Genomic DNA, 64,405 nt, shown 5'->3' on the forward strand with positions numbered 1-64,405 from the left:
CTTGCCAGCATCCAGGAAGGGCTCTCACTCAGGTGAGCTCTATTGAGCCCCAGCCACGGCCTCCTCCCATGGACCTCCTCCACCATCAGCAGACTCCTGTGCTCTGGGCAGCCTCTGGAGCAGACACCTGTGAGTAGGGCACATGCACAGAGGGAGCTGAAAGCACAGCTAGCCCCAGGGTTAAGGAAGAAAAGCTGAAATCTCTCCTCACAGCTGCACAAACAATGCTTTTATACCCAAAACCGGTTTGTAACCCTAGCCCCTGAAGAGCATCTGAATGGAAAAGCAGGGCCCCACCCACCCACTACGTCACAGCAGGTGTAACTTTCGCAGCTGTAGACCTTGTGGGCTTGTACATGAGGGGATGGGGCCAGGCCGGAGTCTGAGCTACCCCCACAGCACCACAGTGGATCCAGCTCCATGATGAATGCAATCCTGGCCCCTGATTTCAGTGGGTCTATGCTGGTGACCTGGTGAAAACAGCATCTGAGAGACCTGAGGGCCATGTGCCGGGGTACCCATGGTTAAGGTGGGGCCAGGAGCAGTGCTGACCAGGGTCACATGAGAGGTCGCACAAGGCATGAAATGTGAAACACAGAACACTCCCCGAGGTGAACATCCCCAGAGGAGCAATACTCAGTGGCTTCTCTCCCAGTGCGTGTGCTCCAATCCTACCTGCCTCCACCATAGATCAGAAACACAGTGAAGAAACAGATCTGGGGGCTCTATTCCACCAACCAGAGAGCAGACTCCACCCCTGACAGGGCAGTGACAACCAGAGAGCAATGGGAAACTCCCCTCAATATCCAGGGCAGGCTCGGGTCAAAATAACAGCAATCACACCCCCTATCAAGGGGAAAAGGACACAAGCTTGTGGACCAACCTCACACTCCAGGGGACAGACACCAGAAGGAAAAACTAGGAATCTGCAGCTTGAATAACACAGAACACAAACATAGAAAATTGCACAAAATGATTATACAAAGAAATACGCTGTAGAGGAAAGAACAAGATAAAAGCCTGCAGGAACCAATATATGAAGAGGCGATATTAGTCAGTATAATCATTAACTTTCCCCTTCAATTCAGTTTAGTCGCTCTGCTGTTGCTGCTGCTAAGTCGCTTCAGTCGTGTCCGACTCTGTTCAACCCCATAGACGGTAGCCAACCAGGCTCCCCCGTCTCTGTTCAGTCATGTCCAACTCTTTGTGACCCCGTGGACTGCAGTACGCCAGGCTTCCCTGTCCATCACCAACTCCCGGACCTTGCTCAAACTCATGTTCATTGAGTCGGTGATGCCATCCTACCATCTCATCCTCTGTCGTCCCCTTCTCCTCCTGCCTTCAGTCTCTCCCAGCATTAGGGATTTTTCCAATGTGTCACTTCTTTGCATCAGGTGGCCAAAGTATTGGAGCTTCAGCTTCAGCATCAGTCCTTCCAATGAATATTTAGGACTGATGTCCTTTTGCATTGACTGGTTGGATCTCCTTGCAGTCCAAGGGACTCTTGAGAGTCTTCTCCAACCACACAATTTACAAGCATCAATTCTTTGGTGCTCAGCTTTCTTTATGGTTTAACTCTTACATCCATACATGACTACTGAAAAATACGTACCTTAAATATATGGACCTTTGTCAGTAATGTCTATGCTTTTTAATACACTGTCTAGGTTTGTCAGAGTTTTTCTTCCAAGGAGTTAGCATCTTTTCATTTTATGACTGCAGTCACCACTTGCAGTGATTCTGGAGCCCAGGAAAAGGAACTCTCTCACTGATTCCATTGTTTTGCCATCTATTTGCCATGAAAAGATGGGATCAGAGGCCACAATCTTACTTTTTTGAATGGTGAGTTTTAAGCCAGCTTTTTCAGAGGCCAGGATCTTACTTTTTTGAATGGTGAGTTTTAAGCCAGGTTTTTCACTCTCATCTTTCACCTTCATTAACAGGCTCTTTAGTTCCTCTTCACTTTCTGCCATAATGGCGGTGTCATCTACATATCTAAGCTTATTGATATTTCTCTTGGCAATCTTGATTCCAGCTTGTGCTGGCAACAAACATTTTTTTTTTTTTTTGGCAACAAACATTTTGACAAACAGTAGGTGCCTAATGTTTCTTTAATCCACTTCTTCCCACCTCTGTTCTTATTTGAGCATATTCTATTGGATATTTGAATGTAAAAATCATAAATGATATTGACATACAACGAATCAGAAAGTGAGGACATATAGGATAAAGGCAGGGGAAGCTGATAACAAACAAGATAACCTTAATAATGCAGCAGTACTTAAGACATGGGACTTTGAAAATATGGTGAGAACCTAGGGAAGTCCACCAATGCTGTGTGGAGTCCTAACTGCAAGGAAATCTAAAAGAGAGTTGAAATATATATACATATGACTGATTCTCTTTGATGTACAGCAGGACAACATTGTAAAACACTTATATTCCAGTAAGAACTTTTAAAAAAGATGTCTTCATATAATCTAAAAATCTTAAGAGTCAGAAACAACAATTAAAAATATGGTGGAGAATCTTCTAGGATCTCATTAGAATTTATTTAAAAACTCTTTGAGTTAACTGAATATATTAAAGTATTTTAGCATTGAAGAATTAGGGCAAATGCACTTAAGATATTTAACATGAGTTCATATAAAGAAAAGTGAAACTTGAAAGTAACCCTGAGGTTTGGATTCTCCCATTTTAGGGAAAAGAAAGTGAAAGTGTTAGTCCCTCAGTCACATCCAACTGTTTGTGACCTCATGGACTGCAGACTTCCAGGCTCCTCTCTCCATGGAATTTTCCAAGGAAGAATATTGGAGTGGGTTGCCATTCCCTTCTCCAGGGGATCTTCCCAGTGCAGGGATTAAGGCCAGTTCTCCTGCAATGCAGGCAGATTCTTTATCTCTGAGCCACCAGGGAAGCCCATTTTAGGGAGGTTTTGCTTTATACAGCAAATAAGTGACTTGTGTCTACAATTTGTCAAGTCATATCTGTAGCTTCCAGTGTTTTAGGAATTATAGATCAGAAAAACAAAAATCTGTCCCCAGTACTCCTAGACTCTTCGCAGTTTGTCTATAACCACACACTTCTGTCTAGAGGTAGAAACAAACTTTAAAAGGAGCATCATATTTACTCAGAAATGTGCACAGTTTTATTAGGGCCCTCAAGAAATGAAACAGCAACCAATTCATGCAAGTTGTCATAATCCAAGAAGGGCATTTTAGTTCTCACTGTGAAAGAGAAAGGTGATCAACACAGAAAAATTCATGACGGTTTAACAGACAGAATGGGGCAGGTGACAGCTGTCTATGTCAGCAACAGAAATAAATCCAGACTTCTCCAAAATGATTTCCAATGAAGGAGATCTTCCCAAACCACATTGCAAAGAATGACTTCCTCACTGACACTTGGACCTCTCACCGGCTCCATCCATTCACACATATCTGGGTATACGGCCACTGTCTTCATTCTCCTTATATTCCTGGGCTCCTTCATTTGCTCCAGAAAAGTGACAAGGTCCAGCTTAGAAACCACAAGACCTGTTCATCAGAGAAAGGAATATATGTTTTGCTAGAGATTCTTTACTTTCCAATCTAGTATGTATCTAGGTAATGAGAGAATGTATTGTAGAATGTTAAGACAGTCTAGAAAGTGATTTTCTCAAATACTTTATTGAAAGCACCTATACAACGGTAGGGAGAAGAAAATGGCAACACAATCCAGTATTCTTGCCAGGAGATTCCCATGGACAGAGGAGCCAGGTAGGCTAAAGTCCATGGGGTCATGGAGAGTTGGACACGATGAGCAACTTCACTTTCACTTTTCATGCACTGGAGAAGGAAATGGCAACCCACTCCAGTGTTCTTGCCTGGAGAATCCCAGGGATGGGGGAGCCTGGTGGGCTGCTATCTGTGGGGTCGCACAAAGTCAGTCACAACTGAAGTGACTTAGCAGCAGTAGCATCATACAACACTACATAAAAGTCAAATTCTGAAATTCTGGTAATGTGCTACAAGGCAAATGTAAGTAGTGGAAATTTGATTTGAAGAGGAAGGTAGCATCATTTTATACCACAGAATGTACAGAATTAGCACTAACTTAGAGGAAGCAGGCAGATTCCATCAAGAATGAAATAAATTAGAATCATAATAAATCATCATGAAGTCTGGCATGCTGTAGTCCATGAGGTCCCAAAGAGTTGGACACGACTGAGCGACGGAACTGAACTGACTGGTAGGTATAATTGACTCTCTTTGCAGTACAGTAGTACAAAATTGTAAAACAGCTATATTCCAATTAGAACTTTTTAAACTGATTTCTTTATATAATCTAGAAATTGTTATTACTTGAATCAACTATTAATAATATGGTGGGAAATGTGTAAGCATTTATGCCAGTTTATTTTAAAATTCTATGAGATAATTGAATATATTAAATATTTTGCATTTTAGAATTGGGGCAAATACATTTAAAATATTTAATATGAGATCATATAAGGAAAAGAGAAACTTTGAAGTCAGCGAGAGATGTGCATTCTTTCATTTTGGGGAGGTTTTGCTTTCTGTGGTGAAAAAAGTATTTGAGTTTGAAATTTATTTAGAAGGTCCTATCTCTAGCTCCCACTGGATAAGTTATAAATCAGAAAACAAAAACCTGTCCCCAGGATTCCTAGACATTTAGCAGTTTGTCTACCACTTCACTCACACATTTTTGCCTAGAGGTACAAAGAAACTTTAAAAGGACTGTCATACAGTTACTCAAAATGGGCACAGTTTTCCTAGGACCCCCAGGAAATGGAAGAGCAACCAATGATGCAGTTTCTCACAAGACAAGAGGAGACTTTTAGTTCACACTGTGATGAAGGAAAGTAATCACTGGAGATGAATTTATGAATGATTTAAGAGACAGACTAGGGCAGGTGATACATTTCTATTACAGCAGTGGACACAAACCCAGATTTTCCAAAATCATTTCCACTGAAGATGATCTTCCAAAACCACCCGATGAAGGATAACTTCCTCTAGCTCCTTGGACCTCTTATCTGAGTCATCATCTCCATCCATTCATACCTACCTGGGAATATGGCTGTTGTCTCCATTCTCCTTATACTCCTGGGATCGTTCAATTGCTCCAGAAAGGTGATCAGGTCCAGCTTAGAGACCACAAGACCTGTTCATCAGAAAAAGGAATATTTGTGTTGTCAGAGGTTCATCAGTGTCCTATCCAATATGTATTCAGTTGAGATGAGAATGCAAGGAAGAATGTTAATACAACCTGGAAAATTATTTCCCCAAAGTCTTTATTCAAATCACCTATTTAACACTAACAAACACATAACATCAGATCCTGAGATACTGATCAAGTACTTCGAAGGCAAGGTAAGTGTGTAACTGTGAAATTAAGAAAAGGTGTGCCTATTTAATACTACAGAGCTTATACAATTACCACTAACCTAGAATGCAGTGATAGGTTACAGTGAAGGGTGTCAGATTCATGATCTCCAAACAAGATTTAACTTCGGGACCAGGGACCAGGCACCAGGGTTGATCGCTCAAGAGCTTTTGTGTAGCAGAGTTTTATTAAAGTGAAAAAGGGACAGAGACGCTTCTGACATAAACATGAGAAGGGGGCGGAGAGTGCCCCCCTTGCTAGTCTAAGCAAGGAAGCTATATACTTTTTAAATCAGTAATCACAATAAATCAAAAGAATGTCTCAAGGTTGTAAAAATTTTAACAGACCCACTCCGACAATTTACGTTTGAGGATAACAGGATTAGAACTTAACAATAGAAAGATCCTACCAGACCCAGACCCCTTTATTGACTATGCCAAAGCCTATGACCGTGTGGATCACAACAAACTGTGGAAAATTCTTCAGGAGATAGGAACACCAGACCACCTGACCTGCCTCCTGAGAAATCTGAATGCAGGTCAAGAAGCAAGTTAGAACTGGACATGGGGCAACACACTGGTTCCAAATTGGGAAAGGACTACTCAAGGCTGTATATTTTCACCCTGCTTATTTAACTTATATGCACAGTACATCATGAAAAATGCTGGGCTGGATGAAGCACAAGCTGAAGTCAAGATTGCCAGGAGAAATATCCATAACCTCAGATATGCAGATGACACCTCCCTTATGGCAGAAAGCGAAGAAGAACTAAAGACTCTCTTGATGAAACTGAAAGAGGAAACCACTATAATATTGTAAAGTAATTAGCCTCCAATTAAAATAAATAAATTTTTTAAAAATTACTATGCGTAAAAGAGATAGGTAACAAGGATATATTCTATAGCATAGGGAATTATACCCATTATCTTGTGATAACTTTTAATGGAGTATAATCTGTAAAAATACTGAATCAATATGGTATATACCTGAAATTAATGTAACATTGTACATCAACTATACTTCAATTAAGAAAAGAATTCAGGACAAACTAAATATAAGACATGCTGTTTTATTTCTTGGAAGAAGAGCTCAACTCAATGTAAATAAAGGTTCTTCTTTCTAGAAAAAAAAAGAAAGAAAGAAAAAAAGAAACTGAAAGATGAGAGTGAAAAAGTTGGCTTAAAATCAACATTCAGAAAACTAAGATCATGGCATCTGGTCATGTCACTTCTTGGCAAATAGATGGGGAAACTAAGCGTTGATAGACTTTATTTATTTATTTATTTATTGAGGGGGGGGCTCCAAAATCACTGCAGATGGTGACTACAGCAATGAAATTAAAAGATGCTTGCTCCTTGGAAGAAAAGTTATGACCAATCTAGACAGCATATTAAAAAGCAGAGACATTACTTTGCCAACAAAGGTCCGTCTAGTCAAATATATGGTTTTTCCAGTAGGCATGTAAGGAAGTGAGAGTTGGACCACAAGGAAAGCTGAACACAGAAGAATTGATGGTTTTGAACTGTGGTGTTGGAGAAGACTTTTGGAAGTCCCTTGGACTGTAAGGAGATCCAACCAGTCCATGCTAAAGGAAATCAGTTCTGAATATTGTTTTGAAGGATTGATGCTGAGGCTGAAACTCCAATACTTTGGCCAGCTGATGCGAAGAGGTGACTCATTTGAAAAGATCCTGATGCTGCGAAAGACTGAAGGTGGGAGGAGAAGGGGACGATAGAAGATGAGATGGTTGGATGGCATCACCGACCCAATGGACATGAGTTTGAGTAAACTCCAGGAGTTGGAGATGGATAGGCAGGTCTGGTGTGCTGCGATCCACGGGGTCACAAATAGTCAGACAGGACTGAGTGACTGAACTAAACTGAACCAGACCCACTCCCATAATATAAATTCTAAGATATAAGGATTAGTCAGAAAGTTTTAAGGAAGGAGAAAATGTCCTCAACCAGGATACATTGTTGTTATACAATCCCTGCTGCTACTGCTGCTAAGTCACTTCAGTCGTGTCCAACCCTGTGTGTCCTCATAGACGGCAGCCCACCAGGCTCTCCCGTCCCTGGGATTCTCCAGGCAAGAACACTGGAGTGGGTTGTCAGTTTCTTCTCCAATGTATGAAACAGAACAGTGAAAATGAAGTCGCTTAGTCTTATCTGACTCCTAGCGACCCCATGGACTGCAGCCTACCAAGGCTCCTCCACCCATGGGATTTTCCAGGCAAGAGTACTGGAGTGGGTTGCTATTGCCTTCTCCATACAATTCCTAGTACAGAGTTTAAATCTAGTTTTTTTTTTTGTTGTTTAATCCTTATATCTGGGCTTAAAGAAAAAGTCATGTGTCTAAGACACATAAAGACATTAAAAAGTCATTTTATGTGTCTAAGACCAAGGCATGTAGAGGGAAAAAAGGTGTTTGTCCTTTCCTCCTCCTTGAGAATTCCAGACCCCTATCTCCTCTTCAAGAGTCCCAGATCCCCCTTCTCCTCCTCGGGGATCCCAGACTTCTTATCAACCTGCCTATGAATTGATTCTCACAGAAGGAGGCAGAGTACATCAAGGAAGAAAAAGGTTGCAAGCATAATGAATTATCCTGAAGCCTTTCTTTCTAAACTCATACATACCCATTTCCCCTAGAAAGGAGAGATTTCAAACTATTGTGGGAAGCAGAAAATCTCAGAAACATTCTAGAAATGATGGAATCAAAACCCAGTGGGTAGATAAGGGATTCTGGAAGGAAGTTGTCCTCACCCAAGAAAGCCCGGTTCCCATAGTTCTCTAACAACACATCCCTGTACAATGCCCATTGAAAAATTTCTGAAAAACTCTGGATCACTGAGTTGAGTCACTGGGCTTCTCAGCTGGCTCAGTGGTAAAGAATCTGCCTGCCAATGCTGGAGATGAGGCTTCAGTTTCGGGATGGCGAGAATCCCAAAGAAGAGGAAATGGCAACCCACTGCAGAATTCTTGCCCGGAAAACCCCATGGACAGATCTCTTCTGTTGCTTCTAGATATAATGGCATTTTCAAACTCTGATTTAAATATCTAAATTGCATCCAGGTGCTAAGTCATCACTGTATTTCCCAACGTCCCTAAAATCCCAATACCAAACCACATCCCAGTGGGAGTGAGGATAGGAGTGACTCCCGATGCTGATCTCTCATAAAAGGAATATTTTCAACAGTTGAAGTCACTGATTCATGTTGAGAATTCATCATGTTCCATAGAAAGCGAGAATGCAAACAGAGAAAAGGCTCTGGGACACAAGGAAGTAGTCTAAAGGGCTGGTCTTCATTATTATAAGAAGAAAGGGGAAAAAATAAGATGACAAGAAATGCTGGAAAGAAAAATTAGGACCAGAGAGCTAAAGGCTTGCATATTCTCATTTGGGCATTTCAGGAGGAAAAGCAGACACAGCCCGAGACCCAGGATAGGATATTTACCTGAGAAGCTGCCATTTCCTCCTCTTCTTCCTCCTGCTCTGTCTTCTCTGGGGATGTTATGCTGCAAATGCACTTCTGAGTTTTGAGAAAATACCTTGGAAGGCATCAACACAGCTCTTTAATCTGCAACCACTGCTCCTACAGAGAGAAAGACCTTGAAAAGCTGAGAAGACTGATATCTCCTGTCCTATCTCAGGAGAGACTCAGGAACAATCAATTCATACATGGAGACCAGCCTATGAACCAATTTCTTTATTGTTCTCTCTGTAGAGAGCTCCTAACACTCTGCTCACACAGACAATGTGAGCTGACTGACTTCCCTGGTCTAAATCCAGCTAGACCAACCCTGCTGCCTCTCCTCAGACTGACGCCAGGGCTCAGCTATCACAGATGGACCAGGAGCCACGTCCTTAACCCAGGCCTCTGCTTAGAATCTCCTGGAACACTTTCTACAAACCACACTGATGCTCCCCTAGGACCAACACAAAACTCTGTTTGGAGGGCATCAGTGAGGTCATTTCCTGACACTTGTCACATATCCTGATAGAAAACCGATGGAAACCACGTGGCTAAAGATTCTTTCTGAACCATTTCAAAGAATACAAATCCCTGGTGGTCAGGTCCCCACTCCAAGAACTTATGAATCTCCAGGTCTACAGTAGGGCCATGAAAGGAGTCATCAGCAAATCCTGTTTTTTTCTGATGTTTCTTCCCCCAAACTACTGTTCAGGAGTCCTGATCTCAAAGCCTCACACTGACCACACCTGTAAGACCTCTCTGTAGGGGAGGATTTAGGGCAGGAATGTCTGAGAGAGGTGACAGCTAGAATCAGGCAGAGAAAACACCAGTTCTTGTGGTCAGCCTTTAGAAGTTACCCTGGTGAAGTGCTCTGGGCTCCCTAGGCGGAGTGTGGATTGCTGAATTCAAACCAAGACAAGAATTCTGGTGAGCGCTGCGAGGGTGTTCAAAGGTTGCTGCTGAACCACGAAAGACACTGAGATTCTCGGCCTCTGGAGGAGAAGAATTCAATCTGGGGCCAGAGACAAGGCTTGATCACTCAGAGCTTTTGTGTAATAAAGTTTTATTAAAGCATAAAAGAGATAGAGAAAGCTTCTGACATAGACATCAGAAGAGGGCAGAAAGCGTGCCCCCGTTGTTAGTGTTGGAGTTATACACTTTTAATTATTACAGTGAATCAAAAGAATGTCTGGAGTTTGTAAAGACCTCACTAGACCCACTCCCATAATTTACATTTTAAGATAAGGATGAGCCAGAAGGTTTTTTTCTCCAGAGACTGTCCTCAAGCAGGATAATTTGTTATATAATCCTAAGGAATGTAGTGGGGGAAAAAAGTTTGTGCTTTCTTCTTCTTTGAGAATCAGACCACTCTCTCCTTGGGGACCCCTTATCAACCTGCCTAGAAATGGACTCTCTCAGTGTGATTGAACGGGGCCTGTGCAGTAGACCCTGGGGTTCAGCAAGACTGCTGGTCTCAAGGAACGGGGTCATCTAGTGGAGGTGCTCACAGGACTGGCTGGTGTGAGTTCAAGGACCTGCAGGCTGCCTGCTCCCAGACAGACGCTGAGGCAGCGACAGCACGGCAGTTCAGGAAAACTGTCAACAATACTCTGTATCATCTTTCTTATTAGAACCATCCCAGTGTCCAAGTAGTTACAAAATGGGAGAGAAGATACAACATAGAAATGATGGAATATATCTGAAGTTATGAGAAATTTAAAGCTAGTGAGTAAACTAATTTCCACATATGCCATCTCTATGGCATATCAAGGATATTTCTATTGAAACCTTACAACCAACTTCTGTCTTTAAATAGTTCATTGTGATCTCTCCACTACAACCTTAAATAAGGTGGATGAGGTTGATGTTGATGGTAGGTTAACATTTCATTCATTACAATCAACTGAAACACTAAAAGCCATTTGCTTTTATTAATAACCATGTATTAATTTCACACATAGTTGAAATAAAATCTTTTGCAATCCACGGTATGGTCCATGATTAAATACAGATCAAAAGTACAGAGAACTGTATTCATTTTTTGATTAATGATGTGAGATTTGTGACTTTTACAGCTTACCAAACAAAGCCTAGGAAGCAGTTAGCAAGCATGATATCCACCAATTCCATGCCTTTTCCAGGAAGGGTTTCTAATACCTTTCTAGGTTATCACTGTCTTTATTTCAACACTGTCAAGTAATAATCATGACTTGTGTTGATATTATAAAGATACATTAATATTGCAGTGAACTGTCATTGTGTTCTTCTTGCAAATCAAGGATATTTCTATTGAAACCTTACAACCAATTTCTCTCTTATTTTAATACATGGAAAGATTAAATGATCACTTACATCATGGCAAGCTCAAGATATTTCACATCAATGACAAACACTTCCACTTAGATGGTCATTGTACATTTTACACTATGGTATCCTTCATCTTCTAATGGAGAATAGATAGAAATGGTTGCAAAACATTATAAAAAGGCTAATCTTTAATAAACCATCAAAAACCAATGTTTGTAAACACACTAGAAAGAAAGCTTAGTATGGATTATTTGAGTGCTGAATTACATTCACTTCAATGAATCTCAAATCATGTCATTATTAACAAGCATACATACATTGCTAAGAATTGTAACTTTGTAACTATCAACCTTCATCTCACAATTCATGCTAATATATCCATTTTCTATGTGTTTTAACTATGGAGTACTCCCTACAGTCATTCTGCTTCAGAGAAACTTCTGAAAACAAGATTGATGAAATGTCTTCTAGTATGCAATCTCTGATATTTGTTTGGATTTAACTTTTGATTAAATACTTTTCTACATATATGTGACATCATCTCCAAAGGTTTTTGTATAAACTCTGTGTTTTCTGATGCATGTTTAGGGCAAACCTCTTCCATCACTTGTTCCATTACCAGGGTTTCTCTCCACTGTGTTATCAGATGTTTAGTGAGATAACCACTATAACTAAAGGCTTTGCCACATTCAGTACGTTTATAAGGCCTCTCTCCAGTATGCACTCACTGATGTTGAGTAAGACTAGAACCCTTAATAAAGGCCTTGCCACATTCTGTACATTTATAACATCTATCCCTGGTATGAATTCGGTGATGGTGAGTAAGGGCCAAACTCGAAATAAAGGCTTTGCCACATTCTTTACATTTGTACGGTTTCTCCCCAGTATGGACTCGCTGATATACAATTAACTTTGAACAACAAATAAAGCTTAGGCCACACTCTGTACAATGAGAAGGTCTCTGCCCAGAATGAATTCGCTGATGTTGAGTAAGAACTGAGCAAAAGCTAAAGGCTTTGTTACATTCTTTACATTTATAAGGCTTCTCTCCAGTATGAATTCACTGATGATAGGTTAGAAATGAGTAACCAATAAAGGCTTTGCCACATTCTATACATTCATAAGGTTTCTCTCCAGTATGAATTCGGTGATGTTGAGTAAGATGTGAGCGATGGTTAAATGCTTTGCTACATTCTGTACATTTGAAAGGTTTCCTTCCTGTATGAATTTTCCTATGTCTACTTAGATTGGATGACTTACTAAAGACTTTCCCACATATCTTACACTTGTTTTCTTTCTGTGAATTCTGAATAGTGTGCTGTTGAATAAGTTCTGAAAACTGACTAGAAACCTTACCATATTCACTATAAGTCCTGTCTCCAGTACATGTACTCTTATCCAGAGAAAAACCTGACATTTGATGAAAGATATTTCTACATTTATTACTTTTAGAGTCCTTGTTTGAAGATTCAGGTCCCTGGTGTTTCTTAAGGTTTGAGTCTCCTTCAACCGTATACCCAGTTTCATTGCCTGAATACCTTCTCACTCCACCATAAATACTCTTGTAATTATTGCAGCTGGAGCTCTTACTTAAGGTCTGACTCATTTTATTACACATGGAAAGTTGTTTTGTATTGAGCATATCACAATATGTTTTGAACAATGATGGTTGGATTACACCTCTTCCATTATTATCAAAAATACACATCTTGGAATGGACAGAAAATATCTGTTGGGGGAAGAATAATGATCCCCTGCTCATGGATCCCTCAAATTGATTATATTGTGAGTTTTCCCCCTCATTATTAAATTTTAGGTGTTCAGATTTGCTTGAATGTATGTTTGGTCGAAGCATACGTTCAGTATTTTCTAAATGAGTATTTACAGTAGGGACTAGATTATCTTTCAGATTTTCAATGTTTCCTTTCAGAGAACATGTATGTTTCAAAAAAAGATGGAAATCTTTTCTTAAACTCTTATACTTCTCGGCAGATGTTGAAGGCTGAAATTGGTATTTTTCCCAGTTTGACTCATGTTGCACATTTCTTTTTGCAGTAATATTAGCATTATGTGTAACTGTCTCCATTTCTTTATGCCCATATAAACATCTTCTCTGTCTTTCATATACCCCCGTATATTCCCTGTCTTTCATTAAATTTAAGTTTCTGAGGTGAAATGTTTGATATATTCCTAGGTTTGCTTTTGGGAATACATCTTCTAATGCTGGATTCTTCAGCATCAAATCTTGGGTGTCTTGTAGAGACATAGCAGAAAGATACCAAATAACAACTAACTTTCCCTGCTATTTTCAGTGAATATCTTTAAAGATTTAAAGAAGTTTGATGACCATAGCTAGTTTAAAAATAAAATAGAGACGGAAGGATCTAGATGCAGGGGATTAGGCAGATGTGGAGATACTCTCTCTCTCCACAAATGAATGAGAAATGGAACAATTCTCTCGGAGCCCAGCTGAACACTAGTAGAGGCCCTTGGAAATCTGAAAGGACAAGAAAGATTCCTGCTGAGCTAGGTAGGGCAAGAGAAAGAAAAAGGAAAAGGAAGAGCAGAGGAAGTGGGTTGGGGCCTGCAACCCTGCAGGGAGATGAAACTGAGGAGAGGTCTCCATATCTGGGGGAGCCCCTCACTAGGTGAGCTCAGTTTGGACAGAAGGAGAGCCTCATTCTCGTGGGAAGAGAAAAGCGCAACCAGCCTGTGGCAGCAGGACAGAGTGAGACCTTTACACAGGCTGCTGACAGCTGCCCTGCCCATAGAGCCTTAGAGGCACGTCCACCAATGAAACAAGGGCTGGGTGCTGAAACATGGGGTTTGGAAAGCAGACTGAGGCAGAGGACTGCAGTTGTCTATAAGGAAACATCCTGAAGGAATGGGAGTGAGGGAGGAGCTCTGCAAACGGCAATGCTTGAGGTGGAAGCCTGAACCACTATAGAGCAGAGTGCCATTGGTGAGTGATGCCCAAAGAAGAAGCCCATTTCATCTCTTGTCCCTTGTACCAGCCCCTGCTCCGCAGGGACTACGAAGAACTCCACCCATGTAGGTCTTTTGAGCCCCCAGCCATGGCCTCCCCCCATGCACCTCCTCCGCAATCAGCAGACTCCTGTGCTCTGGTGCAGCGTCAGGAGAAGACACCTGTGAGTTGATTGCATGTACAGATGGAGCTGAAAGGACGGCTGAACCCCAGGGATAAAGAAAAGCTGAAACCTCTCCTTGTAGCAACACAAGCCATGGTCTTACACCCACAACCAGCTTTGTAACCTCAGCCCCTACACAGCATCTGAATCAACAACCAGGGCTCTCCCAGTCATGGCATGTATAGCTTTAGCAGCTATAGACTCTGTGGGCTCCTATAAATGGCAATTGGGCCAGGACAGAGCATGAGCTGAATCGTAGCACCACAGTGGGTCCAGCTCCACGCTCAATGCAATCCCAGGACTTCACTTCACTGAATCTATGCTGGTGATCTTGTGAAAACAACATCTGAGAGACACCAGGGCCATATGCCATCATGCCCATGGTTAAGGTGGGGAAAAGGCTGTATATTGTCACTCTACTTATTTAACTTATATGCACAGTACATCATGAGACATAACAGGTTGGATGAAGCACAAATTGGAATCAAGATTTCAGGGAGAAGTATCCATAATCTCAGATATACAGATGACACCACCCTTATAGCAGAAAGCACACCACCCTTATAGTAGAAAGTGAAGAGAAACTGAGGAGTCTCTTGATGAAACTGAAAGAAGAGGGAGAAAAAGCTGGCTTCAAACTCAATCTTCAAAAAACGAAGATCATGGCACTGGTCAGATCATTTCATGACAAACAGTGGGAGAAACAGTGGAAACAGTGAGAGACTTTATTTTTTTGGGTCCAAAATCACTGCAGATGGTTATTACAGCCATGAAAGTAAAAGATGCTTCCTCCTTGGAAGAAAAGGTATGACCAACCTAGGCAGCACATTAAAAAGCAGAAACATTATTTGACTGATAAAGGTCCATCTAGTCAAAGCTAAGGTTTTTCCAGTAGTCATGTATGGATGTGAGAGTTGGACCATGAAGTAAGCTGAGTGGCGAAGAACTGATGCTTTTGAACTGTGGTGTTGGAGAAGACTCTTGAGAGTCCCTTGGACTGCAAGGAGATCACACCACTCCATCCTAAAGGAAATCAGTCCTGAATAGTCACTGGAAGGACTGATGCTAAAGTGGAAGCTCCGATTCTTTGTCACCTGATGTGAAGAACTGATGTAATGAGAAAGACCCTGATGCTGGGAAAGATTGAAAATGGGAGGAGAAGGGAATGACAGAGGATGAGATGGTTAGATGGCATCACTGACACGATGGACATGAGTTTGAGCAGGCTCTGGGAGTTGGTGATGGACAGGGAAGCCTGGCTTGCTGCAGACCATGGATCGCAGACTCAGAATCGACTGAGCGATGGAACCGAACTGACTGATATGTATAATTGATTCTCTTTGCTGTATAGGAGTTCAAAATTGGAAAACAGCTATATTCCAATTAGAACTTTTTAAAAAGATTTATTTATATAATCTAAAAATTGTTATAGTTTGAATCAACGATTAATAATATAGTGGAAAATGTGCTAAGACTTTATGTCAATTTATTTTAAAATTCTCTGAGGTAACAATAAAATAAAGTATTTTAGCATGTTAGAATTGGGGCAAATACACTAAAGATATTTAATATGAGATCTTATAAGGAAAAGAGAAAGCTTGAACTCAACCTGAGATGTCCATTCTTTCATTTTCACCAGGTTTTACTTTCTGTAGTGAAAAATTACTTGAATTTGAAATTTGCTTAAAAGGTCCTATGGGTTGCTCCCAGTGGATAGGAAACTATAAACCAGAGAACAAAAATCTGTCCCCAGTATTCCTAGAAGTCTGGCAGTTTGTCTACCACTCCACTCACAAATTTCTGTCTAGAGGTAGAGGGAAGCTTTAAAAGGACTGTCATACAGTTACTTAGAAATGGGCAGAGTTTTCCTAGGGCCCCCAAGAAATCCAAGAGCAATGAAAAAATGCAGCTTGTAACAAGGCAAGAGGAAACTTTTAGTTCACACTGTGATGGAGAAAATTAATCACTGGAGATAAATTCATGAATGATTTAAGAGACAGAATAGGGCAGGTGATACATTTCTATGACAGTAGCAGACACAAATCCAGGTTTTCGAAAACTATTTCCATTGAAGCAAATCTTCCAACACCATGTGACGAAGGATGAATTCCTCGCTGCTCCTTGGACCTCTCTGAATCATCATCTCCATCCATTCATACCTACCTGAGTTCAGTTCAGTTCAGTTGCTCAGTCGTGTCTGACTCTTTGCGACCCCATGAATTGCAGCACTCCAGGCCTCCCTGTCCATCACCAACTCCTGGAGTTCACTCAAACTCATGTCCATCGAGTCGGTGATGTCATCCACCCATCTCATCCTCTGTTGTCCTCTTCTCCTCCTGGCCCCAATCCCTCCCAGCATCAGGGTCTTTTCCAATGGGTCAACTTTTCACATGAGGTAGCCAAAGTACTGGAGTTTCAGCTTTAGCATCAGTCCTTCCAATGAACACCCATGGCTGATCTCCTTTAGGATGGACTGGTTGGACCTCCTTGCAGTCCGAGGGACTCTCAAGAGTCTTCTCCAACACCACAGTTCAAAAGCATCAATTCGTCAGTGCTCAGCTTTCTTCACAGTCCAACTCTAATTTGAGTTACTAATGTTGAAAATTCTGCTCGATGAATGACAATTTTGGACCACAATGAAATAGAATAGTAAGGTAAGAATTCATACTTAAGTTGGAACTTTAATTGTTTTACATATTTTAACAGGTCTAATAGGATAGTAACCTTTCATGTGGTCTGGGCTTGTGTTGGAAATGAGAGAGAAATAAAGTTTATTAGAATGGGGGATGCTGTTAGAACATCAGGCCAGCTCAATGGAGAACAGATGTTGAACAGGGGTCCTTAGTCCACTTTCTAGCCAAAGTATGAGGAGTGGGATAGGGGTCTTGCAGATTATTTGCTGAATGGATGAGGCACATATAATGGGTGGAGGAAGAGTAAGAAAGATACTTTCTCATTATGGGGTAGGAGGGGAGAGAGTTTATACTGCTCAGGAGGACCTGAAATCCATCAATAGTTACAACATGGGGGAAGGAAAGATGTTAAGAGTCTTGTTTTTCTGTTCTTGCACTCCAAGACCCTCCTTGGTTTTATCTGCTCTTTAGTCCCTGGGTCACCACATACCTCCTTCTCTTTATTTTTAGGGCCAATTCTTTGGTCCTTGTTGATACCCTGGTCATGTCTAACTACGCATTTCACTTCTCACACATTTGGTAATCCAGTTTCAAGGAAAACGGGGTGATGACCACTCTGGCTTCTTCAGGCTGAGCAGGGGCACATGGGGCTCTGGGTTCCCTTTGTCTACTCTGACAGGGAGCATTTATGGAGAGAGATGAGAGTCCATGGAATGATAAGGTGACTTGTTTCAGCATTGTCTAGGTGTTAAGTCAGGGAATATTCTTGCACGAGCACTTGGAAACTTATTGTATTTTAGAAGAAACAAACTGTACAAGAAAGTTAAAGGTACATGGCCCAAAGATTAAGAGAAGTAGAAAAGCTGCTCAGGGGCTAGCCAGGAGAACCAGGACCAGACATTGGTTTGTGACGTTAGTGTTTCTCTAGGTACGAGAAGCCTGAATTGGGGCTCATAAAATCTTTACCTGAAAACATCTCACTCTCGGAAGGCCAGTTCTGGGTTTTTCCCAGGGCACAGAGTGCCTTATTTCTGATCTCTACTCTGAACTCCTTTCGGGGGCTGTTGAAGGTCAGCAGCTTGCAGTGGTCATGATGTCATCTTTGTAGAGACAGCTGGTAGAGTCCAGTCAGCAGGGTCCCTTCAGAGCCACAAATTTGACCATGCTTTGGGGGCATTTCTTGTCCATTGTGTCCTGAGGCACTGGGAAGGCTCATTCCCAGGTCTAGGAAAGGTTCCACTGATAGGCCACTCAATGTGCTGTTTCTAGAGTGGGCCTTGTGAGTAGCAAAATCTCTGGACCATACCTGTCTTATTAGCCTCTTGGTTCAGGAAAATATTCCCTTTTCTTGCTTCTTCCTGTATCTAAAGTTACATTATTACAATCATTGATAGCATTTGGAACTGCATATCAGCATTTTACCACAGGCTCAGTCACACATTGAGTAACATAAGAAACAATCTTCTGAAAGAAGGAACATAGAAAATAATATAGCGATAGCTAGCAGTTATTAGTAAGTTATTATTAAGTTATTAGAAAGTCATAAGTAAGAATGATAAGTCAAGAACTTTCATTAGGTATAGCAGTATACCCCAGGTCATCTGACTTCATTTGTTAAAGCACTAAAGCCTGGTGTTACACTCCTGTTTGTACATCATGGACCATCTCATCTTATCTGAAGATTGCTTCCTGAGATTAGCTTTAGAAACAAACAGGGTCCTTTTTAATAACTTATTGAATGTTTTAGAAATATAACATAACAAGGAACTATCTCAGAAGTGAGTCTTGGTAAACACTAGACCTTAATTAACAAAACCAGAAACTTAGTTTAACAATGAAAAAACGTTAATATTCAATAAAACATATTTTTTTCATTATGAGGGCATTAACCCTGTAGCCAGGGAAGGTTTTAACCCATCAAATAGAAATGAAGTTTGTCAGGGAGCCGGGAAAAACCAGGCAGCCATCTTGGATTTCCCAAAGCACTGACTCTTTGATTTACAGCTATTGTTCACTCATTTTTAAATCCACAATTTAGGAGAAGGCAGTGGCACCCCACTCCAGTACTCTTGCCTGGAAAATCCCATGGATGGAGGAGCCTGGTAGGCTGCAGTCCATGGGGTCGCAAAGAGTCAGATACGACAGAGCAACTTCACTTTCACTTTTCACTTTCATGCATTGGACAAGGAAATGGCACCCACTCCAGTGTTCTTCCCTGGAGAATCCCAGGGATGGGGGAGCCTGGTGGGCTGCCATCTATGGGGTCACACAGAGTCAGACACAACTGAAGCGACTTAGCAGCAGCAGCAGCAGCAGCATGGCCATGTTTTAATGACATCAGGACAGCAAAATCTAACCGTGAGGGGTTATTTTTGTAGAAGAAGAATGAGCTTGGTCTACATGTACCATAATCTTAACTAATGCTTATTTACTTTACCAAAGTAAAAAAAAAAGATTTTAAAAATGAACATAAATTACTTAAAGGCAAAGAAATTCATAATGTCTTCTTGAAAGCTGCATTATAATAAAAATGTGTTCTATTAACATAGAGATTAGACTAAATTTCAGTCTGGTACCAGCCGACCAGATAAGAAACAGACAAAATTGTTTATCAGGAAAAAAGTAAAAAGAAAAATCTTTTCCATAAATCTTGAAATAGCAGTATTCTTGCAAAGGCATCAGAGTGAAACCATACAGTTCAGTTCAGTCCCTCAGTCGAGTCCGACTCTTTGAGACCCCATGAATCGCAGCACGCCAGGCCTCCCTGTCCATCACCATCTTCCTGAGTCCACTCAGACTCATGTCCATCGAGTCAGTGATGCCATCCAGCCATCTCATCCTCTGGCGTCCCCTTCTCTTCCTGCCCCCAATCCCTCCCAGCATCAGAGTCTTTTCCAATGAGTCAACTCTTCACATGAGGTGGCCAAAGTACTGGAGTTTCAGCTTTAGCATCATTCCTTCCAAAGAAATCCCAGGGCTCATCTCCTTCAGAATGGACTGGTTGGATCTCCTTGCAGGCCAAGGGACTCTCAAGAGTCTTCTCCAACACCACAGTTCAAAAGCATCAATTCTTCGGCGCTCAGCCTTCTTCACAGTCCAACTCTCATATCCATACATGACCACTGGAAAAACCATAGCCTTGAGTAGATGGACCTTTGTTGGCAAAGTAATGTCTCGCTTTTCAATGTGCTATCTAGGTAGGTCATAACTTTCCTTCCAAGGAGTAAGCGTCTTTTCATTTCATGGCTGCAGTCACCATCTGCAGTGATTTTGGAGCCCAGAAAAATAAAGTCTGACACTGTTTCCACTGTTTCCCCATCTATTTCCCATGAAGTGGTGGGACCGGATGCCATGATCTTCGTTTTCTGAATGTTGAGCTTTAAGCCAACTTTTTCACTCTCCACTTTCACTTTCATCGAGAGGCTTTTTAGTTCCTCTTCACTTTCTGCTATAAGGATGGTGTCATCTGCATATCTGAGGTTATTGATATTTCTCCCGGCAATCTTGATTCCAGCTTGTGTTTCTTCAAGTCCAGCGTTTCTCATGATGTACTCTGCATGTAAGTTAAATAAGCAGGGTGACAATATACAGCCTTGACATACTCCTTTTCCTATTTGGAGCCAGTCTGTTGTTCCATGTCCAGTTCTAACTGTTGCTTCTTGACCTGCAATCAAATTTCTCAAGAGGCAGATCAGGTGGTCTGGTATTCCCATCTCTTTCAGAATTTTCCACAGTTTATTGTGATGCACACAGTCAAAGGCTTTGGCATAGTCAATAAAGCAGAAATAGATGTTTTTCTGGAACTCTCTTGTTTTTCCATGTTTAATTCTGATTGCCTGCAGTTGACAATGTAGCCTGGTCATTGCTGTGACTTGTAACACTTTCACAGAATAAGTAGAATCATAGTTGACCACATTTTATTAGGGCGTATCAGATCTATATGAACTCCACATAATTTTAAGATATCTATATTAGTAACATCCACCATAAAGCACAATCTGAGAAGATGTATCACCCCTTCAACAGGACTTCCCATGTAATTTAACATGTCCAATGAACCCAGGTAGTTTAATAGCTCCCTGGGATGTCTCAGGGGCCCTCTGAAGCATTCCAAAGTTAGCTAGACGTCAAGTTATTTAGGAAGTTGTGTCAACAAAGGTCAAAAGGGATTATAACACTCAGTCAGATAAATCATATCGATCACTGGGAAACAATATATTCACTTAACCAAAGTAACAAAGAAGATTTCTTTTCTTTTCTTTTCTTTTTTAAGTTTTGAAAACTTTTATTTTATATATAAAGAGCTAGTATTATTTCCGCCTAAGGTTGATGTGCTGGATGAGCCATCTAAGGAAGTTCGGTTAGTCCAACTTAATGAAGCCGATGTCCTTCGCATACTGGCGGAAACACTGGCGGCACATATTGAGGCCATATTTCCGGATCAGACTGTGCCGGTTTGAGCAGACCCGACAAGAGCGAGAACCCTGGAGGAATTTTCTCGGATGGCTCCAGTACAGCTGCTGGTGACCCCTGTTGCTTTCTCGGCTGCAACGAGGTAAAAGGCCAACGAAGATTTCAAAGGTAAGCATAGAACAGATCACTTTAGAGGTAAAGAAACTTAAAGTTCATCATGAAAGGCAGTTCAACATATCATGAAAACTTGCATTTATGCACAAAACTCTTCCCTTGGCGTCCACTTTCCATAAAACCTTCTTATCACTTTCTGTACCCATTACTTTTTTCTCCCATCCTGAAACAGCCACCTATAAGTGAGATTTACTTCCTTTTTCCTTCATAAAGTGTAATTTCATTCCTCATACCTTCTTTACTGAAAATATACATGCTACTTTCCTTAAGCAATCAAGAACTTAAGCATTCTATAAATTGGTGAACATAAATACCAGTGATAATTTCTAAAAATAATTCTAGAGAACATCTCAGGATGTCATCAAATATTATTCATGAATAGTCCAAAATCTCTAGTTTCTCTGCAAGAGGAAGTTAGTCCTCAGTAAGGAATGTTTCAGAATCTTATTTTATTTTGAAATCATCTAGCTGTTTAATAAATTTCCATCACTTAGTTTAGCACAGCCCTAGGAATTCAGGTTACCACAATCTAGAGACTGTTTTAGACAGACATTTCTAACGTATAATTATTCTTAATAGAGTGTATCTAAAAGCTCATATCTCTTTTGCATTTTCTTTGAAGGTTTTTTTTTTTTTTCCCCACTAGACGTAATTTGCTGGTTGACACATTTGCAACAGATAAAACACTATAACAATATTTAACTTATAATAAACCTAGGCACAATGAAAATACTATTCTTAATGACTCTTAGACATATCTATATTAGATTAGCAAACAAACATTAAAACTAGATATTTAATATTGAATAATTCCCAGTTAACGTGAATCTGAAATTCATTTAGGTTAATTTCTCTTGTAGTTAGAATTGTCTGATTTGTAAGTGCTTACTTTTCATGAGGAGCTACCCCATGTCCGAGGTCAGAGGCGGTGGCCAAGAAGAACTATTACATATCCGAGGTGAGGGGCGGTGGCCTAGAGGAGCAACCCCACATCCAAGGAGTGGCGGCAAGTGGAGCTACTCCACGTTCAAGGTCAGGAGGGGCGGCGGTGAGGAGATACCCCTCGTCCAAGGTAAGGAGCAGCGGCTGCGCTCTGCTGGAGCGGCAGTGAAGAGATAGCCCATGTCCAAGGTAAGAGAAACCCAAGAAAGACGGTAGGTGTTATGAGAGGGCATCAGAGGGCAGACACACTGAAACCATAATCACAGAAAACTAGTCAATCTGATCACACGGACCACAGCCTTGTCTAACTCAATGAAACTAAGCAATGCTAGGTGGGGCCACCCAAGACAGACGGGTCATGGTGGAGAGGTCTAACAGAAAGTGGTCCACTGGAGAAGGGAATGGCAAACCACTTCAGTATTCTTGCCTTGAGAACCCCATGAACAGTATGAAAAGGCAAAATGATAGGATAATGAAAGAGGAACTCCCCAGGTCAGTAGGTGCCCATATACTACAGGAGATCATTGGAGAAATAACTCCAGAAAGAATGAAGGGATGAAGCCAAAGGAAAAACAATACCCAGTTGTGGATGTGATTGGTGATAGAAGCAAGGTCCGATGCTGTAAAAAGCAATATTGCATAGGAACCTGGAATGTCAGGTCCATGAATCAAGGCAAATTGGAAGTGGTCAAACAGGAGATGGCAAGAGTGAATGTCGACATTCTAGGAATCAGCGAATTAAAATGGACTGGAATGGGTGAATTTAACTCAGATCACCATTATATCTACTACTGCAGGCAGGAATCCTTCAGAAGAAATGGAGTAGCCATCATGGTCAACAAGAGTCCAAAATGCAGTACTTGGATGTAATCTCAAAAACGACAGAATGATCTCTGTTCGTTTCCAAGGCAAACCATTCAATATCACAGTAATCCAAGTCTATGTCCCAACCAGTAACACTGAAGAAGCTGAAGTTGAACTGTTCTATGAAGACCTACAAGACCTTTTAGAACTAACACCCAAATAAACATGTCCTTTTCATTATAGGGGACTGGAATGCAAAAGTAGGAAGTCAAGAAACACCTGGAGTAACAGGCAAATTTGGCCTTGGAATACGGAATGAAGCAGGGCAAAGGCTAATAGAGTTTTGCCAAGAGAACACACTGGTCATAGCAAACACCCTTTTCCAGCAACACAAGAGAAGACTCTACACATGGACATCACCAGATGCTCAACACCGAAATCAGATTGATTATATTTTTTACAGCCAAAGATGGAGAATGTCTAGACAGTCAGCAAAACAAGACTGGGAGATGACTGTGGCTCAGATCAAGAACTCCTTATTGCCAAATTCAGACCTAAATTGAAGAAAGCAGGGAAAACCACTAGAACATTCTGGTATGACCTAAATCAAATCCATTATGATTATACACTGGAAGTGAGAAAGATATTTAAGGGCCTAGATCTGATAGATAGAGTGCCTGATGAATTATGGATGGAGGTTCGTGACATTGTACAGAAGACAGGGATCAAGACCATCCCCATGGAAAAGAAATACAAAAAAGCAAAATGGCTGTCTGGGGAGGCCTTACAAATAGCTGTGAAAAGAAGAGAAGCGAAAAGCAAAGGAGAAAAGGAGAGATATAAGCATCTGAATGCAGAGTTCCAAAGAATAGCAAGAAGAGATAAGAAAGCCTTCTTCAGCGATCAATGCAAAGAAATAGAGGAAAACAACAGAATGGAAAAGACTAGAGATCTCTTCAAGAAAATTAGAGATACCAGGGGAACATTTCATGCAAAGATGGGCTCGATAAAGGACAGAAATGGTATGGACCTAACAGAAGCAGAAGATATTAAGAAGAGGTGGCAAGAATACACAGAAGAACTGTACAAAAAAGATCTTCACGACCCAGATAATTATGATGGTGTGATCACTGACCTAGAGCCAGACATCCTGGAATGGGAAGTCAAGTGGGCCTTAGAAAGCATCACTACGAACAAAGCTAGTGGAGGTGATGGAATTCCAGTTGAGCTATTCCAAATCCTGAAAGATGATGCTGTGAAAGTGCTGCACTCAATATGCCAGCACATTTGGAAAACTCACCAGTGGCCACAGGACAGGAAATGGTCAGTTTTCATTCCAATCCTAAAGAAAGGCAATGCCAAAGAATGCTCAAACTACCACACAGCTGCACTCATCTCACATGCTAGTCAAGTAATGCTCAAAATTCTTCAAGCCAGGCTTCAGCAATACATGAACCATGAACTTCTTGCTGTTGAAGCTGGTTTTAGAAAAGGCAGAGGAACCAGAGATCAAATTGCCAACATCCGCTGGATCATGGAAAAAGCAAGAGAGTTCTAGAAAAACATCTATTTCTGCTTTATTGACTATGCCAAAGCCTTTGACTGTGTGCATCACAATAAACTGTGGAAAATTCTGAAAGAGATGGGAATACCAGGCCACCTGACCTGCCTCTTGAGAAATCTGTATGCAGGTCAGGAAGCAGCAGTTAGAACTGGACATGGAACAACACACTGGTTCCAAATAGGAAAAGGAGTACATCAAGGCTGTATATTGTCACCCTGCTTATTTAACTTATATGCAGAATACATCATGAGAAACGCTGGACTGGAAGAAACACAAGCTGGAATCAAGATTGCCGGGAGAAATATCAATAACCTCAGATATGCAGATGACACCACCCTTATGGCAGAAAGTGAAGAGGAACTAAAAAGCCTCTTGATGAAAGTGAAAGTGGAGAGTGAAAAAGTTGGCTTAAAGCTCAACATTCAGAAAACAAAGATCATGGCATCCGGTCCCATCGCTTCATGGGAAATAGATGGGGAAACAGTGGAAACAGTGTCAGACTTTATTTTTCTGGGCTCCAAAATCACTGCAGATGGTGACTGCAGCCATGAAATGAAAAGACGCTTACTCCTTGGAAGGAAAGTTATGACCTACCTAGATAGCACATTGAAAAGCGAGACATTACTTTGCCAACAAAGGTCCGTCTACTCAAGGCTATGGTTTTTCCAGTGGTCATGTATGGATGTGAGAGTTGTACTGTGAAGAAGGCTGAGTGCTGAAGAATTGATGCTTTTGAACTGTGGTGTTGGAAAAGACTCTTGAGAGTCCCGTGGACTGCAAGGAGATCCAACCAGTCCATTCTAAAGGAGATCAGCCCTGGGATTTCTTTGGAAGGAATGATGCTAAAGCTGAAACTCCAGTACTTTGGCCACCTCATGTGAAGAGTTGACTCATTGGAAAAGACTCTGATGCTGGGAGGGATTGGGGGCAGGAGGAGAAGGGGACGCCAGAGGATGAGATGGCTGGATGGGATCACTGACTTGATGGATGTTAGTCTGAGTGGACTCTAGGAGATGGTGATGGACAGGGAGGCCTGGCGTGCTGCGATTCATGGGGTCGCAAAGAGTTGGATATGACTGAGGGACTGAACTGAACTGAAACTTTACTTCAGTTTATGTAGTTCAGATTTTAACTAATAAAACACAGACAGATTCACAGAGACAACACTACGAAAAGGTGATAGAAGCTTCTGTAACTGTAACGAATACTGAAGACAAAAGCTTTTAGTCACTGAGTCATGTCCAATTTTTGTGACCCCATGGTTCTAACTTGCCAGGTTCCTCTATCCAAGAAATTCCCAAGCAGGAATACCAGGGCAGTTAGTCATTCTCTTCCACAGAAGTTCTTCCAAAAAATGAATAAGGAAAAAAAAAAGAAGAAGAAGAAGAAGAAATTGATCAGGTCATGCTAATATTTTCACACATACAGTCCAGTTCAGTGCAGTCACTCAGTCAGGTCTGATTCTTCGTGACCCCATGGACCACAGCATGCCAGACCTCCTTGTCCATCACCAACTCCCAGAGACTATGCAAACTAATCTCCACTGAGTACAGACATACACTCAAATGGGGCTATATGCTCATTAAGAGTAAGTTTCATGTCACTAAACTCAAGAAACTTGGAATGGATTAAAAATGTATATAAAGTTTAAGGATGATATTCTTTATTTGCACTGACTGTATTTTAAATTTTAATACAATTGAGCATGGATTAGAACTAATAAGATTCTTGTAAACATTTTGGAAAATACAAAGCTGTTGTGAGACTCTGTGATGTGAGCATGGACTGTACAGGAAAAGATCAGACCTGGGCTTGGAATGAAAACCCCCACTCCCAAAACCCAGTATCTTGGCTGAACACACATGAGTGTTTATTTTACAAAGCAAAAGAAAGAAAGAAGACATGAAATCACTCCGTTAATTGTGATAGTTTAGAGACATCCCTCACTTTTTCTTTCCAAGACACTTGTTCAAGTCAAATGGAAAAAAACAAATTCATAGCATGGGAATCTCACAGAAACACTTAAACCAGTCAACATGAGTCATGGGGTAAGAAGTACATGGAAGAATGCATAATCACTGCATTTTGGCACTATTATGGAAACTATAATCTGAATCTTTCATTAAAAATGTTAGTTTGGGGACTTTGTGATGATCCAGTGACTAAGACCCTGAGCTTCCAATGCAGGGAGCTCTGGTTCTTTCCCTGATCAGCAAACTAGATCCCACATGCTGTAGCTAAGTATTTACATGTCACAGCCAAAGAACATGAAAACAACAAGGATGACTGAAGATCCTACTTGCCACAAGGAAGACCAAGTGCAGCCAAATAAATAAATAATTTTTAAAAGTGTTTTATGTGAATTTCACTTCATATATGCCTTTCCTGATCTGTGGCCTAATTTTGGAAGGACTGATGCTAAACATGAAACTCCAATACTTTGGCCACCACATGTGAAGAGCTGACTCACTGGAACAGACTCTGATGCTGGGAGGGATTGGGGGCAAGAGGAGAAGGGGACGCCAGAGGATGAGATGGCTGGATGGCATCACTGACTCGATGGACTTGAGTCTGAGTGAACTCCGGGAGTTTGTGATGGACAGGGAGGCCTGGCTTGCTGCGATTCATGGGGTCGCAAAGAGTCGGAAACGACTGAGCGACTGAACAAGATGGACCCAATTACTGGGCTAGCTGACACACATTTTGAGGGTTTTTGAAACATGGAGGGTGAAGACTAATATTTAGAAGCCCCGAGCTTCGGCCTCACACTCCGCACTCCTGAGACCTCTCTGGAGCTGAGGATTAGGGCGGGAACTTGGAGAAAGAAAGGTTGCTGGGCTGCTTGCCTTGGGGAGGGGCTCTTTCTAGGATGGGTGTGGCCCACCACCGCCTCTGCCTGTGCCCTTGGGGTAGGGGTGGTGGGGAATGAGTGCTTGGCAGAAATCACTTGGGGGCCTTGGGTTTCTGCAAAGCTTTGTTCTCAGAACTCTTCCCAAAGATGCCATGCCTTTAGCGTGAGAAGTCTGACTTTTTGCCACTCCATGAACTGTAGCCCACCTGGCTCTTTTGCCAATGGGGACGCTCCAAGGAAGAATACAGGAATGGGTTCCATGCCCTCCTCCGGGGGATCTTCATGACCCAGGAATGGAACTCACCTCTCTTGATGTATCCTGCATTGCCAAGCGGTTCTTGACCGCTAGTGCCACTTTGGAAGCCACAGGATACCCTGAGTACTTAGCGTTTTTTCACTACCCTCTGCAGCCTGAGGAAACATGTTTTCACAAAATGATTTGCACTGTGACCAGCTGTCTGCAGGCAAGGGACCTCCAACTTCAGAGACCAGGAGGCTGAAAGTGTTTCCATTGTTGTAGAAACCAAGCACTGCACTCGGAGAGTTGGAGAACTCAGGTTTATTATGCGGGCGGGCCCCAAGAACCTAACAGTCCCAGCTCTGAGCCCAAAACAAAGGGGTTACAGAGTTTTTATACTTCGACAGGCATGATTAAGAGAGTTTGCAGATTTGCAGGGGCTAGGGCAATTGCAAAGAACAGGACAAGGGCGAGTGAGATAAATTCCAGTTCCTAGTATTCTAAGTCCCCACTTTTTGAGACCTACGTGATTAAGACTTTGCGAAGAGCAAGCTGAGTTACAGAGGAAGAAGGAGCAGGAAGTTATGCAAAAATTTGACATTTCCCTCTTCATTGCCCCCTCTTGATGCTTCTATCACTCATTGTAGAAAGCATCATCTCATGTTCGATAGGATATTCAGAGCTCCAGATAAGTTAGGAGACTATATTGAGCTATTAACATTTGTAACTTTCTGGATTCAATCCGAGAGGTTATGAACTGGATAATGTCTTTGAGAACACAAGGGACAAACAAAAGCACCTCTAAGAACATGAAGAGAGGACAGGTTAAAGGGAGAAGCCACGAAGCCCAGCTTCAGATATTGTTCCAATTACTTCAGGAATTTTCTAGTTCCTCTCTGCTTTTCATGATTCATTCCCTTAGCTGTTAGGCCATGTCTCTTACTATTCCTAACTGGTTTATATAAAAGCAGCATTCTTCATTCTAGAAGAGGCAGAGGCCTGCCTTTTCAGCTCTCAATAGGTCTAGCCCTCTCCTATTCTGTAAAACCACCTCAGCCAAAGAATCTCGCTGGTCCTGTAAGGCCACTAAAGATGTGGCTACTCTCTCAATGTCGTCTCTGTGTTGTAGCCACATGTTCTGGGAAATGAACTCACTCAGAAAGACAATGTAGATAGTAGTGCAGTTTATTACACCGGAAGGCTCAAGGCAGAGTCTCCTCTTAGCCAAGCACCCCGACCAGTTTTTGTGAAAGCCTTACATACCCTACGTGTATAAGGTTCCCTGAAACTAGTCTGAACAAAGGAAAAAGAAAGATACAATCAAAGTTAACCCACAATCATATGCCTTAAGCCTAGGTAGTTAACAGTCAACAATTATCAATAGGCCTGTGGTCATACCCCAGTAAGCATAATAGAACGTATGATTCTATTCAGTTACACAGAAAATTAGGACATTCTTTTAGGCCACAGAGAGCCCTGGGCCTCTTCCTTCCAGGGGGCCTGGTTTTCTAGTGGATATTTCATTTCCATAGATACTGGGCATATAGCTCAAGGTCCACAGTCCAGCCCAAGATGGAGTCCTGCTTTCAAGATAGAGCGTGTTCTGTTTCCTCCTTCATGTGAAGTCCTTGGATAGTATATGGGAGAAGGTGAGTGATAAAGCAATCCTCCTGTTCCAATACTTATGCCAGCCAAAATTTTGGAACCAAACTAGGGGATAAACTGGATGGGTCTTTTTGACCGCACGTGTGCTGTCAGAGGTACGGTGAGAGTCTGGTTGTTAGGGCCAATATTCATCTGGGGAGTGAGGAAAGCTAAGGTGCAGATACCCATCCATTGATTGGTAGACATAAGTAAGCATCTGTCCCACAAACCAAGAAAAGGCCTTCATGGGGGCGGCACCATATTGTGTCTGTGGGAAGATGAGTGGGCCACTCACCTTTTACAGTTCGATTACTTTCGTCCCTGGCTAAATTGATTACAGCTTCAGTTCTTCATCATTTGTAAATTATCTGGAGCCTTTTGAGTTAACTCAATTGCCCTTAAGACTAGCCCTTTTAAGGGTGGATCTATAAGAGTTCCCATGGCTGTTGCAAAATTTCATGGTACTGCTGTAGCTAAATACCGTGGAGCTCCTAAGGATGAGTAAAGCCTGCAATCCCTGGCCAGCTGGGGGTTGGTGTCCTTCAGAAGGTGATGAGTTGCGTTGAGAACCTGGTACAGAAGAAGGTCTAAGGGGGAGTTAACTCTGTAACCTTGGTCATACTGCCAACAGGCAGAGGCTGATTTTTAAGGGCAAAGTTGGTCCGTGTTTCATTTGTCTGCATTATTGTCCCTGTCCAGTAGGTTTTTCCATTTATTTGTCCGACAGACAGCTGTTCTGTGTTGTAACATCTACGGGGCATTTGGGGTAGACGGAGGCCCAGGAGCATGATGGCAATGCCATGGTGTCGGGATGCCACCTGGGGTTTGGATCCTCTGGTGGGGAAAAGGTAGTGGCAGTGGCGGACATAACTGAGAAACATTTTTGGCACCAGGACCCTGGATATACATCACCTGATCAGAAAGGCAGTACGTGATCAGCCTATAGGATAGGCTATCTATACATTGTTCTAGCTGATGGTTGAATAGGCGATTTTCCAAGGGTGGACTGTAATGTTGACAGGTGCCTGATGGATAAGGAACGGCTCCATTTGTTACGCCAAGGGACAGCAAAGGGCTCCAAAGCAGCCTGCACAAAGCAGGTGACTGAGCCTAGCAAAAGGTTTTCTCCCCATCTTTGGGTTGTCAGCACTAGAGCAGCTGAGCCTATCGTGAAGGGGGGTCAGCTATACTGGGAGCAATTTAGACAGTAGGGAGAATGGATCATAAGAAGCATCTAACTAGAATGAAGCTCGCCACTACAGTGAGATAACACACAGCTAACCGCAGCTTCTGACCCAAATCCTACACTTGCGCTGTGACTGAAGCTAGTCCTGTAGTGAAAAGCACAGCAGTAATACCAATCAGGGATAGAGGCCAGGGTTGACAATAGAAATCCATTAATATCTGAATAGCCAGATCCTCAAGCTTCTGCTGAGCTTTGACCAGCGAGCTGCCGCAGTGTGGCTGGAGCAAGGCTGAGGAATCCTCAAGCATCTGCCATGCGTGGACTAGTCAGTTTCTGGAGCGACGACAGCAGGGCTCAGCCTCTTTGGTGAGTGAGGGCTCTTGTTTTTGGAACCAGACCTTGACGGGATTTCTGGGGTCCTGAACTGTTTTCCAGCTGTCCTCATCACAGGAAGTTGCTGCCTTCTTGACCCTGGTGTGCTGGATCCAAGGGATGATGCCTGTAACTTTAACAGCAGTAGGGTTGCCCGGACAACCATTTGAGGGCCTGTCCCAACTGGCTGACTTGGTCCTTTTCCCCAATACTCAACCCTTACCTCATCTCCTGGATGGTAGGCATGAACCCAATTGCCCAAAAGAATGGGTGCCCTTTCTAGGGTTTCTCAGGCGATATAGTGGAATACTTTCCCCAGGATCTGAAGGTGTTGGGACATCTCCAGGTGAGCTAGTTGCTGGGGGCTTCCCTTGAGTTTTCCTGTCACTGGGGGTTTCTCCCATATAAGATCTGAAAGGAAGAATAGCCTAAGGACTTAGGGTGCAACGGGCTTGGAGTAAAGCTTGGGGGTAACATGTGGACCCAAGATAACTGGTCTCCTGACAGACTTTAGCTAATGTAGGGCTGAGGGTACAATTCATGTTTTCAACTTTTCCTGAGCTCTGAGGCCTGTAAGACGTGTCAAGCTTCCATTTGAGTCCCAGTGTGCAGGATAAAGTTTGGATTATCTGAGACACAAAAGCTGGCCCATCGTCAGACCCTATGGAGAGAGGCAGCCATAACTCAGGATCATGTCTCTTCACAGGGCCTTGGCCAGTTCTCGTACCTGTTCAGTGCACGTGGGGTAGGCTTCAGCCCATCCCGAGTAGGTGTACACTACCTCAAGGAAATACTTACAGGCCCTAAAGGGCTTGACATCATTAAAGTCCACTTCCAGATGTTCAAAGGGCAGTGTCCCAACGGTCAGCATGACTGGGTTGGGTCTTCATCCTTGGCTGGCGTTCTGGGCACAAGTCACACAGCTAGGACTGATCTGAACACACAGGGCTGGGAGCTTAGAAACGAAATAGTAGCTGCCCAGAAAGCTTCCCAGCGCACTTTTTCCGAAACAAGTTTTCTCATGATGTTGTTTTACCAGCTAGATTTCTGTATTACTGGAGACAAAGAGTCTTTGGTCTGGGAGCTTCCAGCAGCCCTCCTTTTCTTTTATTCTTCTTTTATTTACAGCCCATTGATCTTCTTCCTTGGTATATCTCGAGGATGGAGGCAATTCTGGTTCCATAAGGACCGTAAAGCTCGACTCGGGGCCCACTGTGGGGCTCCTTTGGGTCGCCACCTCCTTCGCAGCCTGGTCAGCCACTAATCCCTTAGGTGATTGGATCAGTTCCTTGATGATGGTCTTTACTACGGATGACTGCCACTTGGAAAGACTTCCTGAGTGCTTCAAACAGCTGAAGGATTTCATTTTTGTTTTTTAATCTCCTTTCCTCCTGCTTTCAATAGTCCCTTTTCTTGATAAATGGCTCCATGTACATGTAAATAGCAAAGGCAATCCTTGCCTCGGTATAGATGTCGATTTGTTTCCCTTCGGTGTGCCTTAGTTCCTAGGAGAGTGCACAGAGTTCCGCCCGCTGTGCTGCCCACCGTTGTGGCCAGGCCTCAGCCTTCCTATCTCATCAGTTGTTCTTATGCCTGAGCCTGCTTTGTGCTGCCCGTCTTGGATGAAACTGCTTCTGTCAGTGAACAGTTCCAGTTCCGGGTTCTAGAAAGGAATGCCCATCAGGTGCAGCCCGCTCGAGTAAATCTCACCTATGAGCTCCTCACAGTTATGATAGGGGTTCCTATTCTGTAGGGAAAAAGTGGTGGGGTTCAGTGTCCTCACAGTCTCGAGTTGGACCCGTGGGTTTTTGCAAAGCAGTTCTTGATAGTGAATCATCCTGGAGTTGGCCAGCCACTTGTGTGCCCTTTTCATCAGGGCAGTAACAGCATGGGGAACCTCTGCATTTACAGTTGGTCCTAGTGTAAGCTTACCTGCTTCTCTGGCCAGAATCACAGTGGCAGCTAATGGCTGGAGGCATTTTGGCCATCCCTAGACCACTGGATACAGTGCTTTGCACAGGCATGCGACTGGGTGCTGATGTCCCAACTGTTTCTGTGAGGATCCCCAGTACAGTGTGATTTTTTTCATGTACAAAGAGGGTCAAGTCCCATGTCTCATCTGGCAGCCCTAACGATGGAACGCTCCTCAGTTCAGTTCAGTTCAGTTCAGTTGCTCAGTCGTGTCTGACTCTTTGCAACCCAATGAATTGCAGCACGCCAGGCCTCCCTGTCCATCACCAACTCCCGGAGTTCACTCAGACTCACGTCCATCGAGTCAGTGATGCCATCCAGCCATCTCATCCTCTGTCGTCCCCCTTTCCTCTTGCCCCCACTCCCTCCCAGCATCAGCGTCTTTTCCAATGAGTCAACTCTTCGCATGGCGTGCCCAAAGTACTGGAGTTTCAGCTTAAGCATCATTCCTTCCAAAGAAAACCCAGCGCTGATCTCCTTGCAGTCCAAGGGACTCTCAAGAGTCTTCTCCAACACCACAGTTCAAAAGCATCAATTCTTCGGAGCTCAGCCTTCTTCAAAGTCCAACTCTCACATTCATACATGACCACTGGAAAAACCAGAGCCTTAACTAGACGGACCTTTGTTGGCAAAGTAATGTCTCTTCTTTTGAATATGTTATCAGGTTGGTCATAATTTTCCTTCAAAGGAGTAAGCGTCTTTTAATTTCATAGCTGTAATCACCATCTGCAGTGGTTTTGGAGCCCAAAAAATAAAGTCTGACAGTTTCCACTGTTTCCTCATCTATTTCCTATGAATGGATGGGACCAGATGCCATGATCTTCATTTTCTGAATGTTGAGCTTTAAGCTAACTTTTTCACTCTCCTCTTTCACTTTCATCAAGAGGCTTTTGAGTTCCTCTTCACTTTCTGCCATAAGGATGGAGTCATCTGGATATCTCAGGTTATTGATATTTCCTGCAGTAATCTTGATTCCAGATTGTGCTTGGGTTTTTACTGAGACCAAGGCAACCCTTCCTGGGGTGGGGGTGGGGGGCGGTTCACTGACTCTCAGTGTGTTCAGTTGGGAGTCCCGGGTATGGGGACAAAGGAGGACAGGAGAGAGCTGAAGGTTTCACAGTCAAATCTATACTCTTAGGACATAAGTCCGGCTTACCTCGCAGAGAGAAAAAGGGCAACGCATATGCTACTTCTACCCATGTCCCCTGTTTTCTACAGAACTGGTCTAATTGTGAAACACTTTTATAATTCAGAGACCCTCCAACCGGTCACCGTTCGCCATCCTCCCACCGATACCGTGGACATGCAGTATCACATAGGAAGATCACGCGTGTCTTCTTTAAGCTCTGGGGATCAAATCTATCCCAGTTTTTCTGCATACAGTTCAAAGGAGTGAGGCTGCAATTGTTAGCTCCCTTCTGTAAGAGAGAAAAAACCAACAAGCGCCATCTTTCTACCGGAGGCATCCCTCCTTGCTCTAGACAGGGGTGTAGACAGACGTTACACCAAAGCTTTCCTTCCCTGGTTGGACTTAGTCTGTCCCTACCAATGCAGGAGCCGTACTTGTCCCTACCGGTTCTACCACCGAGACGGGCTGGAGGTGCACCAGGGGTAGACCTGATGGCATCTCAGACTATGTCCAGTTCCTCACCATTAAAACCTTGCTTGCCTCTGATGCCACCTGGGGTGCAATCCGAGTAACCTTCAGGAATGCCTCCCAAGCTAAGACCGCTTGGGAAACATTCGTCACCTGAGTGCGTGTGCACAACCCTGAGTATATTCCTGACCACAATAAGACCGATACAAACGTAAAGCTGAGATGTCCCTTCCAAGCATCACCACCCCAGTATAAGAGATAGCGAAAGAGCTGGGCAAGGGCTCGCCAGTGAGGAAAAACTGATTTTTGTTCTCGAGTTATTAGGGCCAGTCCTTCCAGTTCATTCTCACAGATTGCACAGAAAGAATAGAGTTGGGACAAAAGCTACTGGAAAGCCGCCTCTGGTCCACTAACAGCTAGTGTTGCCAAAGGAAGAAACCCATTGCACTTCCATTCTGAGTAACCGTTAACTTCAGATACTCATGGAGCTAGAGCTCCATCTAGCTTCCTGACTTTCCATACCTAGCGAGGCTAGGCACTTCCTGACTACCAATCCAAGCTGGAGAACTAAGTAACACTACACAGTAACGGCATAGATCACAAGCCCCTTGAAAATCTAGCATCTGGCAGATAGGATAATATTTCTAATTCCAAAGAAGTCATGAAATGGTCAGAGACTGGAAAGTTTGACCAAGAAATCAGAGTTCGATCCACACGCTTTGCCCATTTCTAGTCAGTGCCCGAAAGAGACACTGGGTGCCTCTTGGCATTGGCACGTTGGTACAGGTTTCTGCCATAAGCCATATGAGGTCACCGAGGAAATGCAGAGCAGGGCTCCTCAGTTGATTCACGCAGGGTATCTCCTTCATTCACACGAGCACACTGTAGAGTTAGTGAAGTACAGCAAAAGACATGTTCACTATTAGTACAAAGAACTACAGCTCCAAGCATCCTCACCTAGTCCTGAAGAGTCCCGGACGAGCCCCCAAGATGAAAGGCTGTTGCTGAACCACGAAATAAATCTGGATTCTTGGCCTTCTGAGACGAAGAATACTATTCGGAGCCAGACACGAGGCTTAATAGTTCAGAGCTTTTGTGGAATACTTTTATTAAAGTATAAATAAAGAGAAAGCTTTTGACATAGACATCAGAAGGTGGCAGAAAGAATGTCCCCTCTCCAGTGTCAGCAATGGAGTTATATACTTTTAATTAGTTATTACAGTGAATCAAAACAATGTCCGAAGGTTGTAAAGACCTCACTAGATCCACTCCAATAATTTACATTGTAAGACAACACGATTGGCCAGAATTTTTTTTTTTTCCTGAGACTGTCCTCAAACAGGATATATGATTGTTATATAATCCTCAGAAATGTGGGGGGGGGGGGGGGGGACCTTTTTGCTTTCTTCCTCCTTGAGAATTCCAGATCCTTCTCTCCTAGGGGACACCCAGACTTAAAAACCTGCCTAGAAATTGACTCTCGGTGGGATGGAAGGGGTCTGTGAATAGACCCTGGGGTTCAGCAACACCGCTGGTCCCAAGTAAGGTGGTCATCTCGTGCAGGTGCTCATAGGACTGCTGCTCTGAGCTCAGGGAACTGCAGGCTGCCTGCTCCCAGACAGATGCTGAGGCAGCAACAGCACGGAGCAGTTTAGGGAAACTGTCAACAATACTCTGTATCATCCTTCTTATTAGAATCTTCACAGTGTCCAAGTAGTTACAAAATGGGAGAGGAGATACAACATAGAAGTGAGGGAATATATATGAGGTTGTGAGAAGTTTAAAGCCCGTGAGTCAAGTAATTTCCACATATGACATCTCTCTGTGCTACCAAACAGTTCATTGTGGCCTCTTCACTACAGCCTTAAATAAGGTGGGAGAGGTTACTGTTGGTAGTGGGTTAACATTTCAGTCATTACAATCACCGAAACACGAAAAGCCATTCAGTTTTATTAATAATCCACAAACTGGAATCAAGATTGCCGGGAGAAATTTCAATAACCTCAGGTATGCAGATGACACCACCCTTATGGCAGAAAGTGAGAGGAACTCAAAAGCCTCTTGATGAAAGTGAAAGTGGAGAGTGAAAAAGTTGGCTTAAAGCTCAACATTCAGAAAACGAAGATCATGGCATCTGGTCCCACCACTTCTTGGGAAATGGATGGGGAAACAGTGGAAAGAGTGTCAGACTTTATTTTATGGGCTCCAAAATCACTACAGATGGTGACTGCAGCCATGAATTTAAAAGACACTTACTCCTTGGAAGGAAAGTTACGACCAACCGAGATAACATATTCAAAAGCAGAGACATTACTTTGCCAACAAAGGTCCGTCTAGTCAAGGCTATGGATTTTCCTGTGGCCGTGTATGGATGTGAAAGTTGGACTGTGAAGAAGGCTGAGCGCCAAAGAATTGATGCTTTTGAGCTGTGGTGTTGGAGAATACTCTTGAGACTCCCTTGGACTGCAAGGAGATCCAACCAGTTCATTCTGAAGATCAGCACTGGGATTTCTTTGGAAGGAATGATGCTAAAGCTGAAACTCCAGTACTTTGGCCACCTCATGTGAAGAGTTGACTCATTGGAAAAGACTCTGATGGTGGGAGGGATTGGGGGCAGGAGAAGTGACGACAGAGGATGAGATGGCTGGATGGCATCACTGACTCGATGGACGTGAGTCTCAGTGAACTCTGGGAGTTGCTGATGGACAGGGAGGACTGGCGTGCTGCGATTCATGGGGTCGCAAAGAGTCGGACACGACTGAGTGACTGATCTGATCTGATTTGATGTATTAATTGCATACATAGTTCAAATAAAACCTTTTACAATCCACGGCATGATCCATGATTAAGTACAGATCAAAAGTACAGAGAAAGATATTCATTTCTCTGTTATAATGATGTGAGACTTGTGATTTTTATGGATTACCAAACAAAGGCTAGGAAGCACTTAGCAAGCATGGTATACACTAATTTCATGCCTTTTCCAGGAAGAGTTTCTAATATATTTCGAGGTTATCACAAAAGCTGTGTTTATTTCAACAGTGTCAAGTAATAATCATGACCTGTGTTGATATTATAAAGATACATCAATATTGCAGTGAACTGTCATTGTGTTCTTCTTAAAATCAGGGATATTACTATTGAACCCTTACAACCAACTTCTGCTTACTTTACAACATGGAAAGGTTAAATGATCACTTACATCATGGCAACCTCCAGATATTTCACATCAATGAAAAACACGTCCATTTAGATGGCCATTGTCCATTTTACAGTGTGGTATCCTTCATCTTCTAATGGAGGATAGATAGAAATGGTTGCAACACAATATAAAAAGGCTAATCTTTAATAAACCATCAAAAATCTATGTCTGCAAACACACTAGAAACAAAGCATAGTATGGATGGTTTGAGTGCTTAATAACATTCACTTCAAATAATCTCAAATCACGTCAATATTAAAAAGCATATATATATTACTAAGAATTGTAACTTTCTAACCATCAACCTTCATCTCACGATTTATGCTAATATATCCACTTTCCATGTGTTTTAACTATGGAGTACTCCCTACAGTCATTCTCCTTCAGAGAAACTTCAGAAAAGAGGAATGATGAAATGCCTTCCACTATGCAATCTCTGATATTTACTTCGATTTAACTTTTGATTAAATACCTTTCTGCATATTCGTTACATCATCTCCATAGCTTTCTCGTATAAACTCTTGTGTTTTCTGATACACATTTAGGGAAAATCTCTTCCATCACTTGTGCCATTACTAGGGTTTCTGTCCAGTGTGTGTTCTCAGATGTTCCGTGAGATGATTACTCCAACTAAAGGCTTTGCCACATGCTGTACATTTATAAGGTCTCTCTCCAGTATGAATTCGCTGGTGTGTAGAAAGCGTTGAGTAGCGACCAAAGGCTTTGCCACATTCAATACATTTATAAGGTCTCTCTCCAGAGTGCACTCGCTGATGTTGAGTCAGCAATGAGCGACGATGAAAGGCTTTGTTACATTCTTTACATTTATGAGGTCTCTCTCCAGTATGAATTCGCCAGTGTTGAGTAAGTGTCGAGTTGCAAGCAAAGGCTTTGCCACATTCAACACATGAATATGGTCTCTCCCCAGTATGTATTCGCTGATGTCTAGTAAGCCAAGAACGCATAATAAAAGCCTTGCCACATTCTGTACATTGATAACGTCTATTGGCGGTATAAATTTACTGATGATGACAAAGGTCCGAACTCGTAAAAAAGGCTTTGCCACATTTTTTATATTTGTATGGTTTCTCCCTAGTATGGATTTGATGATGTACAATTAACCTTGAATGAGAAATAAAGGTTTGGCCACACTGTGTACAATAATAAGTTTTCTCTCCAGTATGAATTTGCTGATGTTGGGTAACATGTGAGCTAAGGATAAAGGTTTTCATAAGTTCTTTACATTTATAAGGCCTCTCTGCAGTATGAATTCGCTGATGATAGGTTAGATCTGAGTTTTGAATAAAGGCTTTGTTACACTCTTTACATTTATAAGGTGAGGCTCGATCCCGCCTTTGCGTATGCCCAGCCTCCTTCGGGAGCGGCAATAAGGTCTCTCTCCAGTATGAATTCGCTGATGCTTAGTAAGATGTGAGCGCTGAATAAAGGCTTTGTTACACTCTTTACATTTATAAGGTCTCTCTCCAGTATGAATTCGCTGATGTTTAGTAAGATGTGAGCGCTGAATGAAGGCTTTGTTACACTCTTTACATTTATAAGGTCTCTCTCCAGTATGAATTTGCTGATGTTTAGCAAGATATGAGCGCTGAATAAAGGCTTTGTTACACTCTTTACATTTATAAGGTCTCTCCCCAGAATGAACTCGCTGATGTTGAGTAAGAAGTGAGCGACTAAGAAAGGCTTTGTTACATTCTTTACATATATAAGGCTTCTCTCCAGTATGAGTTCCCAGATGATAGGTTAGATGTGAGGAACAGAAAAAGGCTACACTACATTCTGTACATTTATAAGGTCTCCCTCCAGTATGAATTCGCTGATGTTCAGTAAGACTTGAACTGTAAGGAAAGGCTTTGCCACATTCTGTACATTTATAAGGTTTCTCTCCAGTGTGAATTCGCTGATGTTGAGTAAGATGTGAACGACGGTTAAACGCTTTGCTACAATCTGTACATTTGAAAGATTTCCTTTCTGTATGGATTTTCCTATGTTTACTTAGATTGGATGCTTTACTAAAGACTTTCCCACATATATTACACTTGTTTTCTTTCTGTGGATTCTGAACAGTCTGCTGTTGAATAAGTTCTGAAGACTGATTAGAAACCTTACCATATTCACAAGTCCTCTCTTCACTACAAGTACTTTTATCTTGACAAAAACCTGCCATTTTATCAAAGGTATTTCTAAATGTATTACTTTTAGAATCCTTGTTTGAAGATTTAGGTTCCTGATGTTTCATAAGTTTTGAGTCTCCTTCAACCGTATACCCAGTTTCACTGCCTGAATATCTTCTCACTCCACCATAAATACTCTGGTAATTATTGGAGCTGGAGCTCTTACTTAAGGTCTGACTCATTTTATTATACATGCAAAGCTGCTGTGTAGTAACCACATCACGATATGTACTGAACAATGATGGCTGGATGGCATCTCTTTCATTATTGTCAACGTTATACACCTTGGAATGGAGAGAAAATATCTCTTGTGGGAAAAAAAATGACTCCCTGCTCACGGATCCCTCAAATTGATTAAATTGTGAGTTTGTCCTCTCAGTGTTAAGTTGTAGGTATTCAGACGTGCTTGAATGCATGTTTAGTCGAAGCCTAGGTTCTGAATTATCTGAATCAGTTTTTGCAGTAGAGACTAGATTGCCTTTCAGATTTTCCTTGTTCCCTTTTAGAGAACATGTATGTTTCAAAAAAGGATGGACATCTTTTCTTAAACACTTACATTTCTCAGCGGACGTTGAAGACTGAACTTGGTGTTTTTCCCAATTTGACGCACGTTGCTCATTTCTTTTTGCAGTAATATTAGCATTATTTATAACTGTCTCCATTTGTTTATGTCCATATAAACATCCTCTCTGTCTTTCATTTACCCTCGTATATTCCCTGTCTTTCATTAAATTTAACTTTCCGAGGTGAAATGTTTGACATATTCCTAGGTTTGCTTTGAGGAATACACCTTCTAATGCTGGATTCTTCGGCATCAAATCCTGGGAATCTTGTGGAGACATAGCTGAAAGATACCAAATAACAAGTCATTTTCCCTGCTATTCTCATTGAATATCTTTAAAGATTAGAGAAAACTGATGACCATAGCTAGTTTAAAAATAAAATAGAGACCGAAAGATCAAGATGCAAAAGGCTTAGGCAGATGTGGAGCTCATCTCTGTCTCCACAAATGAATGAGAAATGGAACAATTCTCACACAGCACAGCTGAACACTAGCAGAGGCTCTTGGAAATCTGAAAAGACAAGAAAGATTCCTGCTGAGCCAGGTAGGACAAAAGGAAGAGGAGAGCAGGAAGAAGGAAAAGGAAGAGAAGTGGAAGTGGGCTGGTGGCTGCAACCCTGTGGGGAGATGAAAGTGAGGCGAGGTCTCCATATCCCGGGAAGCCCCTCACTGGGGGAGCTCAGTGTGGACAGAAGGAGAGCCTCATTCTCTGTGGGAAGAGAACACAGCCACCAGCGTGTGGCAGCAGGACAGAGTGAGACCTGCACACTGGGTACTGACCTCAGCCTTGCCCATCCAGCCTTAGAGGCTTTTCCACCAATGCAGACAAGAGCTGGGTGCTGAAAGGTGGGGTTTGGAGAGCAGATTGAGGCAGACGACTGCTGTTGGCTGTGAGGAAACAGCCTGAAGTGATGGGAGTAGGGAGGAGCTCTGCAAACGGGATGCTTGTGGTCGAAGCCTGAACCACCAGAGAGCTGAGCGCCAGTGGTGACTGATGCCCAAACAGGAAGCCCATTATATCCCTTGTCCCTTACACTGGCCCCTGCTCAGCAGGGACTATGAAAAACTGCATCCATGTAGGTCATTTGATCCCCCAGCCGTAGCCTCCCCCATCGACCTCCTCGACAATCAACAGTCCCCTGTGCTCTGGGGCAGCCTCAGGACCAGAACCTGTGAGTTGGCCAAATGCACAGATGGAGCTGAAAATACAGCTGAACCCCAGGGATTAAGAAGAAAAGCTGAAACCTCTCCTCCCAGCGACACAAGCCATGGTCTTATACTCACAACCGGCTTTGTAACCTTAGCCCCTACGGAGCATCTGAATCAAATACCAGGGCTCTCTCATTCATGGCAGGTGTAGCTTTGGCAGCTGTACACTCTGTGGGCTCCCACACAAAGGGGCTGAACCAGGACAGAGCCTGAGCTGCCCCATAGCGCCACAGTGGCTCCAGCTCCACGTTGAATGCAATCCCAGGACCTGACTTCACTGAATCTATGCTGGTGACCTTGTGAAAACAACATCTGAGAGACAACAGGGCCACGGGCCATCATGCCCTCACTTAGGGTGGGGCCAAGAGCAGTGCCAACACTACATAACATGAGAGCTGGCAGAATGCATGAGACGGGACAACAGAGCACACCCTGAGGTGAACATCCCCAGAAGAGTAATACTTAGTGACTTCTTTCCCAGTGGGTGTGCTCCAGTCCCAGCAGCGTGGTACCACAGATCAGAATCACAGCTAAGAATCCGATCTAGGGGCCCTATTCCACCACGCAGGGAGCAGGCACCACCAGAGACAAGGCAGTAACAACCACAGAACAAGGGGACAACAGCCCTGAATATCCCCGGCGGGCTCTGGTCACAGTTACCAGCAATCAAAGCACAGATCAAGAGAGGATAAGGCCACAAACGTCTGTACCAACCTCACCCACCAAGGGACAGATACCAGAAGGAAGACTAACTAGGTTTCTGAACCCGTCAAAACAGAGACCACAAACAGAACGCTGAACAAAATGACATGGCAAAGAAATAGGTTATAGGGGAAGAAACAAGATGAAAACCCCCAAGGACCACTGAATTAAGACGTGATAGGCAATCTAATGATTAATTCTTGCTTTTAGTCATCTTAAGTGGAGACACCAAACACTCACTTTCAGAAATCCTAGGTGCCAGTAATTTTTAATTCCACTTCTTGCCACACATGTTTCTGAGAATGGTCTATTAGATGATTCAACCTAAAAATCATAAATGATAGTGACAGAGAACTAATCAGAAATGGAGGACACAGCAAAATGTCTGAGGAAACTGAAAACAAATAAGATAAACTTAATACAGTACTAGTTTTAAGAAATTAAAAAAGAAGAGAGACTTTAAAACTATGATTGAAACAGGGAAGTCTACTCATCGCTCTGTGGGACCTAAATGGGAAGGAGATCAAAAGAGCAATAAAGACTAGAGATCTCTTTAAGAAAAATAGAGGTACTGGGAATATTTCATGCAAAGATGGGAACAATAAAGGACAGAAACGGGATGGACCTAAAAGAAGCAAAAGATATTAAGAGAAGGTGGCAGGAATACACGGAAGAACTATAGAAAAAAAAAAACTTAATGACCAAAATAACCACGATGATACAGTCACTCACCTAGTAACAGACATCCTGGGGTCCAAAGTCAAGTCGGCTTTAGAAGGCATGATGACCAACAAAGCTAGTGCAGGTGATGGAACTCCAGCTGAGCTATTTGAAGTTAAACGATGATAGTGCTAACGTTCTGCACTCCATAAGCCAGCAAATTTGGAAAACTCAGCAGTGGCCTCAGGACGGGAAAATGTCAGTTTTCATTCCAATCACAAAGAAAGGCAATGCCAAAGAACGCTCAAACTACTACACAATTTCCCTCGTTTCAAACAATAGCAAAGGCTCAAAATTCTCCAAGCCAGGCTTTAACAGCACGTGAACTGAGAGCTTCCAGCTCTTGAAGCTGGATTTAAAAATGGCAGAGGAACCAGAGATCAAATTGCCAGCATCCCTTGGATCATATAAAAAGCAAGAGAGTTCTGGAAAAACAACTACATCTGCTGTATTGACTACACCACAGCCTTTGATTGCGTGGATCACAAGAAACTGTGGAAAATTCTTAAACAGGTGGGAACACCAGACTACATTACCTGCCTCCTGAGAAACCTGTATGCATGTCAAGAAGCAACAGTGAGAACTGGACATGTGACAATGGACTGATTCCTAATTGGGAAAGGAGTACGTCAAGGCTGTGTATTGTCAGCCTGCTTATTTAATTTATATGCACAGTACATCATGTGACATACCGGGTTGGATGAAGCACAAATTGGAATCAAGATTTCAGGGAGAAATGTCCATAATCTCAGATATACAGATGATACCACCCTTATAGAAGAAAATGAAGAGGAGTTGAGGAGTCTCTTGATGAAACTGAAAGAGGGTGAAAAAGGTGGCTTCAAACTCAACCTTCAAAAAACGAAGATCATGGCACCGGTCAGATCGGTTGCATCGCAATTGGCGGGAGAAACACTGTTTCCACACTGAGAGACTTTATCTTTTGGGCTTCCTAAATCATTGTAGATGGTGACTACAGCCATGAAAGTAAAAGACCCTTCCTCCTTGGAAGAAAAGCTATGACCAAGCTAGGCAGCATATTAAAAAGCAGAAACATTACTTTGCTGACAAAGGTCCATCTAGTCAAAGCCATGGTTTTTCCAGTAGTCATGTATGGATGTGAGAGCTGGACCATGAAGAAAGCTGAGCACCGAAGAATTGATGCTTTTGAACTGTGGTGTTGGAGAAGACTCTTAAGAGTCCCTTGGACCGCAAGAAGACCACACCACTCCATCCTAAAGGAAATCAGTCCTGAATATTCATTGGAAGGACACGGTGAAGCTGAAGCTCCGATACTCTGGCCACCTGATGTGAAGAACTGATCCACTGAGAAAGACCCTGATGCTAGCAAAGATTGAAGATGAGAAGAGAAGGGGACAACAGAGGATGAGATGGTTGGATGTATCGTGGACTCGATGGACATGAGTTTGAGCAGGCTCTGGGAGTTGGTGATGGACAGGGAAGCCTGACTTGCTGCAGATCATGATTGCAGACTCAGAATCGACTGAGCGACGCAACTGAACGGATATGTATAATTGATTCTCTTTGCTGTATAGGAGTACAAAATTGGAAAACAGCTATATTCCAATTAGAACTTTTAAAAACGATGTCTTTATATAATTTAAAAATTGTCATAGTTTGAATCAACCGAGAACAATATAGTGCAAAATGTGCTAAGATTTTATGTCAATTTATTTTAAAATTCTTGACTTAACAGAATAACATATTTAATACATTTAAATCAGTTCTAATGAGGTGGATGAAACTGGAGCCTATTATACAGAGTGAAGTAAGCTAGAAAGAAAAACACCAATAGGGTATACTAATGCATATATATGGAATTTAGAAAGATGGTAACAATAACCCTGTATAGGAGACAGCAAAAGAGACACTGATGTATAGAACAGTGTTTTGGACTCTGTGGGAGAGGGAGAGGGTGGGATGATTTGGGAGAATGTCATTTAAATACGTATAATATCATATATGAAAAGAGTCGCCAGTCCAGGTTCGATGCAGGATACTGGATGCTTGGGGCTGGTGCACTGGGATGACCCAGAGGGATGGTATGGGGAGGGAGGAGGGAGGAGGGTTCAGGATGGGGAACACATGTATACCTGTGGCGGATTCATTTCGATATTTGGCAAAACCAATTCAATATTGTAAAGTTTAAAAATAAAATAAAATAAAAAAAAGAATAACGTATTTTAACATGTTAGAATTGGGGCAAATACACTACAGATATTTAATATGAGATCATATAAGGAAAAGAGAAACTTTGAAGTCAACTTGAGATGTGCATTCTTTCATTGTCACAAGGTTTTGCTTTCAGCAGTGAAAAATTACTTGAATTTGAAATGTATTTAGAAGGTCCAATGTGTCGCTCCAAAATTGATTTTTCTGGGCTCCAAAATCACTGCAGATGGTGATTGCAGCCATGACATTAAAAGACGCTTACTCCTTGGAAGGAAAGTTATGACCAACCTAGATGCTGCCGCTGCTGCTAAGTCGCTTCAGTCGTGTCCGATTCTGTGCGACCCCATAGACGGCAGCCCACCAGACTTCCCCGTCCCTGGGATTCCCCGGGCAAGAACACTGGAGTGGGTTGCCATTTCCTTCACCAATGCATAAAGTGAAAATTGAAGTGAAGTTGCTCAGTCGTGTCTGACTCTAGCGACCCCATGGACTGCAGCCTACCAGGCTTCTCCGTCCATGGGATTTTCCAGGCAAGAGTACTGGAGTGGGTTGCCACTGCCTTCTCTGGCCAACCTAGATAGCATATTCAAAAGCAGAGACATTACTTTGCCAACAAAGGTTCGTCTAGTTAAGGCTATGGTTTTTCCTGTGGTCACGTATGGATGTCAGAGTTGGACTGTGAAGAAGGCTGAGCGCTGAAGAATTGATGCTTTTGAACTGTGGTGTTGGAGAAGACTCTTGAGAGTCCCTTGGACTGCAAAGAGATCCAACCAGTCCATTCTGAAAGAGACCAGCCCTGGAATTTCTTTGGAAGGAATGATGCTAAAGCTGAAACTCCAGTACTTTGGCCACCTCATGCGAAGAGTTGACACATTGAAAAAGACTCTGATGCTGGGAAGGATTGAGGGCAAGAGGAGAAGGGGACGACAGAGGGTGAGATGGCTGAATGGGATCACTGACTCGATGGATGTGAGTCTGAGTGAACACTGGGAGTTGGTCGTGGACAGGGAGGCCTGGCATGCTGCGATTCATGGGGTCGCAAAGGGTCGAACATGACTGAGCGACTGATCTGATCTGATCTGATCTGATGTGTCGCTCCCAGTGGATAGGAAATTATAAACCAGAGAACAAAAACCCATCCCCAGTATCGCTAGAAGTTTGGCAGTTTGTCTACCAATCCACACACATTTCTGTCTAGAGGTAGAAGGAAACTTTAAAAGGACTCTCATACAGTTACTCAGAAATCGGCAGAGTTTTCCTAGGGCCCCCAAGAAATCGAAAAACAATGAATGAATGCAGTTTGTCACAAGCCAAGAGGAGACTTGTAGTTCACACTGTGATGGAAAAAGCAATCACTGGAGATAAATTCACGAATGATTTAAGAGACAGAATGGGGCAGGTGATACATTTCTATACAGTAGCAAACACAAACCCAGGTTTCTGAAAACCATTTTCACTGAAGCAAATCTTCCAAAACCATGTGATGAAGGATGAGTTCCTCGCTGCTCCTTGTGTGAAATTAAGAGAGGGTGCAGCTATTTAATACCACAGAACTTACACAATTACCACGAACCTGGAAGGAAGGAGGCAGAGTATATCAAGGAAGAAAAACGTCACCAGAATAACGAATCATCATGAATCATCCCCTTTCTATCTAAACTCACAAATACCCATTTTGGCCCTAGAAAGCAGAGATCTGAAACTACGGTGGGAAGCAGAAAATTTCAGAAGACATTCCTGACATGACGGAACTAAAACCCAGTGGGTAGATAAGGGATTCTGGAAGGCAGTTATCCTCACCCAAGGAGGCCAGGTTCCCGTAGTTCTCTAACATCACATCTCTGTACAATTCCCGCTGACCGAGGTCCAGGCATTCCCACTCCTCTTGAGTGAAGTCTATGGCCACATCCTGGAACGTCAGCCATCCCTGAAATACAAAGTACAGATACCAATAGGCCGTGGGAAGTCTTCCTAATGTGATCCAAGATGAAAACGGCAAGTTGAGAGTCCTGGTCGAGATTTAGTGGCTTCGCTGGTATTATACAATATATTTTTTACACAGTACTCCTTTCTACCCAATTTCTAATGTGAACAAAAGAGGATGAGTGATGATCCACAAGCCATTAGAGAAACTACTCTCATCTGAAAGAGCAATTATAGAATAATCAGGGCAGTATGAGCATATTTATTCTTCAGTGTTCTACTCGTGTAACGCAGTATAAATGTTTATCAAAGAAATAGGACTTTTTTTTTTAATGTATTCTGAACCAAGAGTTCTGAAGTGGGGCCAAATCGCCACATTTTTAGCAAGGTTATTTGAGTTAGTAATGTTGAAAATTCTGCTCGATGAATGAGGATTTTGAACCCCAATGAAACAGAATACTAAGGTAAGAATTCATACTTAAGTTGGAACTTTGTTTTACACACTTCAACAGGTCTAATAGGATAGTAACCTTTCTTGTGGCCTGGGGTTGTGTTGGAAAAGAATTTCCAGACTTGAGACAAAATGAGAGGGAAGTAAAATTTATTAGAATGGGGGACGCTGTTAGAAGAGCAGGCCAGCGCAAATGAGAACGGATGTTGGGCAGGGGTCCTTAGTCCACTCATAGCCAGGGTACAAGGAATGGGATAGGGGTCTTGCAGATCATTTGCTGAATGGATGAGGCACCTATACTGGGTGGGGGAAGAGTAAGAAAAACAATTTCTGCTTATGGGGTAGGAGGAGAGACTGTTTATACTGCTCAGGAGGACCTGAAATCCATCAACAGTTACAACATGGGGGAGGGAACGATGCTAAGGGTCTTGTTTTTTCGTTCCTGCATTCCAAGACCCTCTTCTGTTTTATCTGATCTTTAGTCCCTGTGTCACCATATATCTCCCTCTTTCTTTTTATGGCCAATTTTTTGGCCATTGTTGATACCTTGGTCACGTCTTACTATCTACCCATTTCCCTTCTCACACATTTGGGAATCCAGTTTCAAGGAAAAGAGGGCAAAGACCACTCTGGCTTCTTCAGGCTGAACAGAGGGCCATGGGGCTCTGGGTTCCCTTTGTCTACTCTGTCAGGGAGCATTTATGGAGGGAGATGAGAGTCCATGGAATGATAAGGTGACTTGTTTCAGCATTGTCTAGGTGTTAGTCAGGGAATATTCTTGCAGGACCACTTGGAAACTTGTTGTATTTTAGAAGAAACAAACTTTACAAGAAAGTTAAAGGTACATGGCCCAAAGATGAAGAGAAGTAGAAAAGCTGCTCAGTGGCTAGCCAGGAAAACCAGGACTGGACATTGGTTCATGACATTAGTGTTTCTCTAGGTACGAGAAGCCTGCACTGGGGCTCAGAAAATCTTTACCTGAAAACATCTCCCTCTCGGAAGGCCAGTTCTGGGTTTTTCCCAGAGCAGAGTGCCTTATTTCTGATCTCTACTCTGAACTCCTTTTGCAGGGTGTTGAATGTCAGGAGCTTACAGTAATCATGATGTCAGCTTTGTAGAGACAGCTGGCAGAGTCCAGTCAGCAGAGTCCCTTCATAGCCACATATTTGACCATGCTCTGGGGGCATTTCTTGGCCATTGTGTCCTGCGGCACTGGGTAGGCTCATTCCCAAGTCTAGGGAAGGATCCATTGATAGGCCACTCAATGTGCTGTTTCTAGAGCGGGCCTTGTGAGTAGCAAAATCTCTGGACCATACCTGTCTAAGTAGCCTCTTGGTCCAGGAAAATATTCCCTTTTCTTCCTTCTTCCCATATCTAGAGTTACATTATTACAATCATTGAGAGCATGTGGAGCTGCATATCAGCATTTTATCACAGGCTCAGCCACACATTGAGTAACATAAGAATCAATCCTCTGAAACAAGCAACATAGAAAATAATATAGCTAGAGCTAGCAATTATTAGTCAGGACTAAGTAAGAAGGAAAGATCAAGAACTTTCATTAGGTAGAGCCCAGTATACTCCAGGTCATCTGACTTTTCTTGTTAAATGACTAGCCAGATGGTAATCTCCTGGTTGTATATCACGGAGCATCTATTCTTTATCTGAAGATTGCTTACTGAGATTAGCTTTAGAAACAAATTTAGAGTATCCTTTTTAATAACACAATTAAATCTTTTAGAAATATAACAGAAGAAGGAACTATCTCAGAAGTGAATCATAGTGAACACTAGACTTTAGTTAACAAAACTAGAAACTGACTTTAGCAATGAAAAAAAAGTTAATATTCAGTGAAACATAATTTTTTCATTATGAGGGCATTAACCCTGTAGCCCGGGAAGGCTTTAACCCGTCATATAGAAATGAGGTTTGTCAGGGAGCCGGGAAAAGCCAGGCAGCCATGTTGGATTTCCCATAGCCCTGACTCTTTGATTTACAGCTATTGTTCACCCATTTTTAATTCCCTGATTGACAAGCAGACCATGGCCATGTTTTAAGGACATCAGGATGGCAAACGTCTAAGCATGAGGGGTTATTTTTGTAGAAGAAGAATCAGCTTTGTCTACATGTACCATAATCTTAAGGAATGCTTATTCACTTTACCAAAGTAAAAAAAAAGATTTTAAAAATGAATATAAATCCCTTAAAGGGAAAGAAATTCATAATCTCTTATTGAAAGCTGCATTCTAAGAAAACTTTGTTCTATTAACATAGAGATTCAACTAAATTCCAGTCTGACTTGTTTATTGGTTGACCTTAGAAAAATCTTTTCCGTAAATCATGAAGTCGCAGTATTCTTACAAAGGCACCAGAGTGAAACCATAGAAGGCATGTTTAAATCTGATTAAACTGCAGTTGACTGTGTACCTGGTCACTGCTGTGACTTGTAACACGTTCACTGGATAAGTAGAATTATAGTTGACCACATTTTATTAGGGCATATCAGATCTATGGTGACTTCCCTGGTGGCCCAGCAGCTAAGACTCTGAACTCCCAAGGCAGGGGACCCAGGTTCGAACCCTGGTTGGGCAACTAGATCCTGCATGCTGCAACTAAGATCTGGCGCGGCCAAATAAATAAATATTTGGGCTTCCCTGGTGGTTCAGATGGTAAAGCATCTGCCCGCAATGAGGGAGACCTGGGTTCGATTCCTGGGTTGGGAAGGTCGCCTGGGGAAGGAAATGGCAATCCATTCTAGAACTCTTGCCTGGAAAATCCCATGCACGGAGGAGCCTGATAGGCTACACCCCATGGGGTCGCAAAGAGTTGGACATGACTGGGCGACTTCACTTCACTTCACAGATCTATATGAACTCACATAATTTTAAGATGTCTATATTAGTAACATCCACCATACAGCATAATCTGGGATTTATCACCCCTTCAACAGTACTTCCCATGTAATTTAACATGTCCAATGAACCCAGGTAGTTTAATAGTTCCCTGGGATGTCTCAGGGGCCCTCTGAAGCATTCCAAAGCCAGCTAGAAATCAAGTTATTTAGGAAGTTTTGTGGACAAATTTCAAAAGGGGTTATAACACTCAGTCAGATACAATCATATAGATCACTGGGAGACTATATTCACTTAGCCAAAGTAATGAAGATTCAAAGGTAAACAGAACACATCCCTTCAGAGGTAAAGAAACTTAAAATCCAGTATCAAAGGCAGCTCAACATCTCAAGAAAACTTGTATTTATGCACAAAACTCTTCCCTTGGCGTCCACTTTCCATAAAATATTCTTATCACTTTCTGTACCCATGACTTTGTTCTCCTCTCCTGAAACAGCCATCTGTAAGTCAGATCTATTTCCTTTTCCCTTCATAAAATGTAATTTCATCCCTCATACCTTCTTTAGTGAAAATACACATCCTACTTTCTTTAAGCAACCAAGAACTTAAGCATTCTATAGATTGGTGAACATAAATACCCGTGATAATTTTTATAAAAACATTTCTAGAGAACATCTCAGGATGGCATCAAGCATTATTCATGAATAGTCCAAAATCTCTACTTTCTCTGTAAGAGGAAGTTAATCCTCAGTGATGAATGTTTCAGGATCTTATTTTATTTGGAAATGACCTAGCTAGTAAATAAACTTCCATCACTTAGTGTAGCACAGCCCCAGAAATTCAGGTTACCAAAATGTAGAGAATGTTTTAGACAGACATTTTTAAATATAATTATTCTTAAAAGAGTTTCTCTGAAAGCTCGTATCTTTTTTACATTTCCGTTGAGGTTTTTTCTCTTTTTTTCTTTTCCTTTACTAGAGGTACTTTGCTTCTAAGTCACTTCAGTCCTGTCCAACTCTGTGCGACCCCATAGACGGCAGCCCACCACGGTCACCCGTCCCTGGGATTCTCCAGGCAAGAACACTGGAGTGGGTTGCCATTTCCTTCGCCAATGCAGGAAGGTGAAAAGTGAAAATGAAGTCGCTCAGTCGTGTCTGACTTTTAGAGACCCCATGGATGGCAGCCTACCAGGCTCCTCCATCCATGGGATTTTCCAGGCAAGTATACTGGAGTGGGGTGCCATTGCCTTCTCCGAGAGGTACTTTGCTGGTTGACAAACTTGTAACAGATATAAAAAATATTAAAATATATTTAACTTATAATAAACCTAGGCACAATGAAAATACTGTGCCTAATGACTCTTAGACATATCTACATCAGATTAGCAAACAAACACTAATACTGGATATTTAATATTGAATATTTCCCAGTTCACGAGAATATGAAATTCATTTAGTTTAATTTCTCCTGTAGTTAGAATTGTCTGATTTCTAAGTGTTTCCCTTCTTTTAGGCCAATTAAATTAGAACTCATTTACAACTTCAGCATTAAAAAAAAAAAAGAGTGCATACTGTGATATACATAAATTCAGACAATAGACAGAGATCTCATAGTTTCCTGCCTGAGATTTAAAATGTCTCTTTGACCCTCTTTTTTGTTTGCTTGTTTGTTTGTTTGGCTTGAAGTTCTGATTTGCCCAAGGGTGAGTCAGGTCTAAGGCAAAGTGGGCAGTGTTTTTCAATGGAAAGGGGTAACTTCAAGCTTTTCCCTAGGCAGGCCTTTTAACAAGCTAGTTGTTTGTAAATGCATATGCAAAAAGAGCCAGTTTTGCAGTTTCCAAGGGAAAGAAAATTTCATTTTAACCAGTTTTCTCCAGTCTAAAGACTATCAGGGCCATCTTGTGTCAAAAAGACATCTTCCCTTTCTGTAGTCTTAGTTTTATAGCTAAAATATAGACCAACGAATGCTCCAATTGTCTCTGATCTTTCAGCTGATAAAATTTTGGACTGCCCCTCTGGTGGGAAGTGATGTCTTTGGCCCATCAGAAGAATCTGAAGGGTTAAGGGAATTTGCAGGAGTGGGGGAAGCTTGGTCCTTCCCAGGCCTGAGAAACAGGAGTAGTCAGAAGGGAATTTTTTAGGATGTTCAGGAGTGGGGGAAGCTTGGTTTCCTCTCCACCTGAGAGATCAGCTTCCTTAGAAGGGGATTCTTTAGAATGTTAGGGCAGTTTTTGATCCTTCAGGCTTTTGAATGTAGAAGAAAGAGCTGGACCAAAGGGAACCTCAGAATCCTTTCCTAGAGATCCTGTGGATATGAAAGGCTGAGTAGGGGTCATCTAGGAAATCTGATGGAGAGACACAGAGAGGGACAGGAGACAGGGATGCAACAGAACGGAAGGAAATTCTGAGTCCTTTCCCATCTTTTGGCAAAACCTAGTGTGCCACTCAGAGGCCATTTTTGGGGGTCCCCCATTTGTATTGGAGCCAGGCCTTTTGGAGGGTCAAAATTTTCCAGTTTCTGACAATGTAGCCAAGGCTTGAGTATGAGAGAGCCTCCTGGGATATAACAGAAACCACTCTTCGCCTACCTACCATAGAATGGGAGTACTGAGAGGCACTGGCTGACAGAAAGGCGTGCCTTTTTCCCCAGTGGTCTCTCCGAGTGACTGATGGCACAGAATGGTCGAGTGACCCAACAGTCGAGTCCCACAGTGAAAGGTGACCGCTGAGAACCCTGCAGCTAAGCCACCAGGTGACACGCGCAGATAAAGACAGAGATTCCCTGCAGCAACCAGGTGACTCACCATTTGGTGATTCCCTGAAAAGAGAAGACACTCTTGGGATGGCTCAGAGGCAACACCCAGGCTCCTGTAAATCAGTCCGGACCAAAAGGGAAAGAAGTGAAAGCGACAGGGAAGAAGGCTGAGGAATCGGCTGTAGAATATATCCGGGAGGCGGTGGCCAGGTGACAATGGTCTCTGTTTTGCCTCAACTACTATGTTCCTGACACGGTGGACGGAAGTTGTCATGCTGGGGGTGGATGCCCTTGAAACAACTCAAAATCAGTAATGGTGCTCTCATACCTTTTGGCACATATTTTATCAAACAGCCATTAAATAGCAGAGCTTAAACTTTACTTCAGTTTATTTACTTTAGCTTTTAACTAATAAAATTTTAACTAATGACAGATTCACAGAGACAGCTCTAAGAAAAGGTGAGAGAAGATTTTGTAACTGTAAAGAATACTAAAGACAAGAAAAGTTGCATTCACTCAGTCATGTCCAATTCTTGTGACCCCATAGATTCTAACTTGCCAGGTTCCTTTGTCCAAGAAATTCCCAAGCAGTAATACTGGACAGGGTAGTCATTGCCTTCCACAGAGTTCTTCAAAAAAACTAACCAAAAAAAAAAAAAAAAGATGAAGGAGAAGAAGAAGAAAAGAAAATTGATCAAGTCATGCTAATATTTTGATACATACAGTCCAGTTCAGTTCAGTCGCTCAATCGTGTCCACCTCTTCAGGATCCCACAGACCATAGCATGCCAGGCTTCCCTGTCAATCACCAACTCCTGGAGCCTAGTCAAACTCATCTCCACTGAGTACAGACATACACTCAAATAGGGGTATATACTCATTAGGAGGAAGAGAGAAAAAAGTTTCCTGTCACTAAACTCACGTAATTATGAATGGATTAAAAATGTGCTGTAGTTTTAATACATTTTAAAATACAGCAATGAGCTCTATTTTAAATTTTAATACAGTTGAGCATAGATTAGGACTAATAAGATTCTTGTAAACATTTTGGAAAATACAAAGCTGTGATGAGACTCTGTGATGTGAGCATGGAGTGTACTGGAAAAGAGCGGGCCTGGGCTTGGGATGAAAACCGCCACTCCCCAAACCAGTATCTCTGCTAAACACATGTGAGTGTTCAAATCAAATGGAGAAAAACAAATTCATAGCATGGGAATCTCACAGAAACACCTAAACCGATGAACATGAGTCATGGAGTAAGAAGTACATGGAAGAATGCATTATCATTGCATGAGTATTTTGGCACTATTATGGAAACTATGATCTCAATCTATCATTAAAACATATTAGTATGGGCAGTTCGTGATGATCCAGTGACTAAGACTCTGAGATCCCAATGCACAGAGCTCTGATTCTTTCCCTGATCAGGAAACTGGATCCCACACGTTGTAGCTAAGAGTTTACATGTCACAATCAAAGAACCTGAAAATTACGAGGATGACTGAAGATCCTACCTCCCACAACGAAGGCCCAGTGCAGCCGAATAAATAAAGATTTTTAAAATGTGTCATAAGCAAATTTCACTTCATATATGCCTTTCCCGATCTGTGGCCTAATTTTGGAAGGGCTGATGCTAAAGCTGAAATTCCAGTAGTTTGGCCACCGCATGTGAAGAGGTGAATCATTGGAAAAGACCGATGCTGGGAGGATTGGGGGCAGGAGGAGAAGGGGACGACAGAGGATGAGATGGCTGGATGACATCACCGGCTCCATGGACATGAGTTTGGGTGAATTCCGGGAGTTGGTGATGGACAGGGAGGCCTGGCGTGCTTAGATTCATGGCGTCGCAAAGAGTCCGACTCTACTGAGCGACTGAACTGCACTCAAGTGAACTGAACTACATTTAAGTAGCTAGTTTCCCTTATCGATAGAGCGCAGTCTCTGCAACGTTTTAATTTCTGAAACTTTTCTGAAGAACTGTGGACCACTGAGTTCACTCGATAAGGACAATCTGTAACTCCGGTTCTAATGAGCTGAAGCTGCATCCATATGTAAACTCATCACAGCATTTCCCCTACTTCACCATGATCCTAACACCAGACCACATCCCATTGGGAATCTCTGGTACCAGTGCTTCCCCGTGTTGATCTCACACAAACGGCATATAGTGAACAACTCAACGTCACTAATTCATTTTGAGAATTCATCATGCTCTAGAGAAAGCTGGGATACAGACAATGGATAGCAGGCTCTGGGATTTAACAGAGAAGTTAATCTAAAGACCAGTTCTTCACTATTTTAAGAAAAAAAGGGAAAAATAAGAAGAAGGCCACACCCAATCCCCCAGGGAGAAAACTTAGACTCAGAGAACTAAAGGTTTGCAGGTTCTCAGTCCAGGCATTTCAGGAGGAAAAGCAGACACATTCCCAGACCCGGGACAGGACATTTACCTGAGAAGCTGCCATTTCCTCCTCTTCTTCCTGCTGCCGTGAGTCTTTCCTGGGGATGTTATTTCAAAAACGCACATCCACAGGTTGAGAAAACACCTTCGAAGGCATCCACACAGCTGTTTCACCTGCAACCGATAAAGTGAAACTGAAGAAAGAACCTTCTTGTTTCCCCCGCCGTTTTCGGAGCCTTTTTTTGGCTTCCCCTGTTCCTGATCTGTAGGCCGCAATCAAGACTAATCTGATATGCTAATCACATTTTGTGTTTGGTGCTTACCTGTGGTGATTTCTCTTTGCAGACCACCCCCGAGAGCTCTCCTTTCTTTTTGCATTACAGAGAACAGGTCACAGTACAATTCACGGGAGACTGTGGACCTGACCACTGGGCTAGCTGACACACATTATGAGGGGTTTTGAAACCTGGCGGGTGAAGAACCGCATTTAGGAGCCCTGCGCTGCAGCCTCACACTCCGCACTCCTGAGACCTTTCTGGAGCTGAGGATTAGGGCGGGAACTTGGAGAAAGAAAGGTTGCAGGGCTGCTTGCCTGGGGAAGGGCTCTTTCTAGGATGGGTGTGGCCCACCACCGCCTCTGCCTGTGCCCTTGGGGGAGGGGTGGTGGGGAATGCGTGCTTGGCGGGAATCACCTGGGGGCCTTGGGTTCCTGCAAAGCTTTGTTCTCAGAACTCTTGCCAAAGATTCCTTGCCTTTAGCGTGCCAAGTCTGACTCTTTGCCGCCCCATAAACTGTAGCCCGCCTGGCTCTTTTGCCAATGGAGATTCTCCAGGAAAGAATACAGGAATGGGTTCCATGCCTTCCTCTGGGAGATCTTCCTGATCCAGGAATTGAACTCACCACTCTGGTGTATCCTGCATTGCCAAGCGGTTCTTGACCGCTAGTGCCACTTTGGAAGCCACAGGATGCCCTGAATAATTAGGGTTTTTCACTACACTCTGCAGCCTGAGGAAACATGTTTTCACAAAATGATTTGCACTGTGACCAGCTGTCTGCAGGCAAGGGACCTCCAACTTCAGAGACCAGGAGGCTGAAAGTGTTTCCATTGTTGCCAAAACCAAACACCGCACTCGGAGAGTTGGAGAACTCAGGTTTATTATGCGGGCGGGCCCCGAGAACTTAACAGTCCCAGCTCTGAGCCCAAAACAAAGGGGTTACAGAGTTTTTATACTTCGACAGACATGATTAAGAGAGTTTGAGATTTGCAGGGGCTAGGGCAATTGCAAAGAACAGGACTAGGGTGAGTGAGATAAATTCCAGTTCCTAGTATTCTGAGTCCCCACTTTTTGAGACCTATGTGATTAAGACTTTGCAAAGAGCAAACTGAGTTACAGAGGCAGAAGGAGCAGGAAGTTATGTAAAAATTTGACATTTTCCTCTTCATTGCCCTCTCTTGATGCTTCTATCACTCATTGCAGAAAGCATCATCTCATGTTCGATAGGATATTCAGAGCTCCAGGTCAGTTAGGAGACTATATTCAGCTATTAACATTTGCAACTTTCTGGATTCGAGAGGTTATGAACTGGTAATATCTCTGAGAATACAAGGGGCAAACAAAAGCACCTCTAAGAACATGAAGAGAGGACAGGTTAAAGGGAGAAGCCACAATGCCCAGCTCCAGATATTGTTCCAATTACTTCAGGAATTTTCTAGTTCCTCTCTGCTTTTCATGATTCATTCCCTTAGCTGTTAGGCCATGTCTCTTACTATTCTTAATTGGTTTATATAAAAGCAGCATTCTTCATTCAAGAAGAGGCAGAGGCCTGCCTTTTCAGCTGTCAATAGGTCTAGCCCTCTCCTATTCTGTAAAGCCACCTCAGCCAAAGAATCTCGCTGGTCCTGTAAGGCCACTAATGATGTGGCTGCTCTCTCAGTGTCGTCTGTGCGTTGTCGCCACGCGTTCTGGGAAATGAACTCACTCAGAAAGACAATGCAGATAGTGTAGTGCAGTTTATTACACCGGAAGGCTCAAGGCAGAGTCTCCTCTTAGCCAAGCACCCCGACCAGTTTTTGTGAAAGCCTTACATACCCTATGTGTATAAGGTTCCCTGAAACTAGTCTGAACAAAGGAAAAAGAAAGATACAATCAAAGTTAACCCGCAATCATATGCCTTAAGCCTAGGTAGTTAACAGTCAACAATTATCAGTAAGCCTGTGGTCATAGCCCAGTAAGGATAATAGAACGTATGATTCTATTCAGTTACACAGAAAATTAGGACATTCTTTTAGGCCACAGAGAGCCCTGGGCCTCTTCCTTCCAGGGGGCCTGGTTTTCTAGTGGATATTTCATTTCCATAGATACTGGGCATATAGCTCAAGGTCCACAGTCCAGCCCAAGATGGAGTCCTGCTTTCAAGATAGAGCGTGTTCTGTTTCCTCCTTCATGTGAAGTCCTTGGATAGTATATGGGAGAAGGTGAGTGATGAAGCAATCCTCCTGTTCCAATACTTATCCCAGCCAAAATTTTGGAACCAAACTAGGGGATAAACTGGATGGGTCTTTTTGATCGCACGTGTGCTGTCAGAGGTACGGTGAGAGTCTGGTTGTTAGGGCCAATATTCATCAGGGGAGTGAGGAAAGCTAAGGTGCAGATACCCATCCATTGATTGGTAGACATAAGTAAGCATCTGTCCCACAAACCAAGAAAAGGCCTTGATGGGGGCGGCACCATATTGTGTCTGTGGGAAGATGAGTGGGCCACTCACCTTTTACAGTTCGATTACTTTCGTCCCTGGCTAAATTGATTACAGCTTCAGTTCTTCATCATTTGTAAATTATCTGGAGCCTTTTGAGTTAACTCAATGGCCCTTAAGACTAGCCCTTTTAAGGGTGGATCTATAAGAGTTCCCATGGCTGTTGCAAAATTTCATGGTACTGCTGTAGCTAAATACTGTGGAGCTCCTAAGGATAAGCAAAGCCTGCAATCCCTGCCAGCTGGGGGTTGGTGTCCTTCAGAAGGTGATGAGTTGCGTTGAGAACCTGGTACAGAAGAAGGTCTAAGGGGGGTTAACTCTGTAACCTCGGTCATACTGCCAACAGGCAGAGGCTGATTTTTAAGGGCAAAGTTGGTTCGTGATTCATTTGTCTGCATTATTGTCCCTGTCCAGTAGGTTTTTCCATTTATTTGTCCGACAGACAGCTGTTCTGTGTTGTAACATCTACGGGGCATTTGGGGTAGACGGAGGCCCAGGAGCATGATGGCAATGCCATGGTGTAGGGATGCCACCTGGGGTTTGGATCCTCTGGTGGGGAAAAGGCAGCGGCAGTGGCGGACATAACTGAGAAACATTTTTGGCACCAGGACCCTGGATATACATCACCTGATCAGAAAGGCAGTACGTGATCAGCCTATAGGATAGGCTATCTATACATTGTTCTAGCTGATGGTTGAATAGGCGATTTTCCAAGGGTGGACTGTAATGTTGACAGGTGCCTGATGGATAAGGAACGGCTCCATTTGTTACGCCAAGGGACAGCAAAGGGCTCCAAAGCAGCCTGCACAAAGCAGGTGACTGGCCCTAGCAAAAGGTTTTCTCCCCATCTTTGGGTGGTCAGCACTACAGCAGCGGAGCCTATCGTGAAGGGGGGTCAGCTATACTGGGAGCAATTTAGACAGTAGGGAGAATGGATCATAAGAAGCATCTGACTAGAATGAAGCTCGCCACTACAGTGAGGTAACACACAGCTAACCGCAGCTTCTGACCCAAATCCTACACTTGCGCTGTGACTGAAGCTAGTCCTGTAGTGAAAAGCACAGCAGTAATACCAATCAGGGATAGAGGCCAGGGTTGACAATAGAAATCCATTAATATCTGAATAGCCAGATCCTCAAGCTTCTGCTGAGCTTTGACCAGCGAGCTGCCGCAGTGTGGCTGGAGCAAGGCTGAGGAATCCTCAAGCGTCTGCCGTGCGTGGACTAGTCAGTTTCTGGAGCGACGACAGCAGGGCTCAGCCTCTTTGGTGAGTGGGGGCTCTCGTTTTTGGAACCAGACCTTGACGGGATTTCCGGGGTCCTGAACTGTTTTCCAGCTGTCCTCATCACAGGAAGTTGCTGCCTTCTTGACTCTGGTGAGGTGGATCCAAGGGATGATGCCTGTAACTTTAACAACAGTAGGGTTGCCCGGACAACCATGTGAGGGCCTGTCCCAACTGGCTGACTTGGTCCTTTTCCCCAATACTCAACCCTTACCTCATCTCCTGGATGGTAGGCATGAACCCAATTGCCCAAAAGAATGGGTGCCCTTTCTAGGGTTTCTCAGGCGATATGGTGGAAGACTTCCCCAGGATCTGAAGGTGTTGGGACATCTCCAGGTGAGCTAGTTGCTGGGGGCTTCCCTTGAGTTTTCCTGTCACTGGGGGTTTCCCCCATATAAGATCTCAAAGGGAGAATAGCCTAAGGACTTAGGGTGCAACGGGCTTGGAGTAAAGCTTGGGGGTAACATGTGGACCCAAGATAACTGGTCTCCTGACAGACTTTAGCTAATGTAGGGCTGAGGGTACAATTCATGTTTTCAACTTTTCCTGAGCTCTGAGGCCTGTAAGACGTGTCAAGCTTCCATTTGAGTCCCAGTGTGCAGGATAAAGTTTGGATTATCTGAGACACAAAAGCTGGCCCATCGTCAGACCCTATGGAGAGAGGCAGCCATAACTCAGGATCATGTCTCTTCACAGGGCCTTGGCCAGTTCTCGTACCTGTTCAGTGCACGTGGGGTAGGCTTCAGCCCATCCCGAGTAGGTGTACACTACCTCAAAGAAATACTTACAGGCCCTAAAGGGCTTGACATCATTAAAGTCCACTTCCAGATCTTCAAAGGGCAGTGTCCCAACGGTCAGCATGCCTGGGTTGGGTCTTCATCCTTGGCTGGCGTTGTTCTGGGCACAAGTCACACAGCTAGGACTGATCTGAACACACAGGGCTGGGAGCTTAGAAACGAAATAGTAGCGGCCCAGAAAGCTCCCCAGCGCACTTTTTCCGGAAACAAGTTTTCTCATGATGTTGTTTTACCAGCTAGATTTCTGTATTACTGGAGACAAAGAGTCTTTGGTTTGAGAGCTTCCAGCAGCCCTCCTTTTCTTTTATTCTTCTTTCATTTACAGCCCATTGATCTTCTTCCTTGGTATATCTCAAGGATGGAGGCAATTCTGGTTCCATAAGGACCGTAAAGCTCGACTCGGGGCCCACTGTGGGGCTCCTTTGGGTCGCCACCTCCTTCGCAGCCTGGTCAGCCACTAATCCCTTAGGTGATTGGATCAGTTCCTTGATGATGGCCTTTACTACGGATGACTGCCATTTGGGAAGGCTTCCTGAGTGCTTCTAACAGCCGAAGGATTTCATTTTTGTTTTTTAATCTCCTTTCCTCCTGCTTTCAATAGTCCCTTTTCTTGATAAATGGCTCCATGTACATGTAAATAGCAAAGGCAATCCTTGCCTCGGTATAGATGTCGATTTGTTTCCCTTCGGTGTACCTTAGTGCCTAGGAGAGTGCACAGAGTTCCGCCCGCTGTGCTGCCCACCGTTGTGGACAGGCCTCAGCCTTCCTATCTCATCAGTTGTTGTTATGCCTGAGCCTGCTTTGTGCTGCCCGTCTTGGATGAAACTGCTTCTGTCAGTGAACAGTTCCAGTTCCGGGTTCTAGAAAGGAATGCCCATCAGGTGCAGCCCGCTCGAGTAAATTTCACCTATGAGCTCCTCACAGTTATGATAGGGGTTCCTATTCTGTAGGGGAAAAGAGGTGGGGTTCAGTGTCCTCACAGTCTCGAGTTGGACCCGTGGGTTTTTGCAAAGCAGTTCTTGATAGTGAATCATCCTGGAGTTGGCCAGCCACTTGTGTGCCCTTTTCATCAGGGCAGTAACAGCATGGGGAACTTCTGCATTTACAGTTGGTCCTAGTGTAAGCTTACCTGCTTCTCTGGCCAGAATCACAGTGGCAGCTAATGGCTGGAGGCATTGTGGCCATCCCTAGACCACTGGATCCAGTGCTTTGCACAGGCATGCGACTGGGTGCTGATGTCCCAACTGTTTCTGTAACGATCCCCAGTACAGTGTGATTTTTTTCATGTACAAAGAGGGTCAAGTCCCATGTCTCATCTGGCAGCCCTAACGATGGAACGCTCCTCAGTTCAGTTCAGTTCAGTTCAGTTGCTCAGTCGAGTCCGACTCTTTGCAACCCAATGAATTGCAGCACGCCAGGCCTCCCTGTCCATCACCAACTCCCAGAGTTCACTCAGACTCACGTCCATCGAGTCAGTGATGCCATCCAGCCATCTCATCCTCTGTCGTCCCCCTTTCCTCTTGCCCCCACTCCCTCCCAGCATCAGCGTCTTTTCCAATGAGTCAACTCTTCGCATGGCGTGCCCAAAGTACTGGCGTTTCAGCTTAAGCATCATTCCTTCCAAAGAAAACCCAGCGCTGATCTCCTTGCAGTCCAAGGGACTCTCAAGAGTCTTCTCCAACACCACAGTTCAAAAGCATCAATTCTTCGGAGCTCAGCCTTCTTCAAAGTCCAACTCTCACATTCATACTTGACCACTGGAAAAACCAGAGCCTTAACTAGACGGACCTTTGTTGGCAAAGTAATGTCTCTTCTTTTGAATATGTTATCTAGGTTGGTCATAATTTTCCTTCAAAGGAGTAAGCGTCTTTTAATTTCATAGCTGTAATCACCATCTGCAGTGGTTTTGGAGCCCAAAAAATAAAGTCTGACAGTTTCCACTGTTTCCTCATCTATTTCCTATGAATGGATGGGACCAGATGCCATGATCTTCATTTTCTGAATGTTGAGCTTTAAGCTAACTTTTTCACTCTCCTCTTTCACTTTCATCAAGAGGCTTTTGAATTCCTCTTCACTTTCTGCCATAAGGATGGAGTCATCTGGATATCTCAGGTTATTGATATTTCCTGCAGTAATCTTGATTCCAGATTGTGCTTGGGTTTTTACTGAGACCAAGGCAACCCTTCCTGGGGTGGGGGTGGGGGGCGGTTCACTGACTCTCAGTGTGTTCAGTTGGGAGTCCCGGGTATGGGGACAAAGGAGGACAGGAGAGAGCTGAAGGTTTCACAGTCAAATCTATACTCTTAGGACATAAGTCTGGCATACCTCGCAGAGAGAAAAAGGGCAACGCATATGCTACTTCTACCCATGTCCCCTGTTTTCTACAGAACTGGTCTAATTGTGAAACACTTTTATAATTCAGAGACCCTCCAACCGGTCACCGTTCGCCATCCTCCCACCGATACTGTGGACATGCAGTATCACATAGGAAGATCACGCGTATCTTCTTTAAGCTCTGGGGATCAAATCTATCCCAGTTTTTCAGCATACAGTTCAAAGGAGTGAGGCTGCAATTGTTAGCTCCCTTCTGTAAGAGAGAAAAAACCAACAAGCCCCATCTTTCTACCGGAGGCATCCCTCCTTGCTCTAGACAGGGGTGCAGACAGACGTTACACCAAAGCTTTCCTTCCCTGGTTGGACTTAGTCTGTCCCTACCAATGCAGGAGCCGTACTTGTCCCTACCGGTTCTACCACCGAGACGGGCTGAAGATGCACCAGGGGTAGACCTGATGGCATCTCAGACTATGTCCAGTTCCTCACCATTAAAACCTTGCTTGCCTCTGATGCCACCTGGGGTGCAATCAGAGTAACCTTCAGGAATGCCTCCCAAGCTAAGACCGCTTGGGAAACATTCGTCACCTGAGTGTGTGTGCACAACCCTGAGTATATTCCTGACCACAATAAGACCGATACAAACGTAAAGCTGAGATGTCCCTTCCAAGCATCACCACCCCAGTATAAGAGATAGCAAAAGAGCTGGGCAAGGGCTCGCCAGTGAGGAAAAACTGGTTTTTGTTCTCGAGTTATTAGGGCCAGTCCTTCCAGTTCATTCTCACAGATTGCACAGAAAGAATAAGGAGTTGGGACAAAAGCTACTGGAAAGCCGCCTCAGGTCCACTAACACCTAGTGTTGCCAAAGGAAGAAACCCATTGCACTTCCATTCTGAGTAACCTTTAACTTCAGATACTCATGGAGCTAGAGCTCCATCTAGCTTCCTGACTTTCCATACCTAGCGAGGCTAGGCGCTTCCTGACTACCAATCCAAGCTGGAGAACTAAGTAACACTACACAGTAACGGCATAGATCACAAGCCCCTTGAAAGTCTAGCATCCGGCAGATAGGATAATATTTCTAATTCCAAAGAAGTCATGAAATGGTCAGAGACTGGAAAGTTTGACCAAGAAATGAGAGTTCGATCCACACGCTTTGCCCATTTCTAGTCAGTGCCTGAAAGAGACACTGGGTGCCTCTTGGCATTGGCACGTTGGTACAGGTTTCTGCCATAAGCCATATGAGGTCACCGAGGAAGTGCAGAGCAGGGCTCCTCAGTTGATTCACGCAGGGTATCTCCTTCATTCACACGAGCACACTGTAGAGTTAGTGAAGTACAGCAAAAGACATGTTCACTATTAGTACAAAGAACTAC

At 43.2% G+C, this 64,405-nt stretch overlaps 1 protein-coding gene across 8 annotated transcripts; it reads right to left on the minus strand.

The window, feature by feature from the left end:
- Positions 1–21,194: 21,194 nt before the first annotated feature.
- Positions 21,195–56,540, minus strand: LOC129632372 (40S ribosomal protein S29-like). Of its 8 annotated transcripts, none has more exons than XM_055553928.1 (5): positions 56,189–56,538; positions 55,915–56,039; positions 47,286–47,412; positions 40,656–40,943; positions 35,362–35,587 (listed from the first exon to the last, which is right to left on the minus strand). In XM_055553928.1, the coding sequence occupies exons 2-5, from the start codon at positions 55,927–55,929 to the stop codon at positions 35,571–35,573; spliced, it is 447 nt and encodes a 148-aa protein (XP_055409903.1). In that variant the 5' UTR covers positions 55,930–56,039; positions 56,189–56,538; the 3' UTR covers positions 35,362–35,570. The 8 variants fall into 8 exon arrangements, with proteins under 8 accessions (XP_055409906.1, XP_055409905.1, XP_055409903.1 ...); XM_055553929.1 differs by lacking the exon at positions 35,362–35,587 and adding an exon at positions 41,136–41,172 and having other exon boundaries at positions 40,718–40,943; positions 56,189–56,540; XM_055553931.1 differs by lacking the exons at positions 35,362–35,587; positions 40,656–40,943 and adding an exon at positions 21,195–21,494 and having other exon boundaries at positions 56,189–56,539.
- Between the last annotated feature and the right edge of the window lie 7,865 nt (positions 56,541–64,405).

Source organism: Bubalus kerabau, chromosome 17 (assembly GCF_029407905.1).
Source record: "Bubalus kerabau isolate K-KA32 ecotype Philippines breed swamp buffalo chromosome 17, PCC_UOA_SB_1v2, whole genome shotgun sequence".
NCBI lineage: Eukaryota > Metazoa > Chordata > Mammalia > Artiodactyla > Bovidae > Bubalus > Bubalus kerabau.

Coding starts and splice junctions, on each gene's coding strand:
- LOC129632372 (XM_055553924.1), bottom strand. Junction 40,944..47,285: donor CGGGAACCTGGCCTCCTTGG/GTGAGGATAACT, acceptor GGTATCTTTCAG/CTATGTCTCCACAAGATTCC.